The following is a 72,089-nucleotide window of genomic DNA, read 5'->3' on the forward strand; positions in this document are numbered from 1 at the left end:
CAAACTTACCAGTTCCCAGCTGTCATGGTATAGTGTTAAGTGTGGTTTTCAAAAGATAAATCGTTCTACACTTTCAATTAGTCCACAATACTCAGGTAAAACAAATGGTCGAATAACTGTGTAACTGCACGTAAAAAAAAAAAAAAAAAAAACGGCTGCCCATGTTGCCCAGGCCTAAGTGTGCCACTGATTGGATGAGTTCAGAGAATGCGCCTGATAATTCTATTATTATCATTATTTCTATTATTATTAGTTTTCCTGCTTGTACCTCCCCTCTCCCCTCCCCCATGCCGCTATTATAACACCTGAATGTCCCCAAGGGGATTAATACAGGAACACTTGACTTGACACCTGATGAAGTCAGGAGCAATGTATTAATAGTCCATATATTTTCCTACAGCTGCGGGAGATCCTGAAGAGACGGAAGCAGCCGGAAGCACGCCACCCCGTGTGAGGTCTTTGAACACATTGTTGTGTTGTGTTCTATTTTCTCACCCCAACCCTAACCCTAAGGTGCATCATATCATATGATAATGGTGCACATTTTGAACAGTGCAGCTCTGTGTAAGTGTCTGTACTTTAACCCAAGGTAAAGTCAAGTTATTTGTATTGCCTGATATCACAATATAAACAGGCCTCACAAGCCCACATCACAATGGAACAACACATATCTCACATCACAATGGAACAACACATATACAAACTGTCCCCTGCTACTTCCCTCATCAGCTCTGGGGAAACATGGACACCTGAGAGCTCCGAAATGAATGGAGCGTTGCAGCTGGACGTAAAATAGCTTATTTGGGTAAAAGTAGAGGAGGCTTATTTTATTGCAGAACAACTTTGCAATGTTTAGGATCTTGCAAATGTGTTGACATTTCAAACACACTCTTAGTAGTTTTTGTTGCCTCCTGCATTGATCTGTGAGCTAACCCAGTAGCATAAAAGGTCCAGAAGTTTTTGCTACGACATACAGTAAGCTAGGCTAACAATTTGGTTAGTACTATGTATGTATGTATGTATGTATGTATGTATGTATGTATGTATGTATGTATGTATGTATGTATGTATGTATGTATGTATGTATGTATGTATGTATGTATGTATGTATGTATGTATGTATGTATGTATGTATGTATGTATGTATGTATGTATGTATGTATGTATGTATGTATGTATGTATGTATGTATGTATGTATGTATGTATGTATGTATGCATGTATGTATGCATGCATGCATGCATGTATGTATGTATGTATGTATGTATGTATGTATGTATGTATGTATGTATGTATGTATGTATGTATGCATGCATGCATGCATGCATGTATGTATGTATGTATGTATGTATGTATGTATGTATGTATGTATGTATGTATGTATGTATGTATGTATGTATGTATGTATGTATGTATGTATGTATGTATGTATGTATGTATGTATGTATGTATGTATGTATGTATGTATGTATGTATGCATGCATGCATGCATGCATGTATGTATGTATGTATGTATGTATGTATGTATGTATGTATGTATGTATGTATGTATGTATGTATGTATGTATGTATGTATGTATGTATGTATGTATGTATGTATGTATGTATGTATGTATGTATGCATGTATGTATGTAAATAAATCATTCCACACCATGCTCCATGTTCAGTAGTTGCATAATCTCCACATTGTTGAGTTGAGTTGTAACATCTCAACATTCTCTCTCTCTCTCGCTCTCTCTCTCTCTCTCTCTCTCTCTCTCTCTCTCTCTCTCTCTCTCTCTCTCTCTCTCTCTCTCTCTCTCTCTCTCTCTCTCTCTCTCTCTCTCTCTCTCTCTCTTTCTCTCTTCCTTTCTTTCTTTATTTTCCTCTCTTGATTTCAGACTAGGAAGGAAGCAAAAGGGAATCACCACCAGGATATACGTATTTCCACAGGAAATAAACACACACGCACGCACGCACGCACGCACACACACACACACACACACACACACACACACACACACACACACACACACACACACACACACACACACACACACACACACACACACACACACACACACACACACACACACACACACACACACACACACACACACACACACACGCACACACACACACACACACACACACACCTTTACTTACTTGGTTTGGGCTTACCCGAATCCTTCAAAGCTTGAATCGATGCTAAAATCACATATCTTTTTCTTCATGTTTTTACAACTTGAAGGGGTGGGTGGGGGACACTGTACAAGCAAAACTGTACATTGGAATATTGACAAAACCATACTTGGTCATTTACTGTACATTGGAGGGGGTTGATATAGCTATAAACCTGCATTCCTTCAAATATATCATTAATCAATTAAACTTATATTGAAATACACTATATAGCCTATACACCAACACTGAAATGACAGTGGATGAATAAATAAATAAGAACTAAAGCTAATCGCATGGAAATAGACACAGTAATGAACAGTATAGGCTTAATATATTCTAGTTACTTGTTTCATTAGGATTTAGTAGATACTATATATGCTCTGCCTCTGACCTACGTACAGTATAAGTACAGACTTTACCTATACTGTACGTAGGGCAGAGCATATAGTATCTACTAAATCCTAATGCAACAAGTCATTAATGGAATAATAAGCCTATACTGCGTTCATTCATTACGCCGTAGGCATTAATGGAATAATAAGCCTATACTGCGTTCATTCATTATGCCGTAGGCTACAGTATACTGCGCGCGCGTGTGTGTGTGTGCTGCGCTGCGGCAGGTGTACCACAAGCTGTACTATATATGATGACAATACATTAATCTAATCTCATTTCGATGGGTCGCGCAAGACTCGCAAGGCACTTCCGCATCCATTTCCACACAGCTGCGTCATTACTTTGCCTTATAAGGAGCTCTGGAGGCGTTGTTTTGTATGCAAATGACCTGAATGGGAACAAGCTTTCGAGTTTAAGACAGAATGCCATTCTCCAAGCAGATATCAGATCATATCACAGCTGTGACCGTTTCAGCCCCTTAAGACTTACCAGCACGTTCGGGACTCAGAGTGAACTTGTCATTGATTCTGTCTCAGTCGGTTCCAAGATAAGTCTTCCAAGAGAACTCTTTGAACATTTTTGGAGAATGAGACCCAATGTTCCCTGCACACTCTTTTGCCATATGCATTGAACAGGAACGTGAAACAGAGATTCAATGCACTGGCAACTCAGTGTCCATCTTGTATTTTCAAATGAGTAATAAAGTAATAACAATCTTTAAATACTTGAGCTGCAAACATGTAATATTCTTAGTTCATACAATCTAATTGTGACTAAGATAGTTCACCGCGAGTACTAAATCATTCAGAATGTTCAGTGCACCCCCCCACAGTTCCTGGTCCCCATGGTGCAAACGAGTTCCTGAAAAAGTCCCTAGTTCTGGGGGAAACAAGGCCATACACTGCAAATGAGCCTTGTGCACACTGAGATAAACTTCAATATAAATGTCCCTGTCTGCACACTAGCAGCCTGTTGCATTGGTAACACACAGATAAAAAAATAAATTATATTTTTTCTATACTTTTATTATGTGATTACAGCAACATAAATTCATTACAGGATGAGGACCAGCCAAACTATATTTTTCTTTGTTTTGTATAATGTGTACAGTATGAATTACAAATAACTACATAATCATATAATATATATATTTTTTTCACTTTTAACGTTTTCCGAAAATGTTTGAGTTCCCCTGCAAACCAAGGATGCTTGCATGGGAGACAAGTACCTTTACCTCAAGACTACCAAGTCTTGTAACGATTCGACCTCACAACGATTCAATTCGATTCCGATTCTTCAGGCAACGATTCAATGCATCATGAAATCTCTTCATTTGACCACGATTCGATTAGATTCTATTAAATTTTCAAAAATGTTCGATGCATTTTCTATCAGTTAATTCCCCAAAAAAAAATGTATGCACAAATGTGACTGGGGGAACTAATTCACTCAGCATGAATGGACTATAGGTAAATAAAAACAATACACACAAAAAAAAAACATAAAAGAAATGTTCCGATTCATTTAGATTATAATCGATTCTAACATATTCAAATCGATGCATCGAATCGAACACATTAGAATCGATGCATTTCAATTAATCGATGCATTGTTACAACCTTACTACCAAGACATACATTTCTGATAGCCTCGCCCAAACCCCAACCATAACCAGAATGTTACTTAAATTAACCATAACCCTATCCCTAACCCTAACCCTAACCCTAAGCCAGGGGTGGGCAATTATTTTCCCCAGGGGCCTGAATGAGCAACTGAAAATATGTTGGAGGGACGGGCCAAAATTCCAAACTCAATTATACATAATATATATTTTATTTCTATATAAAAAGCAGTAAATGGCATTGTTTTGACCCCTGGTAAGAGTGTATGTTATTATTTGGCAATTAAAAGGTGAGGTTATCATTTATTCAATTAGAATTTATTTCCAAAATGATAAACAAAATGTGAAACATTAATAACAAAGGGCATTTTGAGTTTCATATACTATTGAAACAAGGATTTTCTTAGCTTTCTAAAGACATCACATCATCTTATAGCCAAAATAAACAAGACATGTCACTGAACTGTGTAAAGAAAAGTGTCCCAGTTTTGTAGCCTTTTTTTTTTACTTTACATGCCTATATTAAACATTTAATGTTTTCAGAACTGTGCAAAAAAAGAAAAAAAAATATCAAGTGTCCCATTTCACTTGTTATATTTCCACATTTTAGTGTTCTTCAGTTCTTTTTTTTTTCATTCAGTGTGAGAAATCCAGTCTCTGTTGAGCTTTAACAAGTCCATCAAAGTCAGGTTGCATGTCTGAGGTGGAGATGCGAAGCACAGCTGCCAGATGTTCATCAGTGAGAGAGGATCTGTACCAGGGCCCTGTTTCATGTACGTGGTTCAACTAAGTCGATCAAGATGTCCATTATCCAGCTTCAGTTAACCCGATGTTCGAAGCCGGGATTTTCCTGTTTCACAAAGGTGGATTCAGTCTCGTTAACTCAAGCCAGACTTGCGAGTCAGGCTAAATGCGCGCGGCCGTTTTAGGTGAAAAGCCAGCACGTATCGATGGCAGAGACCCTGATTCTCAACGGCATTGATTGATTAATTGATTTAAGACTTTATTGACAGATTGCAATACGGCTCAATCGCCTCGCCGACAAGTTAAATGCGTTATCTATAGGCTAATTCTAAGTCCCTCATTACCTCAATCAATCAGATTATATTTCTTTAAACTTGCCTGCTGGATTGAATAATCAAATGAGATCTTGCTAGCGAAAATAACTAGTTAACTGTTATACAGAATTACGATACGGCCCTCTTGCCCATTGATTGATGTATAGTCAATCTTTAACTTATCTCCAATGTGGTCTAACGGGTTGTTCTTTTGACTTTCACACGGACGACCGGGGTTCAAGACCCTAGTTGTCTCCTTTTTTTTGCAATATAGGAATAATTCAATTTGGTGCACGTTGAGAGCTATATAAAGAATGACATCCTCAATGCATGTAGATTTATAATATTTTAACTTAAAACCAGGCTACTTTGGCGTATAATCATTAATATTATATTCAAAAAAATCATATTGGAAACACTGGGATATGAACCCGGGTCACAAGGTTGGCAGGCTTGAGCACTACCGCTGGGCCACTGTGCCAGATGGGATAAATTCATTGTTTATACATTAATGAACGAGAGACCCGTGTTTAGAATATTCCTTATTTTGAATGAAGTTTTATTTCTTTATCCTCATTCATTCATGTGACGTCAACGGCTCATTCAATTTCTCAAATCCGTCAAACAGCGCATCTCATCAGACATCTTAATCCCAGTTACAATTAAAATAACCACATTTTTGTGTACATCGCACGAGCGAGCGCCACCGTCGCCACGGTATATATAACGTGCATTATTTAGGACAAAGTGAATTTAATATCAGCATTTTGGGTCTATTTTACATTTCAAAAGCCCCCTCTGGAAGAATGGAGCACAAAAACGTAATTCAGAATGGTATAATGCAGATCGTAGACTGTGGGAATAGTTTCAGGAAACGAGCTGTCACTTCTTTGCGGGGGCGTGGCTCTGCGTGATCGGGCTAACTTGAACTTGAACTCTGCTTTCGAGCAGGCTCAAACTTTTGGATCTGTTGGCATGGTGATCTGGAAAATCCACGTACATGAAACCGGAAAGTCCGGCTAACCCAGTTATCCAGCTAAAGTTATCCGGCTAACTCAGTTATCCAGGTACATGGAACGGGGCCGGACTTGGTAAACGTCATGACTGAAAATGTCTGTTCACATATGTAGGTGGATCCAAAGAGAACCAACATCTTCTGAGCATGTCTCCTCACGTTTGGAAAGTTCTCCTCCTTGAGAGCAGAGTAGAACTCTAGCAGTGATGCTGACTTAAAGTGCTCTTTCAGTAGTGAGTTCAAGCTGAACAACTATCAACACTGCAGGTAAAGGGAGAGGAAACCAGCTGCATTTCATCCTCAACCTTTTTGAAATCTTGAAAACGCCTTGAAAATTCATCATGCAGTGCTCCCAACATGGATGAGTACCTGTGCCGGTGATCAGCTGATGGTTTGACTTCTTTCAGGGTTTTCATGTGTTTGAGATTGTTGCTGCCTAGTTGCCTTGAAATTAATTGCAACTTTGTCATGAAGGCTTTCACATGGCTATGCATTTCATGAGCAAAAATGCTCTTGCCCTGCAGTTGTGTGTTCAGTAGGGATGGGTACCGTTCACATTTGAACCGATACGGTACCGGTACCTGTGAATCGATACCGGTACCCAACGGTACCTTTTTTCTGTACTTTAGTCTCAAAAAATGTAATCTACCTACCTCAGTTGTGAGGAAAAAAAATCCTAACTTCAAATAACCACACTTTCGACCGTTTTCGGCTTGCCCTGACTGCTTTGTTGTTGAATCAAGTCAAATCCTAGGTAAGCGTATATTGTGCGTGTGAACGTTGACATGAAGAAAAAAAAAGTAAAAAAAAAAAAAAAAATTATTCTAATTATCATGTAATCTTTCACGGGCCGGTCAGAACCACCCGCGGGCCGTACAATGCCCAGGTCTGCCCTAACCCTAACCTTAACCTTAACCTTAACGTTAACCCTAACTTTCTATCTTAAACGAATCATCATCATCATAGGCTTGTTTCTATCAGGGTCTAGTATCATGAGTCTAGTGGTGAGCAGACTTGCCCACGACCACAATCATTGTTAGTTCGACTCCCTAGTGAGTCGTTTGTTTTGGACTTTCGCCAAAGCGAAATGTAAATATATTACTTATACAATAAGTAGTCGTCTGGTCCCCCCTCTGATTTTTCCTGTCAGCTCCGCCATTACAGCTTTGTTAGTGTTAGTTAGTTCTGTGGCGCCAAATGAGCCTTGTGCACACTGAGTTAAACTCCAATATAAATCTCCCTGTGTGCACACTCACAGCCTGTTGCATTGGTAACACACAGATAAATAGATAAATAATATTTTTTCTATACTTTTATGTGATTACAGCAACAGAAATTCATTACAGGATGAGCACCAGCCAAACCATATTTTTCTTTGCGTTGGCTATATTTTATGTATATGCCAGGGAAGTAGCTCAGTATCACGTCTTTGACCTACATTTCAATAATCCATGTTTAAAAAAATATATAATTCACTATTAAGCATGGACAATAAGTGTCACACCTTCCACCCTAGTCGCAGAAATGAACAGGTTAGGGTTAGGGTTAGGGTTCGGGTTAGGGGGTTAGGGTTAGAGCAATCCGCATCATGCGTGACCCCACCCACCCTGCCCCCCCCTCCCTTCAGGCAGGAGGCTGCGCAGCATCCGGGCAAGAACCACCAGGCTGAAGAACAGCTTCTTCCCGGATGCTGTGAGACTACTGAATAGTTCATCGCAGCTCATCACTGCCAGGCCTCTGCACACTGCACCGTAGCACCTTATGGCACCTATCTCTTTTAATCTTTTAATGAGTGAATCAAATCTAATTCAACCTTATTGAATTAAATCAGTTTGACTGAATTAGACTAGGTTTCTTATTTTGGATTAGTTTGCTACTGAATCAATTCACTGTTTTTATCTACTGTTTTTATTGAATGATTAGTTTCTACTGGATTTTTATTGAATACGTTTGTATGTCTGTCATGAGGATCAGCATTGTATTTATTTGTTCAGTGTATATCTATATCTAGCATCAAATGGCTGTAACTGAGACCTGAGTACTGCATCTCGTGCTTCCATGTCAATGGAAACATGACAATAAACGTAACTTTGACTTTGATATCTCTCATTCGTTTTTTCATCCATCTCTCCCTTCTCTCTCTCTCTCTCTCTCTCTCTCTCTCTCTCTCTCTCTCTCTCTCTCTCTCTCTCTCTCTCTCTCTCTCTCTCTCTCTCTCTCTCTCTCTCTATATATATATATATATATATAATATATACTGTATGTGTGTCCTTCATTTTAACTCTTTACTCTTGTATCATCCATCCCTCTCTGTCTTTTCTCCAGTAGTTTTGCTCTTTTGCTCCGTATTTCTTGCCGCTTCATGAAACAAACGCTTCGTTTCGAACTTTTTCCTTGCCTCCGATTGGCTGGAAAAGCCCTGACTTGACCCTTTATTTATTTCCTTATTTATTTTTTTGTTTGTTTAAACAGGAAGATCACTCAAGAACAAATGCATGTTTATGCAAGGACATGTTGATGTGGACTCTCCTTGTGAAATGAACAAATAAAGCAAACTAATACATTTCAATTAGATGGGGAACCCAGCATCAACTCGCTGTTCCCTGCACTGGGCTGATCTCTGTATGTAGTCCGGTTCAGATCATTCCTCTAACAACAAAGCTGTGTGAGGCGTGAGCTACATTAGATATGGACCAGTAACAAGACCCACCTCTCCTGTTTGGGAAACCAAACACCAGGTATTTAAGCTAGCAGGCAGTCCACACCCCTTTGTGTTTTTTAAACTTTATTTAGACAGTAAGGCTGAGAGGGAGACAGAGCAGGTGAGACACAGGAGAAAAGGCTCCAGTGGGATTAGATCTCAAGCCATCAGTGGTACAATTGGTGCCAGTCTGCCAGAGGCATGGATCTGAGCAGTCTGGAAAAACGTGTTCAATTATTGATTCATTGTAATGTAAGGAGGTTCCCATTGTTTTATCAGAAAATAGTTGACTTCAGTCATTCTCACTCAGATAATTTGATCAATAATCTTGATGAAAGAAGAAACGAGAGGGATGGTTATGATAATAAGTCCTGAGGTGATTTCTATATGAAGATGAAAGAGGCAATACAATTATAAATAAAGTATAGATGGGGCTTCGGGCTGGACGCACATGGTATGCTGGATGCTTGGAGGGGTGGCAGGCAATTTAGAGCCCATGTGTGCACTGGATACACTGTAAGAAAAAAAGCTGCAAGAAAATGGTAAATGTCTGGCAGCAACGGTTGCCAAATACTTACTGTCAAATTACAGTAAAATCAAATACATTTACAGATTACAACCTTTATTTAATGGTTAATATTTTGATAAAAAGGTAACTTACTGTATTTTTATGGCATTTACACTTAAAGTAGAAAAACAAAAGTAATCTGTAAAATAATACAGATAATTTCCCGTGAAAAAACATTTATTTTTTACAGTGTAGGCTACACTAATGCTGCCCCGTGATTGGTTTACATACTCCCCTCCCTTCCCCCTTTATATTCAGTACATTTCTTCTCTCAACCAACCTTTGACGTAAATTGGTCCACTTTAGATTAAATATTTTAACATTGCTTATTTTACAGGTTGGGGGCAGGGGAGTAGGGGACTTACAGTAGGTGCCAGGAACATGTTAAAGCTACTGGACCAGCCATCTCATTTGATATTTTCTTTTTTCTTCCAGGTAGGTGAAAGTCACATAAACTATAGCTAATCATGACTCTATTCTATGTTAAATAATTACTGTTGTTAGGTTTATGTAGCATGTTAAGTGTTATGACCAGTAGATGTCAGTCAACGTTCGTGATACAGTAGATGTTACGGGATGGATCTGTTATGCTAAACACATTAGTTAGCCTACATACTGTATAGCCTATATCACATAATGCATTTGTAGCAGGGTGGATTATCCCTGCTTCGTGGGAACGGGTGTGCACAGTCACTGGGTAGCGAGACACAGTAGAGCTCCGTCTGACTGCACCTCCGTCTTTGGGTCTGGAGCTTCAACTGGAGGCTGGCAGTGGGAGTGGATGGGGCCCGGGATTTACCAACCTGGTCTGGTACTCTGGTCTTCCTCCCCTGCAGCAGGGCGGTCAGCAGTACTCCCCAACACGCTCTCACCTCCCCCAATTACTCCTTTAACCCTCCCACACCTAGTGACCGAATTGTAAATAAATAACTTGGTTCCCCCCGCAAGCAGTACCCTCCCTCAGTGACACTAGAAACCTTTCAATAAATAGGGAAAGGTGGAATAGGAAGGGGTTGATTATAGTAGCGTTACCCACACCAAAATAGCTAATACTGTGCACAGTAATGGACATGCACACAGAATCCCATCTAATGTTTTTATGTTAATTGGTACGTTTGAGTACAAAAGTTTAATAGGAGTGGTCCAATGGAATGAAATCCTACTACTGCTCAGTTGTAACTCAATACCTTATGTACACCAGTGGAGGTTTCTCTATGACAACACGTGAAACAAAAATTCACTCATAATTCATAATTATTATTAATTTACATATACCTATATATATATATATATATATATATATATATATATATATATATATATATATATATATATATATATATATATATATATATATATATATATATATATATATATAAAAAACTATATATATATAAAAAAAAAAAAAAATATATATATATATATTTTTTTAAATTATTATTATTATTATTATTTTATTATAAATGTTTTCCTCTGTAAAAAAAATGCCAGTGAATTTTTTTTTCCTTCAAAAATGGCCAAAATTGACAGCTCTGAGCAGGCCTGCACTGCAGTATTGCCTGCAGTAATTATTCGTGAAGAAAACTTCACAGGTGTGACCCATTGTTAAATAAATAATAAATAACAGCGAATCAAAATAGGCTATTAACTTCATCTAAGCACGGTCTGTGCAGTTAAACTCTTGCCATTGAATGGAGGGTTGATTGATTGACAGCCCTTGACATCCAATACACGGAGGTTGAATATGATTGGCAGCCTTGCAAATCCCATCAGAGATTGCTGCATTGCAAAGTCAAAACGGGTCCAGCTGCATGTCCGGAGGATAGGTTTAGCTCGGGCCAATCTCAAGTTTCTCAAGTTTCTTTATTAGTTGTCATACAGAAGTACAGAATACTTTTATACAAAATGTAACATAAAGAAGCATTTTGTATAAAAGTATTCTGTACTTCTGTATGACAACTAATAAAGAAACTTGAGAAACTTGAGATTGGCCCGAGCTAAACCTATCCTCCGGACATGCAGCTGGACCCGTTTTGACTATGTGAAAGTTGAGACTATGAGAAAGTTGTTGTTTAGTAGTTAGTAAGATGTACAGCTATAACAAGTCAAGTCAGGCTAAATTAAACTTTGCGCCAACATTAGGACCGAAGTATAAACCAGCAACTGAGCAACATGAAGAAGTGGACTTATGCATCTGGATCAGAAAAAACGTTGTGGATGAAAAAGTAAGTAGGCTACAGTGCTTGTATGCTAACAGTAGCTAGCCAGCTTAGCCTACATCACAATGATAATCACCAAGCTAACTTACTGTACACTCTGTAGGGCTGGGCAATTAATCGAAACAGAATCGCAATATCGATTCATAGACCTATGCAATCTCATTTCTAAGTTATGACTATTTTCTTTTATTAATTTTTTTTTTTTTTTTTTACTTTTTAAATTATTTTATCTGGGTTGAACATGATTTGTGGAACTCCCTCTGGTGTTGTGGTCGTGGTATTCACTGACCTTTGGGAAGTATTTCGACATGCACATGGGTATCTTAGTGGTGTAGTGTATCTTGTAGACCAGGCCCATTGCAAGTTGCTGTACTCTGTCGTCTACTCTAAGCCATCCTAGGTTGTCAAAGTGGACAGGGGTGAGGTGGGTTTTAGGAGTAAGGTCAAGCAGTAGTCTGACCAGTTTGTTTTGTGATGTTTGTAATCTTGTTTTTAGTGCCTTTGAGGTGCTTTGGTACCATGAGGTGCAAGGATAGTCGTAGTACCCTTGAATGAGTGCTCCTGTTAGAGTCTTCAAGGTATTCTTGTTTACCAGAGAGGAGATCCGGTACAGGAATCTAGTTCGTTGGTTGACTTAGTTTTATTACATTGGATCCCATTTTGTCACAGGAAAGATTTGCCTCTATAGGATGGAACCCAGGTAGGTAATTTCATCTTTCCTTTTAAGATAAGATAAGATATTCCTTTATTGATCCCCTTGGGGAAATTCAGGCATCATAGCAGCATGGGGGAAGGGGGGGGGGGGGTACAGGTAGTGAAAACAACACAAGCAGTGTAAACAAATAGGTCAATATAATTTACTATCTAACTAACTGAAATATACATTATTCATTATTCACAGTATCACAGTATCCACATAAGGTGCAGTATGCATAAGGTAGTGTTATTGTCCTACTTGGGTTCCTATTAGTTCTAGGTCGATGTCTGGCAGCAGTCGCTGCCCACTGTTGTGGAGCCTGATGGCCACTGGTATGAAGGACTGTCCGAGGCGGTTAGTTGAGTGTCGGGGGGTATGAGTCTGTGGCTTCCTTGTCACCTTCACCTAATATGTTTTGATCTGGTCAGCTGTGCTGTCACCTAAAATGTTTTGATCTGATCAGGTGCGCTGTCAACTAATATGTTTTGATCTGGTCAGGTGCGCTGTCACCTAATATGATTTCATCTGGTCAGGTGCGCTGTCACCTAATATGTTTTCATCTGGTCAGGTCCGCTGTCACCTAATGTTAATATGTTTTCATCTGTGTCCACTGACCACTGACACACAGTGGGGGATGTTTTAAAAATATTATTTAATATATAATATAATATAATAATTTGTGCTTCACCTAAAAATTTGGTCAGCAGCCTCCACTGATGTACACGTATATTCTACACACACCTCTGTGTTAGCACCAGGAATAATATACTTTAATGTATTTGACTCCTCACCCACGTCTGGGTCAGTACCATGTATAATACCTCTATCAGGCTTTAATTATATGGTAGGAATAATACCATATAATTAATAAGTTGATTAGATGGGAAATTATTATTAAAGAACCAACACGTTATCACACTCAAAGGAAATAAAAAATGTGGATTTAGCAACGTTAGCTTCGCCCGTAGGCCGCATTACACTGTGTACTGTGCAATAAGATCCGGAGCACTGGCGCTCTACTGTACTCAACCAAGACGGTGTCCTCGCCGCGCCACCACTGTTCGGGGTAGCAAGATGGCGTCGAGCGCCCTCGTCACGGGCACTAGCAAGCGGGGCTGGAGCAGAGGAAGCAGTAGCGGGCCGGGAGCGTGTGCTGGATGATGGCGCCTCTGCTGGACGGGAAGAACTCCCGTGCTGGGCTGAAGACCGCCGGTGCAGAGCAGACATCCACGCCGGCGAAGACTGGTTGTTGACGGCCGGTGCTGGATAGACACGCAGCAACACCCTGGCCCTACCTTAAACTGAAGCTACTCTTAGGGTCCCAAACAGCCCTCCTGCTAGCCGTGATATATAATGACGCAGGGTGTCTCTAAACACCGGTCTTCTTCAAGCCACGCTGGCGGGGCACCTCACTAGAGGGAATATCTTTAACTTAAGCCACACTTGGCTATACCGCATTTCTTCTAGGATAACTCGTTGTATCACTAGGGTTATTCAGTGGGGAAAACATGCAACGCTCCCCTACGGTTACTTTTCTAGGATAACCCGTAATATACTCAAGTTCAATACGTTCACCCGTGTGGTACACCACGGGGCTCCGTCAAGACACGACCGATCACATCCAAGTCCACTGTCGAAGAGGCTCGTTCTCCCCCCTTCCGTCTCCATTGGCTTGCTTCCTTTCCCGTCTCTCTCGTACGCTCTCTGCCTGCCACCGCCGCCCCCTGCTGGTACCGCCTACTAGCCCCACAGGGAAGCACTGGATGAAAGAATATGGCCCAGTGTTACTGTTCATAATCCATATTCCAGCCGGTAGAAGAAGGAGAAGTCTGCGTCATTGTTCGAGGGAATATTAATGGACACTAGTTAGTATGTCTTGGTGCACCAGGGGAGATAAAATGCAAGTCAGCACTTCTGAGCCATATTTTCAGGGTGCTACACATTGTTTTGATAGTTAAATTGTAAATGGCTGCATTTATATAGCGCTTTTATCCAAAGTGCTTTACAATTTGTTCCTCACATTTTTACCCATTCACTCACATATTCACACACCGATGGCAGAGGCAACCATGCAAGGTGCCAACCTGCACATCGGAAGCAATTAGGGGTTAGGTGTCTTGCTCAAGGACACTTCGGCATGCTGCCCGGGAGGAGCGGGAATCGAACAGGGAACCTCCAGATTACCAGACGACTGCTGGTAACCGTGTGGCAATAAAAGGAACTTGAACTTGAACTTGAACTTGAGCCACTGTCGCAGCACTAACTTAATACCTGTAGTTTATTTGTTGTTATGTAGCCTATTGTCAGTGTTTAATAATAAACAACCTACAGTAGTGGGTGGCAGCTTGTAAGAACAGCAGTAAAACACGTCATCTAATCTTTTATTCGTTATTTTCTTTCAGAATACATCTTTTACAGTAAATGACACTAATTCCATCTTCTTGATTCCTGCTTACACTGGAACCTTAATTTCACCAAAGTAGTGGGTAATATATCACAATTGATAAAATGGCGCATCTATAGAGCGCTTTTATCCAAAGCGCTTTACAATTTTGTTCCTCACATTCACGTATGCACTCAAACATTCACACACCGATGCCGGCGGAGGCAACCATAAGGTGCCAACCTGCTCATCGGGAGCAATTAGGGGTTAAGTGTCTTTCTCAAGACAAGATCACACCGCAAACCTTCCAATTACCAGACAACAGCTCTACCCCCTGAGCCACTGCCGCACCATAATAGAACCCAAGCAAAGGCTGGCTGTGACACTGAGGTTATTCTTTATTTATGAACATAGGTACACAATTCAAACTGAGGAAACAGCTAAATGATAATGAGTTGCATATATCTTCCCCCCATGATTAGCAATATCATGGCCTTTACATTTTCATAGTATAACAATTTAATTTCACTGGCAGGCAACCTTGCAACTGCTCTCTTGAGATGGAAGTGACGAACAAAAAAAGACATTGACTAAAAGACTATAACACAACACAAGCAAGACCACCCGCATTTCATTGTATACTTGTATGCCGTGACAAATAAAACTCTTGTATCTTGTATCTTGTCCCCATTGTTCTTGGAGGACAGTTTGTTTATTCAGTTAGTTAGATAAATAGATAGAACAGAAATCGTGTCTGTGTTTCAAACTTCTTTCTCCAAACTACAGAACATCTTGCACTTCAAGACTGAAACTGAAGCTGAGTTTATCCACTTGTCTTCTCAGTTGTAGTGCAGTGGAACTGGGGGTTTCAGAGGAGGGCCCTGGCGTGGGGGTTGACATTGTGGGTCATATGGTGGGAAAGGTCTACATGGGTCAGCACTGGGGCTAGGATAGCCAAATGGCATGTGTCTGAACATGGAGGGAGCTCACTGCTGTACATCTGGTTCCTGGTGTGCAGCTTTCTCATTTGTGGGGCCAGACTTAACAGGGACATCCCCACCTTATCTTTTGATATGGATGGGGCCAGTGGGGCCAGTGTTTTCTTTTTGTTGTTAACTTCAGAGTTGGGGCTTGAGAGCCTGTGGGATGTTGCTCAGAAAAAAAATGCTAAACACAATTTAGTGTGTGGGATTTTTTTCCTTATCTATATTTGGAAAATATAAAACACGTGTCACTGGTCGAGGTAATCAAACTAGGACTAGATAGTAGCAGGTTCCCACAGAGCAGTCTTCGTGAAAATATCCAGAGCCATTTGTAAATCAGAGAACTCAACTGTGAGGTGTATATCACTAGTAAAGATCAGTTTAAAACGTTCATTAAAGTGTCTACTACATACAAGCAATTGGACAGTGATCACTAATGCTAAGTTCACTGCAGGCTGTTGCCTATTGGATAATAAAAGATATGTTAGAGTAGACCTGGAACAGTCTTTCAAATGTGGTCTGGTGGGTTCCATTATTAACTTGGATACATTAAGGTTGGCGGCGCTAATCTCCTTAAGCTACTCAGACAAATCATTGAGCCAGTTTAAATTGAAATCACAATTGACAATCAGCTCCCCATCAGAATATTTAGAGATTAGACCCACTAAAGCATCAATAGAATTTAGATTAGAAGATGGTGGACTGTAAGACCCCTATTACAACCAATGAGGTAGGACCTAATTGTACTCTGAGAGAAAGAAATTCACAACATTTAGGTCTAGTAACAGTATAAAACAGACAACGGGGAAACGGGGAAAACACACTGGGAACTAAAAGATACTACATGACCGTTAACCCTTTCACAACCACACTACAGAAGGTTAACCTTTCACTAACCGTATGTAGTGTGGTAGTGAAAGGGTTAACCTTCTGTAGTGTGGTTGTGAAAGGGTTAACCTTCTGCATTGTTGCAGTGAAAGGGTTAACCCTTTGGTAGTGTGGCAGTGAAAGGGTTAAGCGTACCAGATTTATACTAAATACTAATACTAAAACACACAAATGGGAATTGGTAATGGGAGAGGAATGAACACAGGGAGACAGATAAGGACTGGGAGAGGGGAATATAAACCGCCAAAAAAGGAGAAATGCCATTGTCCTGGGATAGATAACTCGGCCAACATGGTACTGGCACATGGTATCTGACCCAGACCACACACACAGAGCAGAAAGCCAAAACTGAAAATGTGCTCCGTTGGAAAAACCGGGTCCTCCAATGGTTCCGGCCACGTCTGGTCAGTCCCACAGAGGCAATCCACCATATACAAGCGAACAACAAAGAGGCCCTTAATAACTGGGGGTGCATTGGGAAGCCCCAGTTAGTAGACCTCAGAGCCCGAAGCAATGGAGAAGGTTGGAGGATGGAAGATGAAGTTGGTTGGTGGATACTGGAAGCTTAAAAAGCTTGGGAAACAGACAGCATGCTGTCAAATGAGCCCTAGAACAATCTAACTGTGGGCTGCCGTTATAAAGCTGGAGGAGGCGTCTTGTGATTGTCTTTCAGCCCAAGTTTGTGGAAATCACAAACGCATCATAAAAACAAATTATCTGGACCGATTTGTTTCCTGAGGACATCACCTAAAAGCATTAATTAAAACACTTATTTCTCGACACTTACTTACGTCCTCATATAAAGACCTACCCTTAGATACGATTTGGAGAAAGGATATCCCTGAGTTGGATATAGATTTTGACTGGGATGCGGTATGGGAAAATATTAGGCTATCATCACGCAACCCAGATCACCAACAGATTCATCAACATTTTGTTCATAGGACTTATTTGACCCCCAGGCGATTGAACTTAATGGGTCTCAGGCCTGACTCTCGATGTACCTTGTGTCCAGACGGTGCCATTGGAACATATATGCATATGTACTGGGAATGCCCTCCTGTTGAGAACGAGCGTGTATTCATGTTGTTAGTTATGATGTTTTTATTTTTTTTGTATTTTTGTTTTTTGTATTATTTTTCATTCAATGTTGATTCTAGGTATTTTTTCTGACCCCCTTCTGATCTGGGTCTGGTGATCGTGGGCTCTGGCTGTGGGTGGCCGCGGTTCGGGGTCTCTGCGGGTCGAGGCACTAAAGAGGCGTGGTTCTTTGGCTCGCGGGGGGCCGGGCTGGGGGTCCGGGCTGGGGGTCCTCCGGGATGGGGCGTGCGGTTGCCGGGCCTGGAGGTGGAGGGGATTCGGTAGGCAATTTGTATAGTATATATTTTATTTAATTTAGTATACTTTTACTTGATGACAACCTTTTTGTCTAATCAGTGTTGTGTTAGTTTATGTTCTTGGATGTCTTTTATGTATTATATTGTTATTATTGTGTTGTGAGTTGTGTTGTTTCATGTTTGAAAAATTGAAAATAAAAATATTTGAAAAAAATAAAAAATAAAACCGGTCTAGCTGAGTCAATGTTGATGGTTTTGTTGAACATTTGTATTTCACAGAAGAGAAACTGTATTCAAAGAAAGCTATTAAAATAATCTTTGAATCTTCTTTGTGTTGATTTTACATTAATTCCATGATTTTACTCAAGTATCTGTTACAAGCTTCGGTCTTAAGTAGAAAAATGTGATTAATAGCCATAGGGCTGTGTCTAAAATGGATTCAGCAGGCTACTTTATTCTGAATATTGAATTGAGCTGGTATTGATTTTCAGGGTATAGCCTACATTTGTTTTTATTCCAACCACTGAAATAGAATAATTTCTATATTATATAATTCCAATGGTCCACTTTATGCGAGCTTATTTCAAATGTCAAGGTAGTAGGCTACAAGTAGGTTATACTGTGGAACTCTTCAGGTCATACACTAGGAAACAATGCTGGTGTGCTGTTCAGTTATGATAAAACAGTAGCCGGCTGCTGTTACCTGTTGGCTACTGACAAAGCTTGCATTCCTGCATTTTAGCTTAGAATAGGGATAGGAAAGCAAATTGCATCATGAAACGGAATTGGAATTATCCCGAAGTGGATGATGCATGACGCTGCTTGAAGGCTGGTGTGCGAGCTATAGTCACTGCTCTAGTCGATGGTTATGTGTCATGAGTATTTTTCCTGACACTGGTTATGATATTGCCTACAAGTTATTTTAGCCTTTAAATTCACCAGGCCTGTCACATGTTTTCCAAGACTGTGAAATGGTCTGTTTTTGTGGATTTACTTTAATGGAATGACCCTGTGTGTGTGTGTCCCCCCCCCCCCCCCCCCCCCCATTGCTGTTCTCATTTTGCATAAACCGTCTGACGATTGCATACCCAAAGTAATTTGCGAGTTATTACTTGAACCACTTATAGCACATGTATGCAAATAATCAGTGTGCTAATGTAATAGAGTTAAAGGTTTGAACACACTGAAAATAAAAGTTTAGCTTACTTACGTTTTGTTTACTTGTTGCCAGATGCCTGTTTTTGAGTTCCAGCTGAGAGGTAGGAGCTGGAAAACATAACGGTTCCAGCCTGAAGTTTTATCTACAGTACAGGTCCAAAGTGTATAACAATCCCATTGAAAATGTGTGTTTTACAGATGTTTTTGTAATCCTTGTATCGGTAACCCCCCCCCCTCCCTTGTTATTTTGGACAGCGAGTGAGAAATTATCCAAACGACTTCTTCATCTTCTTCACTCCCTTTACCGTAGGAATCAGCCCTCATGTAAGATACCATTAGCTCCAGAATTTCATTGGCTACCAAAACTGTCAATAATTTTCACTGTCAGAGGTGACTTCCATTCAGGACCAGCCGAAACCAGATGTGGTCACTTAAAAACCGAAACCGACAAAATGGCAAAATCTTCAAAAACGCAGCCCGGAGCCGGCAGACGAGGGCAAAGTGCCGCGATGTGCGCACGTGCGTGACGGCCCGTATAAGGGCCGCCGAACGTTAATTAATGCATATGTATATGGTTAGATATTGAACTATGAACAGTAAACCACTGATCAAGGTTTTTCCTCCACTAGCCTCTGTGGGCCTGACTAGCCGTGGTGGGGGGGCCTCTGTGGGCCTGAGCCATAGGAAGGACCCTTCTTTTTCTCTGTTGCACACCTGTGTTTTGGCTTTGTGTTTCACTGCCCTTTCACTGCCACACGACAGAAGGTTAACCCTTTACTGTCACACAACCGACGGTCGCCGGTTAACCGGCTGTCGCGTGGCAGTGAAAGGGTTAACCTTCTGTGTGTTGTCACAGTGAAAGGGTTAACCGTTTTGGTAGTGCTGCGGCAGTGAAAGGGTTAATATCTGGGTAGACTGTGGCAGTGTTGGCCAGTACAGCAGCATTTGTTTTTATCCTCCCTTCCCCCGCCCCAGTTATTTCCATATCTCCCATAAATTGGGAAAGCAGGTAGTATTTTTTTGGTTCCTAGTGTGTTCCCTCATACCCCTCTGTCCTCTACAGTGTGTGTTCCCTCGTACCCCTCTGTCCTCTACAGTGTGTGTTCCCTCGTACCCCTCTGTCCTCTACAGTGTGTGTCCCCTCGTACCCCTCTGTCCTCTACAGTGTGTGTTCCCTCGTACCCCTCTGTCCTCTACAGTGTGTGTCCCCTCGTACCCCTCTGTCCTCTACAGTGTGTGTTCCCTCGTACCCCTCTGTCCTCTACAGTGTGTGTTCCCTCGTACCCCTCTGTCCTCTACAGTGTGTGTCCCCTCGTACCCCTCTGTCCTCTACAGTGTGTGTTCCCTCGTACCCCTCTGTCCTCTACAGTGTGTGTCCCCTCGTACCCCTCTGTCCTCTACAGTGTGTGTTCCCTCGTACCCCTCTGTCCTCTACAGTGTGTGTTCCCTCGTACCCCTCTGTCCTCTACAGTGTGTGTTCCCTCGTACCCCTCTGTCCTCTACAGTGTGTGTTCCCTCGTACCCCTCTGTCCTCTACAGTGTGTGTTCCCTCGTACCCCTCTGTCCTCTACAGTGTGTGTTCCCTCGTACCCCTCTGTCCTCTACAGTGTGTGTTCCCTCGTACCCCTCCGTTGAAACATAAACATAGCTACGTCATGGACGGTGCTCATGCACCTATAATATTGTTTGCGTTATTGCTTGCCTTCTGGCATTTTTGATGTTGTGTGCGTTCTGCCATTTTGGCTCAGTTAACGGAGTGTACGTTCCACTTGTGTCTCTTGCTCAGTTAGCTGGTAGGTGGGTACCGCTGCCTTTCCTCTACAGGCTGCTACGTGGTGCGTGAGGGCTCCGGACACCATAATAATAATAATAATAATAATAATAATAATAATAATAATAATAATAATAATAATAATAATAATAATAATAATAATAATAATAATAATAATAATACATCTATTTTATATAGCGCTTTTCCAGGTGCTCAAAGACGCTTTACATGGGCAGGAGAGACAAACTATGGCAAAACAAAAAACAGAACAAAACAGAACAAAATAATACATGACAAAATAAAATAAAATAAAACCGACAGAATTAGAGGTCAAAAGCAAGATTGAAAAGGTGAGTTTTGAGGGCTGATTTAAAAGATGTCAGGGTGTTTGCATCACGGATATGGCTGGGGAGGGCATTCCAGAGGGAGGGGGCAGCAGCAGCAAAGGCCCTGTCGCCCCAGGTCCGGAGCTTGGTCGTGGGAGGTGTTAGGAGGTTGGCATCTGCAGACCTAAGGCGACGGGTGGGCGTGTGACGGTGGAGGAGGTCGGACAGGTAGGGAGGGGCAAGGTTGTTGAGGGCTTTAAATGTGAAGAGTAGTATTTTAAAATGTATCCTGTATTTGATTGGAAGCCAGTGGAGGTCGTGGAGGACAGGGGTGATGTGATCAGAGCGACGGGTGGAGGTGAGCATGCGGGCAGCAGAGTTTTGGACATATTGGAGTTTATTGAGAATAGTGTTTGGTGAGCCGTAGAGGATGCTGTTGCAGTAATCTAGTCTTGATGATATGAATGCATGAACCAGTGTTTCAGCAGCGGAGAGTGATAGGGAGGGGCGAAGACGAGCAATGTTCCGGAGGTGATAGAAGGCCGATTTAGTTATGTGGTTCACTTGGGGGAGGAAAGAAAGGGTGGAGTCCAGGATGATGCCAAGGTTACGGACGTGAGTGGAGGGGGTGACAATGGTACCATCAATATTTAGGGTGAAATCCTGGGTGTGGCTGGTGAGGGATTTTGGACCGATAATTTCTGATTTATTGCAGTTTAATTTGAGAAAGTTATTTTGCATCCAAGTTTTGATAATAATAATAATAATAATTCATTTAATTTATATAGCGCTTCTCAATAACCCGAAGTCGCTGACAGTAGTCGGGAGCAGGGGTACAAACAAAGAGGCGAAAGCAAAGAAACAAAACAAAACAACAAAGAAACAAAAACAAAGGAACATGAGACCATGGGGGGGAACGGGGGAGACAGCCTGGTGGCACAAAAAAAAGACTAGAGACATATCGATCAGGTTGGAGGGGAGGGGGGGGTTTAGGGGTGGGGGGGGTTGAAGGCAAGGGAGAACAGGTGGGTTTTGAGGCGAGCTTTGAAGGTGGAGAGTGTAGGGGAGTCTCTGATGGACTGGGGGAGGGAGTTCCAGAGTCGGGGTGCAGTGCGAGAGAAGGCCCGATCTCCGAAGTTTTTGAGCTTGGATGTCGGGACAGTGAGGGAGGCAGTGGAGGAGGACCGGAGGGAACGGGTTGGGCGGTAGGGGAGAAGGAGATCAGTCAGGTAGGGGGGGGCCAGGCTGTGGAGGGCTTTGAAGGTGAGGAGTAGTGTTTTAAAGTTAATGCGGTGTTTGATCGGGAGCCAGTGGAGGGAGTGGAGGACAGGAGTGATGTGTTCGCGGGACCGGGTGTTGGTGAGGAGGCGGGCGGCTGAATTTTGGACCATTTGCAGTTTATGGAGGGAGCGGGAGGTGATACCAGTGAGGAGGGAGTTGCAGTAGTCCAGGCGGGAGGAGATGAAGGCGTGAATGAGGGATTCAGCAGCGGGGGGGGAGAGGCAGTGACGGATTTTTGCGATGTTGCGGAGGTGAAAGTAGGATGTTTTGACGATGGAGCGGACGTGGGGGTCAAATGAGAGGGTGGGGTCAAGGAGGACACCAAGGTTGCGGACTAGGGGGGAGGGGGTGATGGTGGAGTCGTTGATGGTGAGTGTGATGGGTCCGGATCTGGTGAGGGTGGTTTTGGTGCCAATGATGAGGAGTTCAGTCTTGTCACTGTTGAGTTTGAGGAAGTTGTGGGTCATCCAAGTTTGGAGTTCGGTGATGCATGATTCAATGTGACTGAGGGGTGGGCTGTGGGGGGATTGTGTACTGATGTATATTTGGGTGTCATCAGCGTAACAGTGGAAGTTGAGGTGGTATTTGCGGATGATGTGACCAAGGGGGAGAATGTAGCAGATGAAGAGCAGGGGGCCTAGGACTGAGCCTTGGGGGACCCCCTGTGTGACTGGGGAGGGGGGGAGGTGTGGCCGGAGAGGGAGATGAATTGGTGTCTGTCAGTGAGGTAGGAGGAGAACCAGTCAAGTGCTGTGCCCTCAACACCCAGTTGGTGCAGCCTTTGGAGGAGGATGGAGTGACACACTGTGTCAAAGGCTGCACTGAGATCGAGTAGGATCAGGATGTTGAGGGCACCGGAGTCAGCGGAGATGAGGAGGTCGTTGATGACCTTTACCAGTGCAGTTTCGGTGCTGTGAGCGGGACGGAAGCCAGACTGAAGGGGTTCATATAGGGTGTTGGACTGGAGATGGGAGTGGAGTTGGGAGGCAGCAATACGTTCCAGTGTTTTTGAGAAAAAAGGGAGATTGGATATGGGGCGGTAGTTGGAGAGGGTGGATGGGTCGAGAGTGGGTTTTTTGAGGACAGGGGTGACAGCGGCGAGTTTGTAGGGGGAGGGGACGTGGCCTAGGGATAGTGACTGGTTGAAAAGGGCGGTGAGGTGGGGGATGAGAGCAGGGAGGCAGGCTTTGGTGAGAGTAGTGGGTAGGGGGTCAAGGGAGCAGGTAGTGGTCTTGGAGGTAGTCATGAGGTCCATGATGAAGGAGGAGTCAACTGGGGCGAAGGCAGTAAAAGGGGTGGGAGGGATGGAGTCAGGTGGGGGAAAAATGTTGGTGGGGGGGGCGAGGGTGGGGGAATTGGCGATGCGGGCAGTCAGTGAGCTGTTGATTAAAGATACTTTATTATTAAAGAAGAGGAGAAACGAGTTGCAGAGGTCAGGGGAGGAGAGTGAGTTATTGTCCGGGGGTTGTAAGAGTTTCTTGACAGTGGAGAAGAGGGTCCGGGGGTTGCGGTTGCTGCTGTTGATGATGGTGGAGTAGTGGGCAGATTTGGCAGCTTGGAGTGCATCACGGTAGGAGGAGACGTGCTGTTTGTGGAGGTCGGCGTGGATGGTGAGGCGGGTTTTTTTATAGAGGCGTTCGAGTTGACGGCCGGTCTGCTTCATGGAGCGGAGTTCCGGAGTGTACCAGGGGGAGGAGGTGGTGAATGAGACAGTGATGGTTTTCAGGGGTGCCAGTGAGTCGAGGGAGTCAGAGAGAGTAGAGTTGAGGAGGAGGGCATAGTCGTCGGGGTTAGAGGGGGCGGAGTCAGGGGGAAAGGCGGAGGATATGGATTGAGACAGTGTGAGAGGGTCAATGGATTTTATGTTACGGAAAGAGATGGTGCGTTTGATGGAGTGGTGGGGTGGGGGAAGGGGAGCAGAGAAAAGGATGCAGTGATGTCTGTGAGGCAGGTGCTGAGGGTGGAGAGAGTGGCTGGAGTGATAGTCTTGGTGGAGAGGAAGAGCTGAGTGTCGTCTGCATAACAGTGAAAACGCAGGCCATGTTGGCGGAGAATCAGACCAAGTGGAAGGATGTAGAGGATGAAGAGCAGGGGACCAAGTACTGAGCCTTGGGGGACACCATGAGTGATGGGGGCAGTGGGGGATTTGCAGTTGTTGATAGAGATGAATTGGTGCCTGTGTGAGAGGTATGATTGGAGCAAGGTGATGGGGATTCCGGAGATGCCAACGGAGGACTGGAGACGAGTGATGAGGATGGGGTGACTGATGGTGTCAAAAGCAGCGCTGAGGTCTAGGAGAATGAGGATGGAGAGGGAACCAGAGTCGGCAGAGAGGAGTATGTCGTTGGTGACCTTTAGAAGAGCAGTTTCGGTGCTGTGTTTGGTGCGGAATCCGGATTGAAATGTATCATAAAGGTTATAACATCACCAAACCTTTCCCCTACAGGCTGCTACGTCGTGAGGAGGGCTCCGGACACCATGACATCACCAAACTATGGCAAGCTGTCTATTCTATTTTATTATTTTTATTACTGCCTATTTTTAAACTGAATGAAACCGAGAGGCCTATTGGGATGTTGGATCCTAATGTGAAAAACTGTGATTTACCTTACCTTGCTACCTCTTATCTTTATTATGCTCGCTAATGCCTGTATATTTTACTGCTGTGAAGCACTTTGAACTGCAATTTCTGTATGAAAAGTGCTATACAAATAAAGTTTATTATGATTATACCTCCATCAGTTGTCTTGTTGTATTGCTGTCTAGGGAACCTGTGGAAACTAGGCCAGGTTGATTTTTATTGACAACAAACACCTATTTAACACCCTTGATCTCACCTGGTCTGGGACTGACCCTTAGATTAATCTGTCTAGTTTAGTTAGAATGTCTATTTGCTCCCATGTCTGCTTTTCTGCAGACATGGGAGAACCTTTTTAACCTCTGTCTCTGTCTCAATCGGTCCCATGGAACCGCTTCGTACCACCTTCTGTCTGGCCTGCAGCGCTGAACCTTACCTGCTCTGCCCTGACCAATTCTGAGTGGTTTCTCCTGCCCCCCGGGGCATACGGCCCTGAGTTATTGTCTTGTATCTCATCCTGTAAAGTTTAAACATTTGCTTGCAGTAGGTCTATTACTCAATTTCACAATTTTCTTATATACTTTGATTCTACTGTCACCATGCATATGCTCACTACATGTATTTATTGCTCCATCTCTGCCCACACTACAAACATGGGAACTCTCTAACCCCTGTCCCCAACCCACCTCTCTGAGTGGTTGTCTCGTAGTGTTGACCAAGGTGGTGGATGTCTCGGGCTCTTGGGCAAGATTGTAGTGACTGTTCTACGCGCACCACCGAGGCCATGGATCAGCTTCTGTCCGTGGTCTGTCAACGTGTTTTAGACGTTGAGTTCATTGCTGGGTTAAGTACTTCTATTCTATTCACATAATATGCTTACTATATATATATCTATTCTATTCACATATATGCTTACCACATGTATCTATTGCTATGTCCGCCCATCACAATCACGCAAACTGTCTAATGCCTGTCCCGTCTCCCTGTCTCCCTGTCTCCCTGTCTCCCTGTGAGTGGCTGTCTCGTAGTGATGACCGGAGTGTTGGACGTCCCGTGATGATGACCGGGAGGATGCGACCCTCTCTGCGCCGCCCCCATGCCTCAAATAGATCCGCCATCAGCTCTATTTTTAATCTTTCAAAATGTTCAGTTGCTATTGCATGCACTTATCTGTGTTTCATTACACATATGAGTGCATGCTTACCAACTGTTTCGCCTGTTTTATTGCAACACTAACATCTAAGAAGGGAGATCTCCCCTTGAACGGCCTTTCTAAGGTTTCTCTCCTCCACATTGCCTGTGGTGCATTTTTTCCTATTGCTACTGTAGGTTTTAGTGAGTTTTTCCTTACCTTCGCGTGGGGTATGTCTGGGAGTGTTGCATTTATTTGAACACTTTATGGTGTTTTTGTTATTGTTCTGGTTAATGGCCCATGGGGACATTAACGTGTGTTGTCGGGCCTTACAAATACATTTGATTTGATTACCCTAAACCTACAACCACACACACTCCCTCCTCTAATTTAGATCCCCCATTTAAGTCAATAAGGCAAGGGATACAAACTATGAAAAAATACAGATTACTGACATAATATTATCTACTATTGTGGAATTACGCAAATAGTGAATTGGAGTCTATCTGAAGGCACGGATTTTGCGCACACAGCTGGGCACATACATGGATGGTAAACGTTCTTTAGAAAATCTATTGTAAAATATTTTTGTAAATATTGGCTATGATGAGAAGTCTTGGTGGGTTAGCGTTTAATTGTATTTGAGAACTAGGCTCATCCAATGAAAATAAATGTTATGGAGTTGATTGCATGTGTTTAAATCTGGATGAAGGGTAAATCAATCTGCCCTCCACTGACTCAAATCATAGGGAAAGCAGGAGTAGACAAGCTGCTTCACTACCTCCCAATTTCCCTGCTTCAAATTGTTCTTTATAAATTTGAATAAAATAGAATAGGAATACTACTTTATTAATCCCTATGGGAAAATGTATCTTCTGCATCCCAAACACCCCATACGCAAACACACAGCCACAAGCTGGAGAGGCCCGAGGGCACAATGGCAGGAACTTGCATCTGATCTGCACTCTGACAACCCTCCGGTTGCCATCTGGCCAGGTATTCGAACCAACAACCGGCTACCGGTTTAATTTAACTTCAGGCTACCACTTCTCTAACCTTTCGGCTACCTACCACCAAAGTTGCCCACCTATTATTTCTACCAGCCCACCCTAATGTAGCAGGCTAAAACCGGCTCTGACTGATTCCCCATTGTTGAAACACGCATACATGACTGTTGTGGTCGGGTCCGGCTTAACTAGACTGACTACCGACTACAATCTTTAGGGCTGACCCGTCTTAATCCATTAATCAGTCAGTTTTGTTTTGTCGACCAAGACTTTGTTAGTCAATTTAGACTAAAAATTATTTTAGTCTAAATTGTCTATGTACTAATCCATCAAACTGCTTCACACTCACACAGTTACACTGAGGGATGGTAGAGCGGTATTCATTCACTTAACCTCACTTATCCTGCATGCCGGTCCGGGGGATTGAACCGGCGACCTTCTGGTCACAAGCCCACTTCTCTAATCTAAGCATCATCTGTTGTTCACTGTAATGTGATAATGAGGGATGTGTGTCATCATAATTCCATGATGTGTCTATTAAAGTATAACAGGTCATGCCGCGATATCTCTCAAAGGAAATTCCTGCGTGTTGACGAACAGTCTCACCAGACTGTGCAGTTGCAATGTGATCTCTCAGTGCAATATGTATTTACATGGCAGAGGAAGGAGGAAGAAGAGATAGGAGGGTGGAGAGAGAGAGAGAGAGGGGGAAGAGATAAGGGGGAGGGGAGAAAGAGAGAGAGAAACAGAGGCAATAGAGAGAGAGAGTCTTTAATCTATGTGTCAGTGCCACTCAGTGTGCTGGATACAGGGTGGGGAGAGATATTCAAGTCAAGTCAAGTCAAGTCAAGTCAGATTTATTTGTCTAGCCCAAAATCACATTATATCTCTCAATGGGCTTAATCGGCAAGGAAGAAGGAAAAGTTCTTGTGAAAAAAAACCTTAATAGGAAAAAACGAGAAGAAACCTTAGATGGGCAATTTAGGCCATACGGTGAAGCCTGTTATGGTTTCATCCCGTTCCCACCTCGGGGGACTATGCAATTTTCACTCTGGGTGAAAGATCTATTGATGTAGATTTAGGAATAAAAAAGTTCTCCATTTAGAATCCATCCTGGTTTTCCGCAATTATAATTTTAAAGTCGGGACTAGATCTTTCCTCGCAAACGGATGTAATTGGTGCAAGTTCTGTCACGTGTCTTGCGCTCGACTAATAGCAGCCACTGTGTTGCCAAGTTACAGACCACAACAGTGTGTAAACAGTCAAATAGGCGTTGAAATGTTTTAACGTAATCCTGAAATACAATCAGGGAGTAATAATACTATACTACTACTACTACTACTACTACTACTACTACTACTACTACTACTACTACTACTACTACTACTACTACTACTACTACTACTACTACTAATAATAATAATAATAATAATAATAATAATAATAATAATAATAATAATAATAATAATAATAATAATAATAATAATAATAATAATAATAATAATAATAATAATAATAATAATAATAATAATAATAATAATAATAATAATAATAATAATAATAATACAAATAATAGTGATACTAAACAATTCAAGGAAAATCATAGAATGGCATAACAGGCAAGCAGAGACAACAGGGCATAACAATGTCCACAGAGATTGTTTGTTTATTGTTTATTGTTATTTGCACTTACAAACATACATTCTGGAATAAAAGAAGTAAAAGAAGAACAGTTAAAATGTGCAGGAAAGGTAAAAAACCCCAAGGCCTTATAAGCGACCTCCCCTCTTAAACCTATATAGGATAACTACAACAAATAATCCCCCCCCCCCCACATTATGCACAACGACACATGCGCATATCCGTCTCGCATACACACAGATACATTATAATACAGCATTATACAACAATTATAATAGTGGGGGGAAAAAAAGACTTCACATAAATACACATGGATACTACAGACTACAGGATCTGTAGTTCTTTTTTAAGATTACTTTTAAATATATGTAAAGTGGAACATGTTTCTGTTAGATTTTGTATATCATTCCACATCACTGCACCTTGATAAACAAATGAGAATTTGGCAACAGAATACCACCCAGGGTGATCATAGAGCAACAAGTTACCATCCAGGGTGATCATATAGCAACACGTTACCATCCAGGGTGATCATAGAGCAACACAATACCATCCAGTGTGATCATAGAGCATCACAATACCATCCAGGGTGATCATAGAGCATCACAATACCATCCAGGGTGATCATAGAGCATCACAATACCATCCAGGGTGATCATAGAGCAACACGTTACCATCCAGGGTGATCATAGAGCATCACAATACCATCCAGGGTGATCATAGAGCAACACAATACCATCCAGGGTGATCATAGAGCAACACATTACCATCCAGGGTGATCATAGAGCAACACAATACCATCCAGGGTGATCATAGAGCATCACAATACCATCCAGGGTGATCATAGAGCAACACGTTACCATCCAGGGTGATCATAGAGCAACACAATACCATCCAGGGTGATCATAGAGCATCACAATACCATCCAGGGTGATCATAGAGCAACACGTTACCATCCAGTGTGATCATAGAGCAACACAATACCATCCAGGGTGATCATAGAGCAACACAATACCATCCAGGGTGATCATAGAGCAACACAATACCATCCAGGGTGATCATAGAGCAACACGTTACCATCCAGGGTGATCATAGAGCAACACAATACCATCCAGGGTGATCATAGAGCAACACAATACCATCCAGGGTGATCATATAGCAACACAATACCATCCAGGGTGATCATAGAGCAATACAATACCATCCAGGGTGATCATAGAGCAACACAATACCATCCAGGGTGATCATAGAGCATCACAATACCATCCAGGGTGATCATAGAGCATCACAATACCATCCAGGGTGATCATAGAGCAACACGTTACCATCCAGGGTGATCATAGAGCAACACAATACCATCCAGGGTGATCATAGAGCATCACAATACCATCCAGGGTGATCATAGAGCATCACAATACCATCCAGGGTGATCATAGAGCATCACAATACCATCCAGGGTGATCATATAGCAACACAATACCATCCAGGGTGATCATAGAGCAACACAATACCATCCAGGGTGATCATAGAGCAACACGTTACCATCCAGGGTGATCATAGAGCATCACAATACCATCCAGGGTGATCATAGAGCAACACAATACCATCCAGGGTGATCATAGAGCAACACATTACCATCCAGGGTGATCATAGAGCAACACAATACCATCCAGGGTGATCATAGAGCATCACAATACCATCCAGGGTGATCATAGAGCAACACGTTACCATCCAGGGTGATCATAGAGCAACACAATACCATCCAGGGTGATCATAGAGCATCACAATACCATCCAGGGTGATCATAGAGCAACACGTTACCATCCAGTGTGATCATAGAGCAACACAATACCATCCAGGGTGATCATAGAGCAACACAATACCATCCAGGGTGATCATAGAGCAACACAATACCATCCAGGGTGATCATAGAGCAACACGTTACCATCCAGGGTGATCATAGAGCAACACAATACCATCCAGGGTGATCATAGAGCAACACAATACCATCCAGGGTGATCATATAGCAACACAATACCATCCAGGGTGATCATAGAGCAATACAATACCATCCAGGGTGATCATAGAGCAACACAATACCATCCAGGGTGATCATAGAGCATCACAATACCATCCAGGGTGATCATAGAGCATCACAATACCATCCAGGGTGATCATAGAGCAACACGTTACCATCCAGGGTGATCATAGAGCAACACAATACCATCCAGGGTGATCATAGAGCATCACAATACCATCCAGGGTGATCATAGAGCATCACAATACCATCCAGGGTGATCATAGAGCATCACAATACCATCCAGGGTGATCATATAGCAACACAATACCATCCAGGGTGATCATAGAGCAACACAATACCATCCAGGGTGATCATAGAGCATCACAATACCACCCAGGGTGATCATAGAGCAACACAATACCATCCAGGGTGATCATAGAGCAACACAATACCATCCAGGGTGATCATAGAGCAACACAGCGAACACACAACTTCATGAGATGGTAAAGGAATGTCTATAATGTCTGCAAGAAAAAAAATCACCATTAATGTCTGACGGATTGCCAGTGCCACCCAGGCTGATTCAAGGAAACCAGATGGACACACGCATGACTCAGAAGACAGCGGCAAAGCACAGGCCTGGCACCTGGTTCCGGGGTAGGAAGCAGGACACAGCTTACAGGCCGGATACATTCAGCAGAGCTGGCCAGGGTATGGAGGTAGAGCCAGGATTCCACTTTCACCTCCAGGAAAATACCTGGAACCTGGAACCTGTACATGGACACAGACTCCACAGACATACATAGACGATACAGGCAGGCACACCCACTTGTAGGGCAACAATCACACTCACTAACTGAAACAAACACTCACAGAAACATACCCACGCAAAGACCAGATCCCAGGGACAGGGGTCGCCATGGCTAGAAACCCTATACAATTATACAACATATCTGTTGCATGTTATTGTAACCTGTTTTTGCATTGTCCCTGACAAATAAACAAATACATAAATCAGCTCTTCCCTACTAACAATTTATTTATAATAGACACAAGATACTTGTGCCCTAATGATTTTTTTTTTTTTATCCACTTTTTCTCCCATTTTCTATATTTTCTCCCATCCCAATTTCGTATCATCCAATTCAACCCTCCCCTGTCACGGACGCTGTTTCTTGCCTCCCACAAGCCGGCTGCAATGTGGACTAAGTCATACATAGCACAAGTCCCCTCCGGTACTTGAGGTAACAGCAGTCGCATCTTTTCACCTGCGCAGCTCGATCTCTCAGTGGCGAGGAGTAACGCGTGGGAGGCTCACGCTGCCCCCGACACTTCCTGATTCTACTGCGCAGGCGCACCAACCGACCTGTAGGAGTCGCTGTCCACAACGCCCGATCCCCACCCATCAGTTTCCCACCCCTAATACGGCCAATGTGTATTAGTATGAACGACCAGCTAAACTGAAAGCAATGTGGAGCGCTGGGCTCGAACAGGCGAGCCCAGCGTCTCCGCATTCGTGGCGAGCGCCTTGCCCACTACGCCACGTAGCCGCCCCACTTGTGCCCTAATGATAAGGATAAACGCTCAGTGAAGAAACCCAATCCCATTGCCAAAAACCCACGCTATTTGTGGGGGCAAATAAACTTAATATTAAGGGCTATAATAATTTACCAAAGGCTAAGGGGACGACTGACACAGTTGGCTTGTCAAGGCTTGTCAAACAGTCTGAAACTAAATTGTTCCAACAACCAAAAGGCTAGTTGCACGACTGACAATGCCCATTACAACTCTAACTTAAGTTTGAATTGCCAACATAACCATCTAATAGAGGGCATTCATAAACTCTTCCCTCTAAAGATTTCAAATGTGAATAATAATTTTTTTGTTATTTTCTTTTAGAATACTGTTTTGGAGTCTTACTTTTGTTAAGAATATCGGACAGGCATGTATTAAGCATTATGCTTCAGCCGGTACCTTTTCAGTCACTGCCAAATCAAAGATTATTGAGGGATTGTGCATATTGTATTGTGTGTGATGACTGAATACAACTACTCTCTGTGTGAGCTGAATACCGAAGATGGAGACTGAAAAAGCCCTCTCTCCTCCCAGCTGAAATACCGGAGCGGTCCAAGTGAACTTAGACCTACTGTATAATTGTCATAATGGTTTTATCTTTGAAGAAAACGCTACCCAAATCCTACAACTGTAATGGAGGTTGAAAATAAAGGCAAATAAAGGCAGTATGGTGAGTTCTGGTCCGTGTGTGGGTTATGTGTGTCTTCATTTTCATGTGTCTATGTAGCCTATATGTATGTCTGTATGTCTGACCATGCTGACTGTATGGCCCTACAGAGAGTGGTGCGCTCAGCAGAATGGACTACCGGTATTGCACTACCACCCCTGCAGGACTTATACAATAGGAGGTGCAAATCCAGAGCCTGTAGAATAATGAAGGACCCTCACCACCCCAACAACAGCCTGTTCAAGCTGCTGCGGTCAGGCAAGTGCCTCCGTATACACGCAACAAGAACAGAGAGACTAAGGCTCAGCTTCTTCCCTCAGGCCATCAGAACAATGAACATTGATCTCTCCACACACAAGCACACATGAACACACACATACAGTACACACACAACACTACATTCTGCACTCGCACACACACAAACGCACCACAGGTCACTTTAAACACACAAGGAAGGACACTTTAAAGGAAGGGAAAGGACACTTTAAGAAAATAACTTGTTGTGATTGTTGTATAGTTAGTAACAGCAGCATAGGGACATAGCAGAAAAACTGCACATTGTATAGGTATGTACATAGGATCGAGTGCCTTTAAGCAATTTATTAACATGTCTATTTACCATGTCTATTCTAGTTATCTTTTTTATTATTATTACTATTACTGTTGTTTTTATTGCACAATCAAAGCGGGCATGGCCAACCGCATTTCACTGTATGCCCTGGTATGTATGTGATGAATAAAACTCTTGAATCTTGAATCTGACTGGCTGCAATATAATCTTGAGAACTGAACATTCTAATGATGATGTCACAGTGGCTACCATGCAGCCACAGAAATATAATAATAAAATGCTCTTCTTTTTTTCTATTAAAACAATAACGCATGGTGCTCTTGAAAAATTGCATTTCATTGGGGCCTCAGAAAGCCAAGGCTGTTGTCGGGTCACAGAGTCTTCAGTTTTAGGCCGCATGGATGTGTTCAACTGTAGCACCGTAATACACTGTAGCCCAAAACAGCAGCGGCCTGCGTTCTAAATAATAAAGGCATTAGATTCCTGAGCCAAATTGGTCTGCACCGCGTTCAGAGTGTGTTGCCTTTTCATAAAGGAGAGTGCGGATTCTAGGGAGAGCTTTTAAAGGGGGTTTCTGGGTTTAGCGAGAAGGGGGGGTTGTTTTAGGGATGGAGAGCAGAATAAGCTTTTTATTCCCGTTTTGGCACACTCTAAAAGAGGTAGCATGGGGGTCTGGCTCCTCTGTGTGCTTGTCCTGTGGTGCCTTTGTTTCGTATGGTTGCACAACTTAAGCAGAACCTCTGTGAACAAAATGAGAACTTGAGTTTCCATAACTAATAGGGGTGAGCAGGGATAAATGTAACATGGACTTTTTATGTAGTTATACAGGGTCAAGCAGAGTGTGCTTCCAGTCATATTATTGCCACATTGCCATAACATGGTCTCCTGCAAAGAGATAGGGCAGATTTTACTTGGAGATCTATCACAAAGAGTGTGGAAGTATGTTTTTCAATTTCTGAGCTGTGTGTGTAAGTCTTGTGTAGTAAACATTGTCTTGTTGGCTATAACATAGCACAGTTTTGAAATATATGACCAACTCACAGCAAGAAAGGTGTAAATACAACCTTCATACAACCTTCAACCTCCGGGTAAAAGATCCTAGCTTGGTTTGATTTGTGGGTTGGAGTTGAGTGGGGATGGGGAGGGGTTGCTATTGCTGACCACACCTCAGGCTCTGCCAAGAGAAGTCTGGGGAAATTATAATATATATACTGTACCTATTATGGCTATATAGTAACTTGTTATTATACAGTGAATTCCTCCAGACCTCTTTGATTACATTTTGTATTACTTTTCTTTCAATATGAAGTGTTAAATGTATGTACATTTATACACGGACCATGTATGTACATGTACAGTATTCTGTATGACTGACTGTAATGTGAATATCATTACTATCACCATCTTTCAACCGTCATATATCAATCATCATGATCAACCTCTTTCCTGTGTAAAGTGATCTTTGTTTTCACAATCTCCCAGTCAAAATGCCCTTTTACCCTTCAATCGTACAAGTAAAAATCTGTATCTGTACTTTCTAAATTGCCGTGTTTTTCAATGACTGTGATGGAGTACACGCCCCGAGGAAGCAGCTACATTGATCCATTACAAAACAGAGGGAAAACAGATGGATGGTATTGCTGTCCGTTGGTTTGTTTTTAAATTAGAAGCTAACTTAATTGTGCGTTTGCAGAAACAACAACTTTCCTAATGGACGGTGACGTATCCTCAGTTTCAACCTCTCTGAACTTTTCTCTCTGTCAAAATGGACACAAATCTGATGGAGACGGCCACATCATCAGCCCTGTCCAACAAACTTTAACATAATTGTCTTTTACAAAAACAAAGAATCTAGACAACTACAGATTCTCAATGCTTTACTATACTAGCAAACAGAGTGTACTGCTCAGATTCTCAATGCCTTACTAGCAAACAGAGTGTACTGCTCAGATTCTCAATGCCTTACTAGCAAACAGAGTGTACTGCTCAGATTCTCAATGCCTTACTAGCAAACAGAGTGTACTCAGATTCTCAATGCCTTGCCGCTCTACCATCAATATGATTTTCTCACTTTGCCAACTCATGGAAAAGTTCAGAGAATAGAACATGCCACTTCATATGACCTTCATTGACCAAAGCATTTGATCTCATTAATCGAGACACAATCTGGACGACACGGTGGCACAGGGGTTAGCACTGCTGCCTTACAGCAAGAAGGGCCTGGGTTTGACAATAATAAGGCTATGGTGTTAACCGGGTAGTGGTACATAATGATGACAGGAGAATTATTGTATCTGAGAGACTGAATCAATTGCAAATAAACACTAAGCTACTCTCATCAGCTGACAAAGTAATATAAAAGAGGTTAGTTTCACCCGTATGTCCTGGCCCACATACCGTCTGGTCATCTCGTTCTCTAGTGGTTGACTGAAACTAAGTTCAGTCTCAGCTTTGGTTTTATAGATAAAGTAAATGAGAAGAAAACTGCCTGTCTTTAATATACCATACAAATTAGGATGTTATTGATTGAAATCCCTTTCCCTATCTGTGTGAAAACATGTATAAATCTGACTTCTTTGTACCTCTCTATACCACAGCTGTTATCTCAGAAATACATTGCCCATGTCTCCATTAATCTCCTCTCACCTCCAAGTCACACATCACAAACTTCTCTAAGTATGAATGAATGAATGAATGAATGAATGAATGAATGAATGAAAACTTAATTTAACAGATTGCAGAATGGGTACAATACAGTACGGCTCAATACATACAATTGTTAAGGGGATGCAGACCAGAGAAAGATGTGTGTCAGGGTCCCCCATTTTCAATTCATAGTGACATTTATGACATACACAACATATATGACATCATGACATTTATGGCATAGGGAAATACATGACATACAGGTATATAGTACTGTTACATTTGTGACATATACGATATGCAAATATACAGTACTGTTACCCATAGATCCTGACAGAGTATATACATATGATGGGGAGGGGACTGTACATTAGGAGGGGGTGGGTGGGTGGGAGAGAAATATACATACGGTGGGGAGGAGACTGTACATAGGAGGAGGTGGGTGGGTGGGAGAGAAATATACATACGGTAGGGAGGAGACTGTACATAGGAGGGGGTGGGTGGGAGAGAACTATACATACGGTGGGGAGGAGACTGTACATAGGAGGGGGTGGGTGGGTGGGAGAGAAATATACATACGGTAGGGAGAGATTATATACATACGGTGGGGAGGAGACTGTACATTAGGAGGGGGTGGGTGGGTGGGAGATAAATATACATACGGTGGGGATAGAATATATACATACGGTGGGGAGGAGGCTGACTATTAGGAGGGGGTGGGGGTGGGGGGGGGTTTGGACATTTACGGTGGCCAGTTTCGAATTGCAGCCTCCCGTAGGTGCTCTTTAAGAGCGGTTTTGAATGTATATCTGGAACAAGAGTAAATTACCCCTAATCAAAAAGTGGCTAAATATTATAATTATCTTGTGAAATTTGACACATCACATATGTATAAATGTATGAACATAGGCTACATACTGTAAACACAAACGTCTGTAGAGAAAATTACAGTACATATAAGTGATGTACCCCCAATAGTTTGTACTCCACAAGGACAAGGCTAAATACAGGTAGCCATCATATACTACCTGTTAGAGGAGGAAAATTAAAGATTTAACACCAAATGTAAAAAAGAACATTCCAAGATGAAGACCACAACCTACAAAGAAAAAACATTAGTATTAACACTCCAAACGCTGAATCAAGAGCCTCATCTTTCACACTTTGAACCATCCCACTACATGCCAGCTAAACCCGGTACCCTCCTCACTGCTCCAGATCATAGCACCAGATTTCCTTCCATTCCTGACTGCAACCATCAACTCCTCTCTCAATTCCCACCTCTCTAAAACAAGAGGCACACCGCTCATTCATCAAAAACCAACCCTGAACCTCACCATTATAGATAACTATTGCCCTGTCTCTCTTCTCTCTTTCCTCTCTGAATCGCTTGAATTTATCTCACTGATTATCTATTACAGAATGACCTCCTAGACCAAAATCAGTCAGGCTTCAGGACTGGTCACTCCACAGAGAGAGGCTCTTCAATTAGCAAGAGTGAAAGGCCTCTCCTCTGCCCTGATTCCCCTGGACCTGTTAGCAGCCTTCGTCACAGTCAAGTAACCAACGACTGAATTTGGTTAAAGAACCCAGGATGCCTATCGTATAATAAGAATAATAAGAATAATTCATTACATTTATATAGCGCTTTTCTCAGACTCAAAGCACTTTACAACATAGGGTCAGGGAAATGTCCTCCTTCACCACCACTGGTAGCACCCAACCTTGGGCTATGCAGGCTCAATGGCTGCCATACACTGGCACCAGGCACACATCACACTACATAATGGCTGAACGGCTCAGGAGACAGGGAGTGATATCAGCCGGGGAAGGGATGATTAGGTGGCCTTGATGTCAGAGACCTGATTGGGAATTTGGCCAGGAACATCGGGGAACCCCCTACTCTTATTGCCTATCCAATTTTCTCTCCTTAAAGGCTCCGTTTTTCGGTTCGGAAGCTTATGAAAACATAGTTCTGAGTTTTTTACCCTGTTCAATGGGCCCCTGGGCACAGACATCTAAAAAGCACTGCCTCATTTAATTGAATAAGCTAATGGCAATTTTCAAAGGGGTATTTTCACATCTCACAAGATATCTAAATGAAAAGAGTCTCACCTTTACATGCCCAAATTATTCTAATCCCATGCAGTTTTAGGGCAAAACCATGCAATGCATTTTCATGCATAGATGTGATATTTGCCTTTTTACAAATATTATATATTTGCTTATTCCTACATATTGTGGTCCCTAAACAGTCTTGGAATTGTGTGAACTGGGTGTGGCTGTAAAGCTTAGACTATTGTGAATCCAATGAGTCCAATCATATTCATGATTCATGACAGCCGAAACCAGTCCAATCTTTCGCCGTCGACTAAAGACGCACTTCTTCAACCATTATCTGAAATTAAAAAAAAATTATTAATAAAAAATAAAAAATCTTACTGTCATGCACTTGTCCTAATAAACTAACCTACACTGTAGCACTCAACACTTTGATGTGCATTGTTACTCAGCTGATAGAGTTGTGCACTTCCTGATGACTTGTCGTACAGAACTTGTAAGTCGCTTTGGATAAAAGCGTCAGCTAAATGACTAAATGTAAATGTAAATGTAAATGATACGTCTCCATAGTAGCCCTTTAAATGTGGTGATGCCATTTTTTATTTACTATATACTGTATATATTAATTTTTTTCTCTCTCACTGGATAAAGTCTTGTGACCACTGGGATTATCACAGCCTCATTGTCTCCATCAGTTGTCTCCATGATGTACATTTATGTATTAGATTAGATTAGATTAGATTCACTTTTATTATCATTTTACGGCACAAGTACAGTGCAGGTTGGCACCTTGCATGGTTGCCTCCGCCATTGGTGTGTGAATGTGTGCGTGAATGTGTGAGGTTTTGGTCCGCTCCCTACCACACGCTCCGTTCCTTTAAGGTACTATGTGATTAATGCATTCCCCGCCACGCGCTCCGTTCCTTTAAGGTGCCGTGTTTGATTGGTGCTTTCCCCGCCACACGCTTTTGGAGCAAGTATCAATCTCATCCCGCAGCTGTCACAGCTTGTAATTAGCGCCCCTGAAGGCTTTATATGCTCAGACCCCCTTACTATCGATGTTGGGTCGTTCTGAATTACACCTGCATATACCTGCCATTCCCAGTCGCTGTTCCTGTTTTTTTGCTCTCCAGGATCTTTTGTGGAGAACTGCTGTGGAGAACCTGGTTCCCCGTTCGGAGCTACGCCTCGTTATCTGCCCGCTTCTCGCGTTGCGCTCTGGTGAGTTTTTGGAGACTGTCTTTTGGATTATCAGTTTTTTGTGTGTTTGGTGAACACCGAAGAGATCCCGTTTTTGTTTGTACTGGACTCACCTAATTTTTGTGTTAGATTAACACTGAAGATACCGTATTGTTTTTTCTCTGGACTCTGCTAACTTGTGTGTGGTACACCGAAGATCAAGTCACTTGGATTTATACTGGATCAGTCACCTCTCTGCCTCTGTGTGTTTGTTGGGCTAACTCTGATTTCTCTCTCTCTCCGTTTCCACCGGGAGTGAAAGCTGGGAGTATCTGCAGAGCCGCTTCAACGTCACTAGCCAATTCCTCACCACTACCTACTGGGAGTATCTGAAGAGCCGCAACATCTTCACATGCCAGATTCCCCGTTTGTTCGATTGCTGTACTTCATTCCATCTTGTGACTCTGTAAATAAATACGCCCTTGCTTTGGCTAACTCTGAACTTCCTCTCTGTGCCGTTGCGTTTGAGGTCGGTTACAAACCATAACATTACGACCCAACCATGACGACCTCAGCCGACACAGAGAGGGTCAGAACAGCGTTGGCAGTCCAGATAGAGTTAACCAACGACCACAGCCTACAGCTAGGTGCGGCTGCGGCTGCTGTCAAGGGGCTCCGAGAGCAGGTCCTGCCTATTCAGGGGTCCCTTGGCTCTCTGGCTAGCCAGCAGTCTAATATTCTCCTCCAATTACAAGCGCTGAGTGAAACCGTTAACACCTTGCTTGTAACCCCACTTACTTCAGGAGCCTCGGCCGGAGCATCACCCGCAGCCCTGGCAGGCCCTGCGCCTCCCGATCCCGCACCTCGGGAGCCCCGTCTCTCCGAACCACGGTTGTTCGATGGTAACTTCGAGGATTGTGCCACATTCATCATGCAATGTGAGTTGGTTTTTCGTCATCAACCCAGCCAATTCACTTCAAGGGGAGCCCAAGTGGCTTACATGACTAACTTGCTCTCAGGCCGGGCAGCCCAGTGGGTCACTGCCTCCTGGGCAATGGGGGCAGGTTTCTGTTTTTCCTACCCAGACTTTGTGGCTGAGCTCCGCAGGGTTTTCCACCACCCAGCCCGTGGCCAGGACCCTGGAGCCCGGTTGGGTACCTTCCGGCAGGGCAGTGGCGGGATCACCGACTACGTGCTGGAGTTCAGACTGGCGGCAACGGAGAGCGGTTGGAACGATCAAGCACTTCGTCTCACCTTCATGAGGGGGCTCAACGACGCTGTCAGGGACCAGCTCGCGACCCGTGAGGAACCTGAGTCCCTCGAGGACCTGTTCAGCCTCGCCATTCTCATCGACGGACGCCTCCAGGAGAGAAGACATGAGAGAACCCGACAGGGACCTCCAGAGGTACTCCAGACCCCCCGTACTCGTGACGGTACTGTGGGCCGCCCTGCTCCCAACACGACTGGTGGCTCTTTCCCCTCCCGTTCGGTGCCCGGGGAGGAACCCATGCAGCTGGGACGTTCTCATCTTAGCCAAGCTGAACGGGAGGCGAGGTTCAGGTCCGGCTTTTGCCTCTACTGCGGTCGGGATGGACACCGTATCGCCAACTGCCCCACCCGGCCAAAAGACCAGGCTCGCCGGGACCCCGGGAGATCCTGGTGAGCCGTTTTTCTCGTTCCCAGAGCCGTGCACCACCTAGCCGTCTGATGAGCGTCACCCTGGCCTGAGCGGACCAACGGGCCACGGTGGAGGCACTCATTGACTCAGGGGCTGACGAGAGTTTCCTAGACTTTGAGTTTGCTACCCGGGCCAACATTCCACTTGAGGACCTAGTGAGGCCATTGGAGGTATTCACATTGGACCAACACCGCCTGGCTGACATCACTCAACGCACCTGCCCTGTCCTGCTCACCATCGCTGGTAACCACGTTGAGAGACTCCAGTTTTTTATCACCAGATCCCCTCTTGTCCCAGTAGTCCTGGGCCGGCCCTGGCTCGCGCTGCACGAGCCCCACGTCGCCTGGTCCTCCGGTACCATCAGGGGGTGGAGCTCCTCCTGTCATGCCCAGTGTCTTCAGGCGGCGTCCTGTCCCTCGCCCCGGAGATCCGTTTGTGAGCCGCCTCCGGACCTCTCGACCATACCCCCCGAGTACCACGACCTCATGGAGGTTTTCAGTAAGTCCAGGGCTCAGGCCCTTCCGCCTCACCGGCCTTACGACTGTGCCATCGACCTCCGCTCAGGGGCTCCCCTTCCCGGCAGCCGCCTCTACAGTCTGACCGTCCCTGAGAAGGCAGCGATGGATCAATACATCTCTGAGTCCTTGGAAGCAGGACTCATTCGGCCTTCCTCCTCTCCTGTGGCGGCCGGCTTCTTCTTTGTTGGGAAGAAGGACGGAGACCTTCGACCCTGCATCGACTATCGCCAGCTCAACGAGATCACCATTAAGAACAAGTACCCTCTTCCTCTCATGAACTCCACCTTCGAGCCTCTCACCCAGGCTACCGTCTTTACCAAGCTGGACCTCCGGAGTGCCTACCATCTAGTCCATATCCGAGAGGGCGATGAGTGGAAGACCACCTTCAAGACTCCCAGGGGCCACTACGAGTACCTGGTTATGCCGTTCGGCCTCACCAACGCTCCGGCGGTATTCCAGGCGCTCATGAACGACGTCCTTCGTGACATGCTGGAGGAGTTTGTGGTAGTATACCTAGACGACATCCTGATCTTCTCCAAGACCCTCGAGGAACACATCCAGCATGTCCGCCGTGTGCTGGAGCGCCTCCTCCACAATCGGCTCTTCGTCAAGGCGGAGAAGTGCCGATTCCACTCCGACTCCGTCGATTACCTGGGCTTCATCGTGGAGAGAGGCTTGACCCGAGCTGATCCTCGCAAGATCCGGGCCGTGGAGGAGTGGCCGGAACCCACCTCTCGGAAGGAGTTACAGAGCTTCCTCGGGTTCGCCAACTTCTACCGAAGGTTCATCCGGAACTACAGTCAAGTGGCGGAACCGCTTACCAGGCTGACCTCTCCCGCCCTGCCGTTCGACTGGTCCCCAGCGGCGTGTGCTGCGTTCCGCTCCCTCAAGAAGAGGTTCACTTCCGCCCCGATCTTGCTCCATCCAGACCCCAAGAGACAGTTCATCGTAGAGGTGGACGCCTCGGATACTGGACTGGGAGCTATCTTATCCCAGCGGTCGGCAACAGACCAGAAGGTACATCCGTGCGCCTTCTACTCGCGTCGTTTCCTCCCTGCCGAGAGGAACTATGACATCGGCAATCGGGAGCTGCTGGCGGTTGTGGCTGCCTTGGAGGAGTGGCGTCATTGGCTAGAGGGGGCCGAGGAGCCATTTACCATTTGGACGGACCACAAGAACCTGACGTACATCCGTGCTTCCAAGCGCCTCAATGGCCGGCAGGCAAGATGGGCCAGCTTCCTCAGTCGGTTCGACTTCTCGCTGACGTTTCGCCCTGGTTCCCGCAACACGAAGGCCGACTCCCTGTCCCGGTTACACTCCAAGGGGGCTCCAACCACTGAGGACCCGACTCCCATCCTCCCAGAGGCCAGGGTGGTAGGAGTAGTTACCTTGGGCATCAAGGGGGTGGTAAGGCGTGCCCTACGCTTCCATCGCACTCCAGGCAATGTACCGGTTCATCGTCTCTTCGTCCCCGACTCGGTCCGGTCCCGGGTCCTCCAGTGGGGCCATACCAGCCGGTTCGCCTGCCACCCGGGCGTTCATCGCACGTTCTCCTTTCTGGCTCATCGATTCTGGTGGCCCACCATGAGGAACGACGTCAAGGAGTTCGTACTGGCCTGCGCAGTCTGCGCCCGCAGCAAGGCCTCCCACCAGGCACCCTCCTGGCTATTGCAGCCGCTTCCCATTCCGAGCCGTCCTTGGTCACATGTGGCGCTGGACTTCGTCACGGGTCTTCCTTCTTCCCAGGGGAACACGTGCCTACTGACCGTGGTGGATCGGTTCAGCAAGGGGGTTCACCTCGTGGCCCTTCCCAAGCTTCCCTCGGCGGCCGAGACGGCGGACCTCCTGACACGCCACGTGTTTCGCCTCCATGGTTTTCCCCAGGATGTCGTCTCGGACCGGGGGCCCCAGTTCACTTCCCAGGTATGGCGGGCTTTTTGCAAGGGATTGGGGGCAACGGTCAGTCTTTCCTCTGGTTATCATCCCCAGACTAACGGACAAACGGAGAGGATGAACCAGAGTGTGGAGTCTGCTCTTCGGTGTGTGGCTGCCGAGAGACCAGCTTCTTGGAGCAGTTTCCTTCCCTGGGTCGAGTACTCCATCAACTCCATGGTCAGTTCCGCCACTGGCCTCTCACCCTTTGAGGTATCCCTGGGCTACCAACCCCCTCTTTTCCCTGCACAGGAGTCGGAGGTGGCAGTTCCCTCCGTACAGGACCACCTCGACCGGTGCCGTCGGGTCTGGGAGATCACCAGGACCGCGCTGCTCCGGTCATCGGAGCGCGCCAGTCGTGGGGCTGACCGACGCCGGGTTTGGTCCGCTCCCTACCACACGCTCCGTTCCTTTAAGGTACTATGTGATTAATGCATTCCCCGCCACGCGCTCCGTTCCTTTAAGGTGCCGTGTTTGATTGGTGCTTTCCCCGCCACACGCTTTTGGAGCAAGTATCAATCTCATCCCGCAGCTGTCACAGCTTGTAATTAGCGCCCCTGAAGGCTTTATATGCTCAGACCCCCTTACTATCGATGTTGGGTCGTTCTGAATTACACCTGCATATACCTGCCATTCCCCGTCGCTGTTCCTGTTTTTTTGCTCTCCAGGATCTTTTGTGGAGAACTGCTGTGGAGAACCTGGTTCCCCGTTCGGAGCTACGCCTCGTTATCTGCCCGCTTCTCGCGTTGCGCTCTGGTGAGTTTTTGGAGACTGTCTTTTGGATTATCAGTTTTTTGTGTGTTTGGTGAACACCGAAGAGATCCCGTTTTTGTTTGTACTGGACTCACCTAATTTTTGTGTTAGATTAACACTGAAGATACCGTATTGTTTTTTCTCTGGACTCTGCTAACTTGTGTGTGGTACACCGAAGATCAAGTCACTTGGATTTATACTGGATCAGTCACCTCTCTGCCTCTGTGTGTTCGTTGGGCTAACTCTGATTTCTCTCTCTCTCCGTTTCCACCGGGAGTGAAAGCTGGGAGTATCTGCAGAGCCGCTTCAACGTCACTAGCCAATTCCTCACCACTACCTACTGGGAGTATCTGCAGAGCCGCAACATCTTCACATGCCAGATTCCCCGTTTGTTCGATTGCTGTACTTCATTCCATCTTGTGACTCTGTAAATAAATACGCCCTTGCTTTGGCTAACTCTGAACTTCCTCTCTGTGCCGTTGCGTTTGAGGTCGGTTACAAACCATAACAGAATGGGTGAATGTGAGGAACAAAAATGTTAAAGGGGACATGCATTGCTATTCCTTGCACTATTTGGGCAACTTTACACAATTCCTGTGAGTCTATGGAACACACCTGTAAGGTTAAAAAAGAAAAAAAAAGCATTGTTTTATATTTCTAATCAAGTACTCAAAAGCATAATTTTTCAGCCTCAGGATTTCCGGCTGTTATTGGATGGGCTCCGTCCATAAGCACTTTGAGTAACAGTCACCCACACAGCGTGATACATACGAGAGAGAGCGAGAGAGAGAACAAGCAAGCGAGAGAGAGAGAGAGAGAGAGAGAGAGAGAGAGAGAGAGAGAGAGAGAGAGAAACAAGAGAGAGAGAGAGAGAGACAGAGACAGACAGAGAGAGGGAGAGAGAGAGGAGAGATGCGTCCCCGACACACATGCAGTCAAGTTTGTATGTAAATGCTCCGATGAGGGAGAGATGCGTCCCTGACACACGCAGTCAAGTTTGTGTGTAAATGCTCCGACGAGGGAGAGACGGCGCACACACATTTTTACACACACTCCTGCACGCGGTCCCGCCGGTCCCTCTCTCTCTCTCCCTCTCTATCTCTCTCTCTCCCTCTCTATCTCTCTCGTTCTCTGCTGTCTGTCGCACCCTCTGTTTGAGGAAGTAATTTCACTGCTCTGTTGTTGAGCGAATTGTGGGCGGTGACTACAACCACAGAGCCAATCAGATCACAATCAGCTCAACCAGTAACTTATTCACGTCAGCAATACTGTCAAATCAGAACGGCTTAGTTGAGTGAGGGAAGATCTCGTGAACTCGAGACTAGACTGATGAGTCAATATGATAATTAACGACACAGACCACATTCATATAATCCCCTATTGCTAGGAAACAATGCTAAACACTGGAAAAGGCCATTTATAATGCATGGGACCTTTAACTATATATAAATAATGCACCATTTACCATTTACAACGAAAAGATGTTTGGCATCCAACCAGAGTGCAAATGTAATATACAATGTACAGATGATTCAACTGTGTATAGAATATATAAATGATTACTACTGAGTATAGTGCAAATCAGATTATATTGTAGCGACCCTGGGATTTGGGTGATTGGTCAGCCGAGCTGTCACTCTGCACTCTACCAACCTGGGGCTGGCAGGCGACGCTGTTGGTCGCGCGGGCCAGGGGTTGGTAGAGGGGAGGGGGCAGGGGCTGACCTGGGAAAGCTATAAGAGGGTGTGGCACCTATAGGGTGAGGTCTCTTGGGGCATGGGAAGCTATAGTCACTTGTACCAAAGCCATATCCGAGATGCTTGAATAAAGAACTAAAGTGAGAAATAACATCTGCCTCGAGAGTCGTCAATAATTGCCAAAGTGGAGTTATATCATCGGAGTGATGATGTGAACTAATAGTATTTATTCAGAAATAAGTAGCTGGAGAAACTTATTAGACATCATTTTGTCATTATAGGTACATTATAATGTCCCTAGCCCCTCTACACTCAACATGTTCTTAATTTGAATAGGTGAAATTCAAAACATAACGTTTATCATATTAATAGACAGAACAGATTGACATACAGTTTTGACCTGCATCTCAAAAGATTCATTGGGCTCCCAGCTTTCTGGTGGTGTATGGCACTTGTATGTGGCCCCTACTGTTGACCAGGGGTGTAGAAGTGGGGGGTGGAACTGACTACTCTGGGGCCCGAGCTAGGGGAGGGCCCTCAGAGGGTCTGGATGAAATATTTAGTACTAAAATGTGTGTCTGAATTGCCATTCAAGAAGGCAGAGGGGCCCAGAGAGGACTCATGCACAGGACCCAGAATGTCTTGCTATGCCACTGCTGTTGAACTTGAGCCTCTCCCCCGAATAATCCTCTACCACAGCCACCCACAAACCCCAAAAAAGGGCTTAGACTTCAGAGGTTTAAAGCCAACAGCCAATAACAAATTCCCCTGTATCCCAGACCACACCAACACCACAAGGACACAGGTTTGAGGGCAAAAGCTAACTGGATTTATTCAATTTATTTATATTTATTATAAAAATATAATAAATAAAAACAGCGTAAAAACACTTGCAATCGTATAAAACCCTCTGTATATGTTACAATTAACAGTCTTGTTTAAATGGTGAACGCACTTCCTTGTTTGTATATCCCACTGCCCTTCACGTTCTTTGTTACTCCCCTGTAAATAGTCCACATCAGTAGGTAAATTCCAATACCACACAGTGCACTTCCTTATACGGACGTCCTCACGATCACCCCTTGCAACGTGGTCAGCCATGCTCCTTCCGGAAACTGCCGCACTGTAAACAAATACAGGAATTCTTAATAATTTGGCCAGTAGCCCACTCATGCACATTTCAATTGTCACCTCCCTTTACAGAAGGAAGGAAAAGCCCATGAAGATGTCAACCTGGTCCGGGTGGGAGAGGTCCTCCAGTGGCAGCTGCAGTTCGAGAGAGTGGAGGCTTTTCCCGTTGTGTACGTGTCGTGGCATCGGCAGAGTATATCAGGGGAGCGAGCGCAAGTCCCAGTATCCGGTCCTACATAAACAGACATGGATTGGCAACCTGCAAATACCTAGCCGGTGTGTGATTGATGGTGGGAGGTGCTGTCAGCAACAGTTATTCATAGCTCAGTCCATGTCTATACTATAGCAACAGTCCATATTATACAGCACATCCAGTATTCCATGCAAAAACAACATAATCATATGAAAAATCTCTTATCATACAGCAATGTATACAAAAAAAGAGAACTCTACAAAACCAAACATGCTTTCAACTATACATAGTAGGACTTTTGGGGGTCTGTTATTAATATTGACAAGATTGACTAAGCCCTTAATCTTCACCGTGAAAAATGTAAAGTTAATAATAGCGACGTCACACAGTCTCTGGCTTAGGGGCCCCTGGCCCTGGTAGACCTGCTTGGTAATCCATCCCTGCCTGTTGGTATTGCATCTCACCACACAGTAGATTTCAGGTATTTTTCTGTTGTTTGCTAGCTGACCGAAATGACAAGGATACACTGTCACACAATACAAAGTCAATGGAGAGCGATGGAATATGTTCCCCTGTGTGGGCGGGACCTTGCACCCTGTCTCTATACCACACCGGCCTCCCACCCACGCACACTGACAATCGTGTTCATTGGAATGTCTGACAAGCCAGAAATACCGCTACCGCAGTGGCGGCTGCTGACCAAATTTTTTGGTGAAGCACAAATTATTATATTATATTATATACATCTCCTCCATTGACGGATCAAGACGTCATTCCTCGCCATGCTTAATCTGCCAATGACGGATTACGACGTCATCAAGATCAATATTTCAAATTTTCGTCATGGTATTCACATTTCACCCATGGAGCCATGACTGGTGCTGTAGATCTCCACTCAACTCTCCAGGACTTCAATACCGCCACCTGGTGGCCGATCGGCGAGTTGCCAAACCGGAAGTGGGGCCGGAAGTGCTTGGTGTCCCCCCTATTCCGTCCGCCACTCGCTATCGCTCCCGGGACTCCATCTCGACACACTGGATAATCGATCCGTTGCCATAACTCAATAAACAACGTTATTTGGACATATATAGTATTATACAACCCGGAAATGGTTCATCTAGATCAACATCCCATAATAGCGATTTTTTTGCTCCACGCTGATCACCCAAAGGTAAGAGGAAGCTGCGGTGAGTTTCAGCGTTTTTGATTATTATTAACCATACAAACTGCTCTGATATATATATCACCCATACTACATAAATGATGTAACATGGGCCACGGAATTATAAACAACCCCCCCCCCCCCCCCCCCCCATCCGGTCAACATCAGATGATAAGTCATAACGTCTAGGATCATGTACAGTTGAAATTTTTAATCTGGCGTCAATCGCTATCAAACTGCATTTGATGATCTAATATATGCATAAATGGCTATATCTCACGTTCTATGAAATACAGCAGAAAACGATAAAAACATATTTATACTCTAGACAGTATTTTAGTATGAATGTGTGAATGAAAAAGTAAAACGTTCCTACACCCTGAACGATAGATAATTGATGTTGAATGGGCCATAGTAATGTCAATTTAGCAATACAATTTAAAAAGTTATAGCCCTGCAAAGAAGGTGAACATCTCCATAGACAAATAGAGCTGGCAGAGGATGGTATAAGAAGGGTACAATGCCTGGCGAAGAATGGGTTAAATTATATTTTTAAAACATCCCCAAGGCTGCAACACCCCCATTCCTCCCAGGTGTCAGGCTCCTCATTCGCACATCACCACCACCCCTCCTGCTCCACTGCCATCACCACCGCCACTACCACCACCCCTCCTGCTCCACTGCCATCACCACCCACACCACCTACCCATTCGCACATTCTCATGTTGACCACAAAGTCAACGAACCACACTTCGACCTCCCCGGGCCGAACCGACCACTTTCCCCGAAATCGGACTGAAAAACAAACTTTTCATCCAAAAAAATATTTGTATGGAAAAAAAAATATATATAAAAAAAAATGTATTAAAAAAGTTTTTCTGACTTTTTACATTTTTCGGGACCTCCATGTTTTGGGGGTCTTCATCGTCAAAATCGGATCCGGGATTCAGCTCCCAACAGTCGGGCAAGAACTGCGGGTTTTCAGCCTCTCTCCAGGCTCCTGGACAGAACGAGCCGCTGTGCGTCTCTGATTGGGTCTTCTGTCTTTTTTAGGAAATCCTTGAACATAATATTGCATTGGTTTGTGATAGATTATTAGTTACTGGGTATTTCAAAGTACCTCATATTTGGTGCCATTTTGAAGCTAACAACTAGGGCTTTCCAATGATATAAAATAAGTGTATGATTATCATCATAATTTTTATTATTATGGTTCATATGTAGTTGCACTTGAATTTGTTGAAATTAAACTTGGAAGATACAAATTAATTAAATTAAACTTTCCTTGCTTATATCAGATTTATGTGTAATGAATGGAATGTAGACAATCTTGTTGGCAATATAGAACAGCTGACAGATTAGAAATAGCATCTATTGTTCAAAAGTTATTAATTAATTAATGAAACTAGATTAGATAAAAAAAATAATTAAAAATATTTTTTTACATATTGTGATGGTAATTATAAAACGTTCATGTGTGTGTTAAAAATTTTCTTCAAACTTACCCCATTCTCTTTATAGAGCCTTGTCTTCCTCCATACTCTATGCCGCTCTAGAACAGTGGCGTCGTTAGCCCTGGGCTTCCGGGGCTTTATCCCCGGATGTTTTTCTCCTGGCCCCGGATCTAAAAAAAAAAAAAAAAAAAAAAAAAATTACGTTTTTTTATTTTATTTTTTTTATGGTAGCATCCCCATTTTCTGTGCTGAATGTTTGTTAGTGTTTGGTATTTTTCGTTGGTTTTTAGTACTTTTAAACATCGATTTTTAGCAAGTAGTAGTTTTCATTTGATCCTATATAATTTTTTCATTCACCGATTTGTGGACTTTTTTTTTAGTGTCTTGAAAGGCGCATTATAAATCAAATGCATTATTATTATTATTATAATCCAGGAGGGAAAAGACACTTTGGATAGTAGGGACTGCATCTCTGCCTGTCCTGGCCAGGAAACACTTTGCAACTGTGATCTCCCCTGGCAGTAGTTTGTAATGTGTGGCGAGGGGTTGCAGAAATTCCACTGAGAGAAACTGGTCTGAGGCTGGATAACATGCCTGTATGCCTCTCATACGTTGTTCTCCAACTCCTGCTCTCAAGCTCTTGCAGCATTCTGTCGAGGACTGGATAGAACAGTCTCTGTCTCAGCTGATCTCCATGAGGTCTGAGCTTGTGCCACAAGATGACTCAACTACATACTCGTCCATCATTTTCTGCTTCCTCCTTTGGCTGGTAGTATGTTCCTAAATTTTTTCGATTGCTTAAGAACGATTTTGAAAACAGGGCCCGGTGTTTCAAAACACTACACACAATTAGCACAACCACACACACAATTATCAGAACACCTCAGATCCTTTGCTAAATTAAACACAAACTATACACTAATTTATAAAAACTACATTTTGTTACCATATGAAACACACGTTTCATATGACTTAATTCTGTTTGAACCAGTTACACACTGCTGTGCTTAACCTAAAACACATTTAGCAATTCTACTTCTCAGTGATTAGAGTACTGTAAGTGAAGTACACAGAGAATGTGCAAATATACAATAAATTCACCAAACACTACACAAGACCAATGCTGTAGACTGATGAAAATATAATTTATTTATCTACATATACCCAAATCAATGATGCAGACTGACAAAAATAGAAATTTTCTCTCCATATAACCAAATCAGTCAACATTTCAACATGGAGAATCACAACAAAACATGTCCCAGTTTTCATGCTACTACAATGTGCATAACACAGTAAGCTCAGCAAATATCAGACAAACATAAAATACTGTATCCAGTACAGGTTAAAATGACAGTAAGACAAAAAGAAAAAAAGAAAACATTTAAATAGAGTACAGAAAATACTAGACATAATCTCTTTGCCTAGCTGGATCTGGCAAGAGATTATTTTGTTGCGATTCTCCATGTTGACATGTTGACTGATTTGGGTATATGGAGAGAACATTTATATTTTCATCAGTCTGCATCATTGGTTGTCTTGTGTAGTGTTTGGTGAATGTATTGTATATTTTCACGTTCTCTGTGTACAGTACTTCACTCTCCTTCCGTTTTGGTTGAAGGCAGGTGAACTCACCTGCTGCATTTTTATAGTGCTTAAACCTGATTGGTGTATCTACAATTAAGCAATGGTGTGTTTGTGCATCTGATTGCTGTGTTTAACCAATTGGTTCATATGTGTGGTAATTTGACATTCTATGTGTAATGTAATGCAAGTGTGTTTAGTGTTTTGCAAATCACTGTGTGTATTGTTTTGCAAAAAGTGTGAGGCTGACTTTGTGCTTATAGGGGTGCAAATCTGGGCCTATGTTTTGCTCCTTGAGTGTAAGGTTTTGATAATTGTGTAATACTTTTGATTTGAGTCTTTATGCAATCGAAGAAAACTGTAAAGACTAGAGATTAACTGTTTATTTCTTTTGTACATAGGCTGTGCATAATGTTTGTTTGTTTATTTGCTTATGTTTATGATTCTTAACTGTGTTTTTATTTTGTTATTGGTGTATATGTGTGTATGTAATGTATGTATGTAATGTATGTATGTATGTATGTATGTATGTATGTATGTATGTATGTATGTATGTATGTATGTATGTATGTATGTATGTATGTATGTATGTATGTATGTATGTATGTATGTATGTATGTATGTATGTATGTATGTATGTATGTATGTATGTATGTATGTATATGTGTATATATGTATATTTGTACCCTCATTGGGCCTCTTGGACCATATCAATGTTTTATCTGGCTAAATAAAGGTTAAATAAATAAATAAGAAACTGATGATTTGGTCCTGTTAACTTTGAATTTTTTATGGGGACTGCCCATATCCCTCTCATGGACCTGGACCTCACTTTAAAAAACTCGAATCTAGTTCTTAAGTATTCGTCTCTAATTACTCTAAAATTGCGTATTTCTGTGTGAAAAAAAAAAAGCCCCCAATGTTTTCTAACCCTAAAAACGCCCCTGCTCTAGAAGCATCTTTCCTGGGTAGAAAAGTAGCATGGGTCTTCCTGGCTCTTCCTGGCTCTCAGCTCATGTTGTTAGCCAACGCTAGCATTGGAGCTAGCGTCCAGCAGCTAGGCCTTGTCGTCAATTCTAGGTTGATAAAATGAAATATGTTACATATACGAATATGACCCACTAATGAATACACTAAATACAGCAATGTGGCTATTTGAAAACACTGCATTTGCTAAATAAATACGTCAACTGTGTTCACGTTAGCCATGCGTTAGCTCAGCAGCTAACGCACTGCAGCCTGGGTGAAGATAGTAGCACACCATGGTACTTTTCAAAACAAGCTTTTTGATGGAAAATATGACCAGAATCTCTGGAAAAACATCTCACAAACACTATAGATGGTCATAAACGTTAATGCTATAATAATGCTATAATAAGTCCAACAGATTAGTATAAATAGTACTTACACGGTCGTTTCGAAATTATCAAACGTGAGTTCATTCCCCGGAGAAATGATTCTGTGACTCCTTCACTCTGGGAAAATCTACCAAAAAACTCGAGCTGCCGTCGACGGAGGCTTTTATAGACTTCCGCTTTGAGCTGCGGACTGATACTTGCTCTGCGTGTGGTGGCCGGTCTTCCTAATATGGTCACAAAAAATGGTGTCCCTCCGCCAAATAATTGCCGCACAGTGTGGATCAGAAATAAACAGTGCCCTATATCACGGCGCCGTACAGCTCGACCCGGAACCGGTTTGTGTGGCACGGCGTGAACGCCAATCAGTCTCGTGTGCAAAGTCTCACTAGCCGCCTACCCTACCCTATTTTGATTGGATAATTACATTCTTAAGCCCAACCCAGTGCAGTTATTTTGCACTGAGTGATTGACAGCTGGCCATTACTGCAGTTATGATCAGGCCAGATCAGAGAGCTCAGAGCTGTCACTTGGCCAGTTTTGAAGAAAAAGAAAAAAATTCACTGGCATTTTTTTTTACAGAGGAAAACATTTCTAATAAAATAATAATAATAATAAATAAAAAAATTATATGTAAATTAATAATATTTTTTCTTCTTATTTTTCTTCTTTCTGACTGTATATTATGAGTGAAGTACTGCCCAGGGCCGGACTGGGGAAATAATTCATACCGGGAGATATAGCGCGAAATATAGCCCCAATCAGGCCACTTTTTAAGTGGGGGGTCTGGGGGTCCCCCACCCGGAACATTTTAGTTACAAAGACTTAATTTCCTGCATTCTGGTGAATTTTAGTGCATGTGAAACACAAACTAATGAGCCAACAATTGCTTAGTACAATGTACTGTTATGAACCTCAAATAAAACTGTTGTGGCACTAGCAAAAAAGACTAACATACTGGCAGACACCTCAACACAACTAGGCCTCAACATCCACCAAGGAAAGACCAAAATACTCAAGATCAACACAAACAACAAAGACCCAGTAAACCTGGAGGGAACAGCACTTGAGGAAGTAGAATCCTTCACCTACCTAGGTAGCATCATAGATAAGAAGGGTGGCACGGAGGCAGATGTCAGAGCAAGAATCAGCAAGGCAAGGGCCTCATACATCCAACTAAAGAACATCTGGAGCTCCAAGGTTATCAGTCAGCAGACAAAGATCAGACTATTCAAATCCAACATCAAGCCAGTACTCTTATACGGATCAGAGACGTGGAGGACAACCAAGATCACAATGACTAGAGTGCAGTCATTCATCAACAGATGCCTGAGGCGGATCCTGAACATCCACTGGCCAGATACCATCAGCAACAATGATCTCTGGCAGAGAACGGGCGAACAACCAGTGGAAGAACAAATCAAGAGAAGAAAGTGGGGATGGATCGGCCACACACTACGCAAACCAAACACCAGCACCACCAGACAGGCCCTTAGATGGAACCCCCAAGGCAAAAGGAAGAGAGGCCGGCCCAAGAACACCTGGCGCAAGGACTTGGAGACAGACATCACACAGAGCGGACTGACATGGAAACAGCTGGAAAGCAAAGCACAGGACAGAGGACCCTGGCGAACTGTTGTCGACGGCCTATGCTCCCCCAAAAGGAGCGATAGGCGTAAGTAAAAGTAAAAAAACTAGCAATGGTACTCTCTCCACCTTCAAAAAGAAAAAAGCAAGAGCACAACATATTTTTCTATTTACTATTATAATACAGTTAACCACTCTCTCCACCTATTCAAACAAGGCAAGAGCACAATACCATATTCACTTTACTGATGCACTACCCATCAACAGTTAAAATAGCCCTTTACACAAACATTAAATAACAGACCTTTCATTACAATACTATAATAACAGTAGCCACTGCCAGAATAGTGACACATGTATCACGTGTGGTGAGCACACGCATGCATGCACAACGAAAACAGAAGATTGCGTTGTCTCAATCATTTTAACTATAAAATGAGCTCAAAATTATGAGCTCACTGACTGAAATTTCCAACAAAAAGCATCAATTGTCAAATAATATTGATCACATTGACTAGATGTTTTTGAGGAAATTAGAAAGGGAACAACAACTTAACCCTTGTGTCTGATCAGATTATTTTTTGATAACTTTGCAGTGATTATGTTTGTAGCCAATGTGGCAAAGGTGTGTAATCTTTGAATTATCTTGGAATTATTTTGACTCTCTCTTTCATAAATTGTTTATTCAACTTCAGCCCCAATCATAACCACCACATATTGTTTTTTGTAATTTCAGATTTAACAACTCCTTTTGGGAGTGTGCCATCTGCCATTCCATTCGCCGCCTCCACGGTCAATCAGTTGCATCGCCTGGTCCCGCCTCCACCAATCACAAGCGGCAGCACGGCTCCATTGTGTGTGTGTCCGCGTGAGGGAGAGAGAGTCAGATAGTTCTCCAACTCTGTCGCAGACAGTGAAATCCTGGTTGTTCCCCACCCACCTGGTTATCTAAAAACTATCGCGCCGCGCCGCCGCCACAACTAGAAACAATGGCCTGGCAAAAAATAAATAAAAAATTATAATAAAAAAATTATATAATATTTTTTTTTAAATATCATTATTTTTTTTTATCTGTGCAGGCCAGGGCACCGGGAAAACTCCCGGTGCTCCCGATGGCCAGTCCGGGCCTGGTACTGCCTCACGTGTTGTCATGGAATAACCGCCACTGTGCTACCGGGAACTGAACCTGGGTCTCTGTGGTGGTAGTAGAGAGCTTTTACCTCTAGTCTACACTACTACCCAGACGCCCTTCCTCAAAAGCTTCTTAACATCATCAAGTCATTTCATGAAAACCATCTTGGAAAAGTCAACTACAAACAACAGAACATCAGAGCCTTTGATTGTTAGAAGTGGTGTTAATCAAGGTGATGTTTTTGTAGCTGACAACATTTTGGTATCTTGCTCTTTTATTAACAACCTTTAACAACCTTCATCTCAACTGTAGTATAACATTAACGTTAGGTTATGACTATAACCAAGTTCTGTTAGTTAGGGCGATGCTTGGCTTCGCCTTCTGCACTATCTCGCGTACGTGCACGCGTACTGAATAAACCACAAATGTACCTCTAATACCAGTATTAGTCTGACCACACCCCTCATCAGCTTACCTTCATAAGCAGGTGTGTGGTCACCTGCTCTCCTCCTTCCCAAGCTTTCACCACAAGGTGAGGTCAAGGGCTGCAGCGGCCGTCCGAAGCCAAGCATCGCCCTAACTAACAGAACTTGGTTATAGTCATAACCTAACGTTCTGTATCGTTAGGGCTCAGCTTGGCTTCGCCTTCTGCACAAGGGAGGCCAAGCGGAGCCACTTGGCTGACAAATACACCCCGCTGACAGCCCCCCAAAACCATCAGAACAGGGAGGGCCGAGCCCCCCCGACCCCCCCTAATGGAGGGTAGCCCCCCTATTAGGGACGTCACGGGAGGGCGACGGACCCGACCGTGCGAAGAGGCACTCAAGCAACTCAACGCACAGGGTGAGCAGACCGTGGCTTGACCCACGACTACACACACGCACAACCCGCATGCCACCCGGGAACGAACGGAGGAACAACCTCGTTACTGCCCCCAGAATCACGGGGTCAAGGGCAAACCCAACCCCGTGGCAAGGCCGTAGCAGCGGAGCACGAAGGAAGACCCAGACCCACCAAAAGGACTGGACTCCCTGGAATGGGGGCCCGGAGAAGTCCATGATGCCAGCATCAAGACCCCACCAGGTGGGCACGTAGTGCCCCGCCCCCCACATCGCCAGCGTATTCGGACAAAGGCCCCCAGTTACTGCACCTGGTATTCCCAGGCGGAACCAACCAGGCCAGTAAGCCGAGCGGGCCCCGTCCCCCCAATAGTACACCGCCTGGCACACTGACCCTGCAGAAAAGGCAGTCAGCATGGCCGTAAGCACACAAAAAAGGTTAACCAACGGAAGCAGGCAGCGCACCGGGGAAAAACCAGGCAACAGGCTGTTAACCCTAGCCTGGAGACTGCGGACGAGACAGGCGCCAGAGGGGACAGCTGAACACAGCCGCCCCGGCGGAAGGAGCGTAAGCTGGCGGTGTTGCATGACCAAGCCTCCATTTAACAACCCCCACCCAGAGGGGTCGAGGCAGAGAAGGCTGACACGATTGGCAGACGTCATGAACGTGCAGGGGCACCCTCAACCGGTGAACCCGGGAGTTGACACTGCTCCAACACACCAGGGAACCAACCACCTCGGTGTTACCCAATGCGGTGGTTGTTCCTATAACCCCTCAAGAAAAAACTCCAAAACACACCTGCGGGTATACACCGGCTATACCGCAGTACAAGTGTTTCAGTTTCCAAAAAGGGTTAACCCAGGCCTACGGGTCGCAAACATCACTTCGGACCGGGCCTAGCGGTACGGGAAGCACAGGGTCACCAGAGGAGGTCAAAAAACCACCCCCACAGGCCCCTCTTCGCCATGCGTGAGAGAGGAGCGAAAAACAATGGAGAACCAGCCCCTAAGCACACCGTACCTGGTATTCCCCGGCGGTCTCCCAACCAAGTACTAACCAGGACCAACCTGTGTAGCGGCCGAGATCCGACGAGATCGAGCGCGTACAGAATGGCATGGCTGTAAGCCATGACGACAGTGCTGAGTAAAAACATACCCAACCAGGGTCTCCATAGCGCTTAACCCTGTGACACCCAGACCGACCTGGCATTTTTCCCCCTGAAAAAAACCCAAGTCCCTCAGGGTACCAGAACAGCAGATCTGCATCCCCGGCGGACAACGGGTTCAACTGATCTGGACCAGCGTGACCAGAACCAGTCCCGTGCCCTAACCACGCCGACATGCCCCAGGAAAAGGGCAGATATGCGTGTTGATCTTAACATGAAAAGAAGGCGCCACCCAGACGTCGGGACGAACCGCGCCTGGTGGCCCACCCCAAGGGCGTGAGACCCCACTACATATGTTCAGATCCATCCCGTCATCATCCCCCAGACATGAACGAGGATCCGTCGACAACCCACCCAGGTCATGGGATGTGGTCGCCGGAAGAGGAAAAACCCCCATCTCAGTTGCTTTATAAAAACGCTGTTTCAACCACAAGCAACTAAGGCGTGCCAGTCAATCGCCTGTTTACAGCGAGCTAGCACTATACGTGCGTCGGGACACACCCCCATCAATGAACAGGCTATTTAGACCTGCCATTGAATCCCCAAGGCGCCCAGGGGAACGACAAGAGGGGTGTGACACTCCCTAACTCCAACACTTCTGGAATAGAAAGAAGGAAGCATCAACAGTATGTATCCCAGTCTACACAGCCGGGGTAAAAAATGTTCACATTTTTACATCCCACCACCCTCCCATAGGAAAGAGACGGGGATCCCCAGAGAGACTTCCCACGCGAGCTGTACAGATTGAAAAGAATATATTGCACCTTGAGCCATGTAAAAAACTGGTTTTAGGGCCTCCGGGGAAGAGGCACCGAACCCAAACACACTCAATAAACGAATTGAATCGAATATACATACAATAGAAAAGGACCCTTCTAGAGGGTCCACTCACTTTGACAATCTGAGGAGGAAGGCTCTGTACTCTGATGGAGGCTTCCTCACATGGATCACATGGAAGAAGGAGTCCGAACTCACAGAAGGCCTGAGTAGGCGCTTGGTGAGGAGGAGCCCTGACCACCCCCCCTGAAAACAGATCCATCACATGGACCTGAACAGCACACGGAAGTCCTACCAACAGAGACGCGCACGGTGACGTACTCTATGGCGGGGGAATTCCTGCGGTGCACACGCCCAATATACCAGGCCGTGGGACCAGGAACTCCCTCCCCCCCCCCCCCCCCCCCCCCCCCGTAACGTGCCGAACCGCCACGTGACGGGAACCTTGAAGGACAGGGGGTGTACCCCTGACCGACAGAACAATGGGGAGAGGAAAGGTTACCAGTTCACCCCTTTACGACCCCACACCCATGATACGACGTAACGACAAAAAGAGAATATGACACAGTCATAGTCAGCTCTATGAAGCGTTTCACAGCTCCACACAGCGCACGAGCTAACCTGCTATCTGATTTTTACTAAGGAAAAACACAGAATAGAGAGGGCTCTAAGAACCCCGGTCCAACATACACATGTGCTTCTGTGGCCAGTACAACCCAGTTGTAGGTCACATGACACACACAACCCATCATCATCACAATGAGAGAATACATCATTCTTGATTAGTATCGACCACAGGCCTTGCTAAGCACACGACAGCAACCAAACCAATTTCCCTTTAGGAAATAAGTTTCTCCAGCAGATTTAGCACAACCTCAGCAATCAAGCTGAGAGTTACATCGTATCCCTACCACACAAAAAGACACAATTAATGCACAACATGTCTGATAGGAGGTGATAAAGTCCCCAGGGAACCGGGGGGGGAAAAAACACAATCCTCCTATTTCACCCTCAATACGGCCAGTTAAAACAGGAAAACCTGTTAATGTGTGAACTCACTGTCCATTGTCATTACAGTCTGAGAAAGAACATTCTTTTACTCACTCGTCACCAAGCATAGCTTCATAGGTTAGTTGCCTTAGTAGTGAGTACACGGTACACATAAACACCATGATGTTTCTCACACAACAACCAGATCAATACATCACGACCTGCACGGAGAAGCTACTGCCAGTGACAAAAACAGCTCACACACAACCCGCAACGTATCTCAAATGCATTGCAACAACACACGTTTTGGGAAAAAACACCGTCATTCACAATACATTTAGCAAGGTAAAACCAGAAGACGTGTTATGAGGGTCTGGCCAACCCCGTACCTGCCCGGAACGCAGATCAGCGAAGTGCAGTCACAAGCGTCCCGTGTTGTTCGATCCGGGCAGCGTCGCCGCTCCACCAGTCGCTACAGTCCTCTTTGTTGACGCAATCCCCGTCTAGGCTCGGGCAGGGTTGACGAACATCCCCTGTCAAGGATGACGTCGTGGTCAAAAGTGTAAAACATGTTAAAAATCAAAGCACGTTCAACAGAATAGCATCAAGCTAACGGCTGCTCCAGCCGTTCGGGTGCTATCGCTTCCGCTCGCGAGACGCCGATCTACGACGCACGCGATCAGGAGCGAGCTCCCGGCGGCGCGCGAGAAGCCAAGCCACCCCGCGCCAGGCCACCGACCGGCTAACCGTAAGCTATGAACATGTAAACAATGACATAACACTCACCCAGACAGGCCGCCGTTCTGAACCCTCCTCACTTTTTAAGAGAAAAAGGAAAAACAAGACGTCAACACCGCTTCACAACGGTGATAATAACACGTCCGGCGGAATCAGCACAGTACCAACTGGCCTGTATAGCTGACTTTGAACATGAATCTGCCGCTATCGCACATTACATGCACATATCCCCTCGTGAAGGAATACTCTCATTTGGATATGAAAGATGGGGTCTTAACACGGTGACAGAGAGAATCCACTCGTCCAGAACACACAGGGATCACCAGTGTCAATGGTCGCGGCCCACTAGTTAAAACTATAATGGTCGCCAGACCAAGGCCTTCTGTCGCCTAGACGGCTAAACAAAGGACCCTAGCCTGGGGCCGGTTTCCATAAACTTCGTCTAGTAGCCCCCATAGCACTAACAGACAAGTGGAGCCCGCCAGCAAACACTACTCACCCAACCTGGAACGCACCGCTCCTCACAACAGCGGCATGTCCGACAGTTCAGCTGTGGCCTGACAGGTTTCACCCCAACAAACACAGCAAGGAACTGCAGTTGAGAAGCATGCAGCGGCGTGCTCCCAATACGAAAACCGGTGGAGGGTTTGTAGAATGATCATCATCTTCTAGACACTCCAGTACGAAGACAATATCGCCGTATTTTCTCGAAAATAGTGAGAGAGAAAATAAAGATATGATGTCAACGTATCCTTGTTTCCCAAGCTGTTCCTAATCCAATTTCTTCCATCATGGTGTCAAGTGTGGGGATCTACCGAGGCACTTCTTCCTTGTGGTGAAAGCGAGAAGGAGGAGAGCAGGTGACCACACACCTGCTTATGAAGGTAAGCTGATGAGGGGTGTGGTCAGACTAATACTGGTATTAGAGGTACATTTGTGGTTTATTCAGTACGCGTGCACGTACGCGAGATAGTGCAGAAGGCGAAGCCAAGCTGAGCCCTAACGATACAGAACTACCTGTTCTGATCAAAACCGCCTGAAAGCTAAAGCCAAAATGAGAAAAGTTAACATCAATAACTTATGCCGATGATGCTGCCTTTGTCACACACTAAAGTGAAAAACTTCAGATCATCAGACAGACAGATCAGAAATGTTTTCATCCAGCAGGCCCTATTCCCCGTACCTGGTTCAACTAAGTCGATCAAAAGTACCATTAGCCAGATTCAATTAACCCGCTGTTTGAATCCAGGCTTTCGCTGTTCCTTGAACGCGTATTCAGTCTTGTTAATTCAAACCAGACTTGATACTCAGGATAATTGCGCGTGGCCGCCTCACCTGAAAAGACAGCAGGTGTCGATCTCAGAAATCCTGATTTTCTAACGGCATTGATTGATTGATTGAAAACTTTATTAACAGATTGCAGAATGGGTACAATACAGTACAACTCAATAGCCTTGCCGACAAGTTAAATGCATAATCTATAGGCTCATTTTAAATCCCTCATTACCCCAATCAATCAGATTATATTTATTTAAATGTGCCTGCTGGCAGTAGGCTTAATGGAATGAATAATCGAATGAGATCTTGCTAGCGAAAATAATTAGTTCAACTCTTTCAGAATAAGTAACAAGCCCAAAAAGTATATCTAATTGATACGAATTAATATATGCTTATGAGGATATCTGTACTGTATGTGCTTACAGTAGGTATCAAGTACTATATAAATACATGGTTCCCAAAGTTTGCAAGGCGCGACCCCCGAAATAACGTGTCAGAGAGGCTTGGAGGCTATACAGTTTCACTATTAATCAGGTTTTAATCTGTTTCTGACATCATCCATACATGCATTTAATTGATACCAGTGACACCAGTCATGTTCATCACCCTCTTGTTCATCATCAGATAACAGTGCTTGAACAGATAAATGCATTTTCTCAAATTCATTCATCAAAACATCAAAGGCTTGCAATTGCTCATTCATTTTCTCAAGTCACGTCCACGTCATCAAATCCGTCAAACAGCGCAACTCCTCAGACATTTTAATCCCAGTTACAATATCACAATAACATGTGAGTGACAGTGATACAATTCAACAATCCACAGATTCAGATTTGTCGTAATTCACATCCACAATCCACGCATAAAGACGCTTCAATTTATGCTTGAATGAAACACAATCCGGGTGCTCCGTTAAGCAAATACATCCACAGCGGAGAATATGAAACGAATCAGAGCCAAACGCCAGAGTTTCATTAATAAAAAATATCCCTGCAGGATTCACATTTGCAATGCTCCATTATTAAAATAACCACATAGTGTGTGTCGCGACTCGCGAGCACCGTATCCGTATGACTATGACGTGCATTATTTAGGACAAAGTAAATCCATAGGCTGAATATGATTTATTATCAGAATTTTAGGTCTATTATTTAACATTTCAAAAGCCCCCTCTAGAAAAACGAAGCACAAAAACATAATCCAGAATGGTATAATGGGATCTAGACTGTGAGGAAGGGAGCTGGCATTTCTTTTTGTGAGGGCGTGCCCAGGTTATCCAGCTAACTGAACTAAACCCTGCCCTGGACCAGGTTCAAACTTTCTGATCTGTTGCCATAGTGATTTAGATAATCGCGCGTCAGGGAACCGAAAGATCTGGCTTATGTCAAGTTATCCTGAAAATTATCCGGCTAACTCAGTTAGCCAGGTACGAGGAACAGGGCCCAGGGGACTCTTCACTTACTATAAGCATACATAAAAACAATACTTTACACTATGGTCAAGATGATCCATCAAAAATACTAATTGATGGTCAAGAATTAGAAGAGGAGATAGATGTAACGTTATGCTTTACTGTAAAGCAACTAAAACCATGGCTAGACTAAAACATTAAAGTCTGGGAAAACCAACTGTTGACTGTAACCACAAAAGATCAAAGTGTATGAAGCCTGTGTACTAAGTACTTTATTGTATTGATTGATTGATTGAAAACTTTATTAACAGATTGCAGAATGGGTACAATACAGTATGGCTCATACAAACAACTGCCAGTGAATCATGGACTACAAATACAAGGCAAGAGAAGCAACTCAACATAGCAACTCAACATAGCAACTCAACATATTCCACATATCCCCAGGCCATCAGGCTGCTAAACGAACAATAAACACTATGCAACAACCATCAAATGCACACAGCACACACACCCACACACTCACTTAAACAAACAACACACTGCAGCACCCACTCTCCACACTTTAGATCACACAAACACACTTTATATTTATTGATAAAGGATTTGCACTACAACTCGTACACCTAATGTAAATTGTACCTAAATTGCACCTCATCCCATTTCTGCCTTGCACTATATAGTATTGTATATTAGTACACCGCATAGTATTGTGTATTATATGGTAACTCAGTTACGTCTATTCTGCATCGAACATTGTACATATGCCTATACTGAACACTGTGACCTCATTTTTTTAACTTCTAATTTAGATGCTATACTATGTTATTCTATTTCATACTTATCTTGTCTTGCACAGTCTCTGGAGCGTAACAGTAAGAAGCATTTTGTATAAAAGTATTCTGTACTTCTGTATGACAACTATTAAAGAAACTTGAAACTTGAAACTTGGTATAGTCTGGAAAGACAAAGTTACAGTATATACAGTATATGAATCATTCCCAAAGCAAGTAGCCATGACATTTATGCACTTCTAACTCAAACAAGCGAAAATTCACTGTGACCACATACTGTGACCACACACACACACACGCACGCATGCACGCATGCACGCACATACGCACACACACACACACACACACACACACACACACACACACACACACACACACACACACACACACACACACACACACACACACACACACACACACACACACACACACACACACACACACACACACACACACACACACACACACACACACGGTAGACAAGGGGGCATGGCTGTCTGTGTGTGTGTCATTGCCCCATGATCGAGCGTTTCCCAAAGATTGGCTGTGTTACGTGAATCCGTTCAGAAGTGAATCGCCTTTTTGTTCTAGGCCACTCCCACTGCGAATCCCCTGAACAGCTCAACAAACAATAACACTATGTAACAACCATCAAATGCACTCACAGCACACACATCCACACGCACACACTCACTTTAAACAAACAACTCACTGCAGCATCCACTTTAACCACTTTAGAACACCTAAGCACACTTTATATTTATTGGTAAAGAATTTGCACTACAACCCATACCTCATTACACCTTACTGTAAATTGTGCCTAAATTGTACCTCATCCCACTTCTGCTTTGCACTGTATAGTATATTGTATGGTAACTCAGTTACCTCTACTCTACATTGAGCATTGTATATATGTATATACTGAACACTTTTGTCTACGTACTTGACTTCTATTTTATACTTGCTATACTTATTTTATACTTATCTATTTTTGCCTAGCACAGTCTCTGGAGCGTAACAGAAAGAAGCATTTTGTATACAAGTATTCTGTACTTCTGTATGACAACTAATAAAGAAATTTGAACTTAAAGAAACTTGAACTTGAGCTGTCCTTTGGGTCATGACCAACCTTTCCACAAGCTCTTGGGCAAGTCTGTCAATGAATTTGGAAGTTACACGCCTATTTGCAATAGGCCACTCCCATTGCCACACACCCTTTTAGCCAATTGGCATGAACACATCCCTTCACACAATATACACTTGACCTCAGGGCCGGTTCTAGGCATACAGTAGGCAGTATAGGCAAATGCTAAGGGCGCCACCACCCAGAGGGGCAAACAAATATATAATATATTATATATATAATATAATTTTTTTTGTATATACTAATACTACTAGTTATTTCGAAATACTGAAGTCTTATCTATAGTACAGGTCCAACATTTATAACAATCCCATGGAAAATGAGTGTTTAACAATGGCTCATTCATTTGGACGAGCAGCGAGTGAGAAATTCTCCAAACAAACAACTTCTTCGTCTTCTTCTCTCTCTCCCTTTACCGTATGGAACAGAATAAACGTAAGGTTATGTATATAACCAAGTTCTGTGAATTATGGCGACGCTCAGCATCATCTGCACTGTACTTCACTTCGTGCACGTGCACTGAATAAAAGATTCCACCATGTACCTTTACATCCCAACATTCGTCTGGCCACACCCCCATCCGCTTACCTTCATAAGCAGGTGTGTGGTCACCTACTCGCCTCCTTCCCAAACTTTCACCACAAGGCAAGATCAAGGGCCGCAGCGGCGTCTGATGCTGAGCGTCGCCATAATTCACAGAACTTGGTTATATACATAACCTTACGTTCTGTTTCATTATGGCTTTCGCTCAGCATCATCTGCACAAGAGGAGCTGAGCGGGAGCCATAGCTCGACAAATGTACCCCACTGAGGCCCCCCACAACCATCAGACCGGGGAGGACCGAGCCCCACGACCCTCCCTAATAGAGGATACCCTCCCTATTGGAGGCTTACGGGAGGGAGACGGATCCGACCGTGCGAAGAGGAACTCAAGCAACTCAACGCACAGGGTGAGCAGACCGTGGCTTGACCCCACGACTACACACACGCACAACCTGCATGCCACCAAGGAACGAACGGAAGGAACAAACCTTGTTACTGCCCCCAAAATCACGGGGTCAAGAGCAAACCCAACCCCGTGGCAAGGCTGTAGCAGCGGAGCGCGAAGGAAGACCCAGACCCACTGAAGGGACTGGATCCCCTGGAAAAAGGGGGCCTGGAGAAGTCAATGACGCCAGGCATCAAGACCCCACCAGGCGGTCACTTAGTGACACTGCCCCCCACATCGCCAGCGTATTCGGATAGGGCCCCTCCAAGAGCGGGCCCTTTCCCCCCAATAGTACACCGCCTGGCACACTGACCCTGCAGAACAGGCAGTCAGCATGGCCGTAAGCACTCAAAAAAGTCCAACCAACGGAAGCAGGCAGTGCACCGGGGAAACCAGGCAGCAGGCTGTAACCTGAGCCTGGAGCACTGCGGACGAGACAGGCGCCAAAGGAGTCAACTGAAAACAGCCCCCCCGGCGGAAGGGGCGTATGCTGGCGTTGTTGAGCACCATGACAAAGCCTCCATTAAAAAAAACCCGCCCAGAGGGGTCGAGGCAGAGAAGGCTGACACGATTGGCAGACGTCATGAACGTGCAGGGGCACACTCAACCGGGTAACCCGGGAGTTGACTCTGCTCCAACACACCAGGGAATCAACCACCCTCTCGGTACACAGACGGTGGTTGTTCCTATAACCCCTCAAGAAAAAACTCCAAAACACACCTGCGGGTATACACTGGCTATACCGCAGTACAAGTGTTTCAGTTTTCAAAAAAGGGTTATTCCAGGCTCTGACAACTCCCTGAAACAGATCCATAACATGGACCTGAACAACCCACGGAAGTCTTACCAACAGAGACGCGCTCAGTGACGTACTCTATGGCGGGGGAATTTCCGCGGTGCACACGCCCAATCTTCCAGGGCGTGGGACCAGGAAACTCCCCCCCCCCCCCCTCTTACCCTGTAACGTGCCGAACAGCAACGTGACAGGAACCTTGAAGGACAGGAGGTTTTAACCCCTGCCCAATCAGAAAAGGGAAGGAAAGGATTACCAGTTCACCCCTTTACGACCCCACACCCATGATACGATGTAATGACAAGTAGAGCATGACACAGTCATAGCCTGCTACATGAAGCATCGAACAGCCTCACATAGCTCATGTGCTAACCTGCTATCTGATTTTAACTAAGGAAAAAACACAGAACAGAGAGGGCCCTTTAAGAGCCCCGGTACCAGACTTACACATGTGCTTCTGTGGGCCAAACCTAACCCAGTTGTAGATCACAAAACAGACACAACCCTTCATCATAACAAAAAATGGCAAAGGACACTCTTACAGAGGAACACCGTTTTTCATAACGAGAGAATACAGAATCCTCGATTATGGATTGGCCACAGGCCTTGCTAAGCACACATGATAAGTGACCAAACAATATTTTCTTTAGGAAAAAATTGTTTCTCAAGCGGAAAGCACAACCCCAGCAATTAAGCTGAGGGTTACATCGTATCCCCACAAACACAGTGACACAATATATTGTAACCAACATGTCTGAGAGGAGGGGGGGAAGCCCCAGGGAAACCGGGGGGACACCCCTCTTATCTTACCCTTGATACGACCAAGGCGAACAGGCACCTCTGTTAATGTGTGAACATACTGTTCATTGTCATCACAGGCTGAGAAAAAGATTCATTCCTCAATCACATGTCACTAAGCATAGCTTTACAGGTTTAATTAACCCTCTTAGTTGTGAGTTCACCCACGGTACAAGTACAACGTTACATGAACACACATGTTCTCATCACAACCAAACCAGTTCATTTTTACACACGTAAAAAACAATGCGGATTCACTGCAGAGAGAAGCTATACCAGCGACAAGACAATTCACACACAACACGCGTCGTATCCTCAATGTATTGCAGCAACACATGTTTTGGAAACATCGTTATTACAAAACATTTAGAAGGGAAGAAAAGAAGTGTTTAAAGTCCGGTCGGGACTCCTACCTTCACCCAGAACGCAGGCCGAAAGAACCGCAACACAGGTTAACGAGACACCGAGTTGAACCCAGCACCTCCTGCGCCGGTGACGAGGGTATGTCCGCAACGCCACCCAGCCGCCGTTCTCCATGTTGACGAAGTCCTCGCTGGCACTGGCAACCGGGTGTAGGGTCGACTAACATCCTCTGTCAAAGATGACGTCATAGTCAGAGTGTTTTAAGGCATGTTATAGTCACAGTATCGTATCAACAGTGTAGCATTAAGCTAACAGCCGTCCGACTGATAGCAACAAGCTAACGTTTACTAGCCTGGTAAACACAGCGAGCTAGCGCCGCAGCTAACAGCTGACTGGCTAACACAGTAGGCCACAACTAGCACGTTAGCTAAGCAGCTATCACCTGAACTGTACACAACAACATAACAAGCCACACTTCAGACAGGCCGCTGTCCAAGTCCCTCCCCATCCTTAAGAAGGAAAAGAAAAAAAAATTCAAACACAGTTTTCAACGGTGATCCAGACATACAGCGGGGCCAGCACAATTCCCATTTCGGGCTGCAGCCGACTTTGAGCATGGAACTCCCGATAAAGAAGATCCTATGCCCACATTTCCTCGTTAGGGCTCGCGTCCACCTGCCTCACATTTATGACCGCACGCGTCTTTTTTCAATGTATCCCAATGGGGAGAGAGCGTATGCGGCCGCATGCGCCGCCTATAGGAAGTGCTCTGGAGTCGGCTTCTTTTTTCAGCTTTTTTGTCCGGCCGAAAGCTGAAACGTTCTTAACTTTTCAGAGCGATGCGCTGAGCTCATTTTCAGACAACCAATCACAGCCATTCATATCTACCACTCTGTTTGTAACCTGACACCGGAGCTGCCTGCCTGTCTTGGCTGTCTCCCACAGGAGACGGGCCATTGAGATTCGCGACAAAGCACAAATACACTAATAATAATAACTACACGAATACAATACTAAAAAGCTAATAAAAAGCAAAGGGCAAACTGTGGTGTCAGGCAATAACTATATATATAATTAATATACAATAAAGTTATTAAAATATGCTATAATATGTGCAAAACCGCGGCATGAAAAAACGATAAAAGGATGGCTGTAGATTTCTTTCTGTCATCTACAAGATGCGCTTCATGCCAGCGCTGCCGGCGCACTATCAGTGTTTTTGTGAGCCAGGTGTACTTTCATTTTTATGTGAAAGATGGGGCCTGCACGGGACAGAGAAGCATCCGCTCGAGAATCCTGGGTTCACCAGATCCTGGTCGCGGCCCACTAGATTGACCATCATGGGTGTCAGACCAAGATCCTCCGACCGCCGTTTAAGCCGAGCAGAGGACCCCAGTCTGGAGTCGGCGTTTCGTAAAATTGTCAGCTAACCCCCACAGCATCAACAACAACCAGAGCTTGCAAGCAAAACAGTACGTACCCCACCCTGAAAACAACCGCTTCTCACAACAGTCTGTGCTTCCCACAGTCCAGCTGTATGGCTGGAGGGCCAACCCATCCAGCCGCAGCAAGGAGGACTGTAGATGGGGAGCATGTCAGCGGCGTGAGCTCCTAATACGAAAAAAAACGTTGAAGGTCAGAATGATCATCATCTTCCAGACACTCCAGTAACGAAGACAATATCGCCGTATTTTCTCGAAATAGTGAGAGAGAAAATAAAGATATGATGTCAACGTATCTTCCCGTTCTTTTGTTTTCCAACTTTCTTCTACTAACAACCTCGTCAAGTGGGGATCTACCGAAGGCACTTCCTTGTGGTGAAAGTGAAGAAGGAGGCGAGTAGGTGACCACACACCTGCTTATGAAGGTAAGCGGATGGGGGTGTGGCCAGACGAATGTTGGGATGTAAAGGTACATGGTGGAATTTTTTATTCAGTGCACGTGCACGAAGTGAAGTACAGTGCAGATGATGCTGAGCGAAAGCCATAATGAAACAGAACTGTGATGCAAAGGGGGCAACAGATAAAATCCTGCCTAGGGCAGCCAATTGGTCAGAGCCGGCCCTGCTTGACCTCCATGCAACGTTTCAGTCTCCTAGGGCGAAAACTGTGGCCGCTTGAGAGTGGGGAATTTTGTGGATTGACCGACCAACCAACAGACCTATAGAGTTATTGGTCACAGCTAAAAAGATTGAGATGGCTTGGACATGTTATAAGATGAGGAGAGGATACCCAAGCAAGTTTTATATGGGGAACTTACTCAAGGCAAACAAAGGAGAGAACACCTCAATTCTCAGATACAAGGACGCGTGCAAACGGGACCTTGAATCTGAATCAGAATCTTTATTGTAACATCACCATACATTTACAGCACAGAGTGAAATGCTTTCTTCTTTACTTCCTCTACCTTACAGTGGCAACAACAATAGGATAAAAAATTAATGAAATAAAATAAGTAGAATACAGATGCATAAGATAGAATGAAAATATAAATTACATAGAATAGTAGCTGGGCACAACAATAAAGTAGCTCTAAATTATACTACAGTGGGCTACGATAGTATATCATTATAGTACAATAGTCACAAATAATGTGTGCAGAAGGCGGCTGGGTGGCGCAGGGACATTGCACTCGTCACCAACGCAAGAGACACCGGGTTCGACTCCGGCTGTCGGCGTTGCCTCCGGCTTGGGCCAGCCGTCATACTAACTCAATTGGCAGAGTTAGCGGGTGGAAGTCGATGGGTGGTAATCTGGACGTTGTGGACAGCGACTCCTACAGGTCGGTTGGGGACGCCTGCACAGCAGAGACAGGAAATGGCGGGGGTAGTGTGAGCCTCCCACACGTTACACCTCGCCAATGAGAGTCCGCGCTGGCAGGTGAAAAGATGTGACAGGCTGCCTCCTCGTGTATCGGAGGGGACATGTGATGCAAGGCTTCTATCCTCCTTAAAACCGGCCAGTGGGGGGCATATGCGAGCAACGTTCAAGACAGGGGAGGGGAGAATTGGCACAGTGGAATTGGGATGGGAGAAAAATTGAAAAAGAGGAGAAAAAGTGGATACATTTTTTTTTTAATAATAATATGTGCAGAAATAGCTCTGAATTGTAATACAGATCAAAGTGTGTAGGTAGAGTGTGTGTAACCCAGGTTTCAGATTCATAACTATTTAGTTATAGGAACAATAAATAGTTAATGCCATTGAATAAGAACATAAATAGTTAATGCTATTGTGTAAGAACATAAATAGTTAATGTTATTGGGTCATATGTATATTCATATGAGATTAGCAATGTTTTGACCAAATCCTTTGAATTGCCTCACTGCCCATTTAAATTACCTCATGACGCGAGATAGGTGACACAACAGCGTTATTTTTTTTCCTAGCCACATTTCTGGAAAGACGCTCTCTGATTGGCCGACGCCTGTTTCTACACTGGTTAAGCTCAGGCACTCTTTCAAAGTTGGTTAAGGTTAGAGTTTGTCTTATAGCGTGATGGCAAGTTCTTTCGACGGTTAAGCTTAGACACTCTTTCGAAGTTGGTTAAGGTTAGAGTTTGTCTTAGAGCATGGCGATAGAATGCCAGGTAGTTTGCAGGCTGTTCGACGCGGAAATGGGCAAAGACACAGCTCGTCACGCGATTGGGCAAACATGTCAGTGGCCAATCAGAGAGCGTCAGTCAGTGGCCAATCAGAGAGCGTCTGCCAGAAATACGTCTAGAAAAGAAAAAAAAACGCATCACAACAGCGTGAATACTTTACCCAAGGCAGTTGTCCTTCCGCGTTCGGTTTGCGCACCCTGATTGGCCTCTCAGCGCCCAATCGCGTTAGCCCTACTATCGCCGCACTACTCGCTCAATATACTACTATCACTCAACTCGCTACCGCCGTGCATCAGCTTTCAGTTCCACAGCCCAAGTCCTCGCCCATTTCCTCGTAATGTTTTCATCTCCGCCGTGCATCATATACTAAAACTAACTATCACTCAACTCACTATCACTCAACTCGCTACCGCCGTGCATCATATACTAAAACTAAAACTATCGCCTAACTCGCTACCGCCAATATAGCCTATAGAACAGATTTTTACAGCCTAACGTTAATATAGAGAGATGAAAACAATACGTTATTTATATTGATGTGATGCCGATTGATATGAATAGCGCGTTACGTTAATATAGAGAGATGAAAA

This window comes from Notolepis coatsorum, assembly GCF_963971535.1.
Source record: "Notolepis coatsorum genome assembly, chromosome: 8".
In the NCBI taxonomy this organism is placed as follows: Eukaryota; Metazoa; Chordata; class Actinopteri; order Aulopiformes; family Paralepididae; genus Notolepis; species Notolepis coatsorum.